This window comes from Mesocricetus auratus, unplaced genomic scaffold (assembly GCF_017639785.1).
Source record: "Mesocricetus auratus isolate SY011 unplaced genomic scaffold, BCM_Maur_2.0 Super-Scaffold_100023, whole genome shotgun sequence".
Taxonomy (NCBI): domain Eukaryota; kingdom Metazoa; phylum Chordata; class Mammalia; order Rodentia; family Cricetidae; genus Mesocricetus; species Mesocricetus auratus.
Window position 1 is genome coordinate 14906095 of NW_024429204.1, and position 72089 is coordinate 14978183.

General features: G+C 40.6%; 1 protein-coding gene across 2 annotated transcripts; it reads left to right on the forward strand.

The window, feature by feature from the left end:
• The first annotated feature begins 12779 nt into the window (after positions 1–12779).
• Positions 12780–44261, forward strand: Slc30a8 (solute carrier family 30 member 8). Of its 2 annotated transcripts, none has more exons than XM_005072612.4 (7): positions 12780–12850; positions 18272–18468; positions 27325–27471; positions 32014–32167; positions 35864–36014; positions 38896–39001; positions 40779–40921. In XM_005072612.4, the coding sequence occupies exons 1-7, from the start codon at positions 12780–12782 to the stop codon at positions 40919–40921; spliced, it is 969 nt and encodes a 322-aa protein (XP_005072669.2). The 2 variants fall into 2 exon arrangements, with proteins under 2 accessions (XP_005072669.2, XP_040586539.1); XM_040730605.1 differs by lacking the exon at positions 12780–12850 and adding an exon at positions 42304–44261 and having other exon boundaries at positions 18435–18468; positions 40779–40913.
• Positions 44262–72089: the final 27828 nt, after the last annotated feature.

Below are 72089 nucleotides of genomic sequence, written 5' to 3' on the forward strand. Positions count from 1 at the left end.
TGTGCTACTATAGTGGCGGGCTTTGAGGTCTCATTTGCTCAAGCTGTGCTCAGTGTGGTTCACAGTTCACTTCCTGTCACCTGTCAATCAAGATGTGGCACTCTCAGCTCCTACTCCAGCACCATTTCTGGCTGTGCAATGCCATGTCCTGGAAACGATAATGGACTAAACCTCTGAAATTGTAAGCTACTCCCAGCTAAGTGTTTTCCTGTGTAACAGTTGCCGTGGTCATTGCATCTCTTCACCGCAATAGAAACCCCAACTAAGATAGTAAAGCCTGGTCTTGAACTTGTGATCTACTTGCTTTACTAGAGTGCAGGTGTTACTGTTGTGTGCTATCATACTCCGTTTCTGATAAATGCTTCCTCCCCTCCCCCTCTCCTCCCCTCCCTTCCCCTCCCTTTTCTCTCCTTCCCCCTCTCTCCTTCACACTGCCTGTATGTTTGCAGTATTAAAAGTTAAACCTAGTGCCTCTTACATGTAACTCCTTTTAATTAAAAAAAGTTTCTTTTAAGACAGGCTCTCACTAAGTTAACCAGGTTGTCCTTGAGGGTATGTTATACTCCAGGAGGGCATTGGACTTGTAATCCTCTTATCTCATTCTCCCCAGTATCTGGGATTATGGGCCTACATCACTTGTCCCAGATTTTTGTGGTAGATAATTGATAGAAGATATCCAAGGCAGATGCAAGGCTGTGGAGGGATGCAGATGTTTATGAAGACTGACAGAGTCACACGAGTAATACCCTTCAAGTAATACCTTTCCAGACATAGAGACTCAAAGAGAATATTTGAAAGGATACCAGGAATTCTTTTGAGTGCTAGTTATTGTAACAGTAAGATCTGTATAAGAGGGTGGGTTATTTGGCCAGAGGGTAACCAAGGCAAAGCTCTGTGCCAAACTTTTATACTACTAATGTAATTCATGCTGCAGAATGATAAAGAAAACAAATTTGGGTACATAAATTCTAGCATCGGAATTCTTTGTAATAAGAGCAGATTTTTTATTTGAAAACCTGCCTTGACGGATGACTTCGTCGTGGCATTAACTACTAACAAACAGACAGGAAAGGAGCTTACCAGTAAATCCCTGAAAGTGTAAGTTCAATCTTTGCTCTCATTCTAGGAGAAGAGGAATATTTTATGAAAGGAATCACACAGAAGAGGGTAAACCAGAAACAAAAATAGTAAACATCTCAAATACTAGTAAAACAATGCAAGTTGCTTTGCTTCAATCTCAGGTAATGAAAACAGTTCACATGACTGCAAGTGAGATCCTCTTACATTATCCTCTCTCACTCTAAGTCTTCTGTAAATTAGCCATAGTCAACAATTTTCCCTGTACAGAGATTGTTCTGTGAAGGAATTGAGGGCAGTTTCTTTCCTGGCTTATGGCAATAGCTTGCATGAGTGTTTGGGCAGAGACACCATCTTACCCTCTTTGTTTTTTTCTGCTTCCTAAGAAAGTTGTTAAAACACACACAGAGAGAAGGCTTTGGATTTTCATAGTCTATGAAATTCAGGGTTAAAGCCAAAGAAAAGACGGTCAGAAACTTTATGAGTTCTGATACCTTTTAAAAATTTCTACTGTTTTATAGTTTTGGGTTTCACACGAAGGCGTAGGCAGCCTGCCTTTCCAAGACGTGTACGTGGGTCAGTGGAGGCACCGGGAGTCTGCGCCATCAATTTCATTGCTATGTCTGGACTGTCAGATACAAGCACTTTAAGACTGTTTTCAACACAAGTAGAAGAGTCACTGGATGTTGTTTTGAATGGACATGTTCTTGGGGGAATTTGAGACAGCATAGAGGGGAAGACAGACTCTCTATGAACAGTAATTCTCATGGCTTTGGAAACTAGCGGGACTCGGGTACTTGGAAACCAAAAGCTTCCCGCACCGGCGTTTGCCAGGTGATTGTGCCCATTGCTAATTTCAGCTGCAGTTCTAAGAAGGATAAAATGGAAAAATAAATATTTGTGCAATGACTACAAAGGCCAATTAGTTCTGCACCAGTGAGAAATAAGGCAGAACTCACGTCTAATAATAAATTGGTTCTTCCATATATGTTTTAAAATGTATGTTTGCTGCACAATTTAACTAGCACAGGAATAAGCATATTATGTAAGCTTTTAAAGATACAAGGTTAGGGAATACCTGATTTTGAAGAATAAAAGTAATGAAAACAGGAGCTAAGTAAGCATTAATTTATCTAGTCAATGACAGAGTTATTTTGTTGTTGTTTCTAAAACACATGAGCATCAGTTATACTTTCCTTTTCCTAGTTGTCTTCCCTTCTCAGGGAAGCATGCCAGCAAGAGCTGCCAGTTGGCAATACCATTTCATTCTTCATATCCCTGACAACTCCACATACATATCATTGAGTTTTAAAAGTCAGAAAAGTCTAACTTAATGGAGGTTTTCCTCCACACTGCTTGATTTCAAAGACAGAGCTGAAAGTATCTGGTGACTTGTTCCACATTTAATGACACAATATTGCCTGTACAATAACAGACCAGTTATGTGTTTGAGATGCTCATTGCAATATCCTTTGTATATTGAACAATTAATTAGAATGGTATTTGTAAAATGATTCTTCTGTAAATTGATATATTTAATTTTTGCAATAAGCCTAGAAAAATTTGTAGTAGAGGAAAGCCAAATGTCCCCAACCCTGCATGTGATGATACAAATTCAGAAAGATTTTGAAAATCCATTTGGTGACACTTAAGCTTTGGAGAATCTCTGTGTCATGGTGTCTTCTAGTATTTCATTTGTTCTTCATCTGCCCATCCATTTATTTATAAAGTAATATTCTGCCCCCATGATACATCAGACACTATTTACTAAAAGTTGGGGGTGTAACAGGTGGGAAATAGCCCAGTCCCCGCCTAGCAAGAGCTCACATTTCCTTGGGTAGGTGAGTGGGGAGGCAAAGAATTAACTAGCAGTCCATTACGTTAAGTACTCAGCTACCTCATCAGAACATGCAAAGAAGTAATTAAGCAAAATAAAAAACAACAAAAAGTGTAGTGGAGACAGGCATGGAGGCATTGCAAGGAGTGACAGTATTTTTCTGAAAAGTTGTAGAGGCCTCTTGACAGAAGTTTCTGTCCCTCCTAGTCCTGCAGCCGTTCAGTCCCAAATAAACACACAGAGTCTTATATTAATTATAAGCTGTTTGTCCTATTTCTCAGGCTTCTTATTGGCTAGCTCTCTCTTGATTATTAGTCCATTTCTGTTAATCTGTGTACCTCCACATGGTCTTGGCTTAGTGGTGATGTCCGGGTCTCTTGCTTCCTCCTCAGCTACATGGCTTCTCCCTGAGTCTGCCTACTGCCTTTCTCTATCCCTGTCCTAATTTCCCACCTAGATGAATCCTGCCTGTCCATTGGCTGAAATGCTTTACTCATCAACCAATAAGAGAAACATATATTCACAGTATACAGAAGGACATCCTGCATCAGAGGCCACCAGTCATGTTCCTGGGGTTTTTATTTATTGCAATTGCACTACTCTGATCCACCATCTTAGGTAAGTGCTGTGAAGAAGAAATTGGAAATGGCTGACTTCACGGTTTCCTTCTCACAGACAGAGGTAGGGATGGACCTGGCAGGAGGTAAAGGCAGCATCCCCCTGCATTGTTAGAAAGAGAGTGTTCTAGAAGAAGACATGCTATGAAGGGTTGTCTAACAGTGTAATGTCAAGCTAACAGAACCTTACTCTCTTGAACACCTGTTTTGAAAAGAAGGTATTCAGTATCACAGGGATCATCTACAAACAATGATATGGAGAGTGCTTGCCCAGTATGGGTGAGTTCTGGGTTCTGTCCTCAGTACTTTAAAAAAAAAGGAGCAGCAGACACAGTCCTTGGGTTCTTATTGATCACACTGAAGTCACCACTGCACTCATCTTCATTGCCTCAGCATCTCCAAAGTCTAATTATCACGTGTGCTGCATTTATTTCTGGAACTTGGTAGGGTGGAATCTCTTGTGGATGCTCTTAAGGGAGAGTGATGGCCAACTCACGCTTCTAATTAGTCTTTTCACATTACTTAATGTCTTAGCTAAATTGCTTTCTGTTTGGTAGCCTTCCCATTTCCTCTCCTTGGCTGAATAATAAGTTGCTGAGTGTTTGTAAACACCATGCTGAGGGAGAATGACTGAAACTCCCAAATAAATGAGATCCTCAACACAGAGATGCAGGCTAATTTTGCCCTAAGGGTGTTAGGAGAGAAATTATGTCTTGGGAACTGTCATCACTCCTACAATTAGACTAAGCCAGAAAAGAGTCACCTTCCTGTGACATTTTCTAAAAGATAGGGAAAATATTTGCATGCATGTGACAGTGAGAATGTTTCATTTTAAGTCAAGTCACTCTGAAGGATAGTGTTGTTTTAAGTTTCAATGTCTGTCATCTCAGGCGGTAAGATTTCCCCTAAGCCATGCAGAACTGCAACTGTAAGACAATGTATGATGTCTGACACCCTTTTTGATTGATAGAGTTGGGTTTAATAGCCTGAGGGGTTAAAATAGGAGTGCATAATATCTAACATTGACATTGGAGGTGCCTAGATGGATGATATTTATTTGTTGGGGCCTTAACTCTTTGCTCTGATTTTGTGAATGAATATTATAGACTTTATGGATAAAATTTTGGCATTAGAGTGACAGGTTTGTGATTGCTATGTGATATTACTGCTGGACACATTGCTTTTCAAGGGCAATTCTCTCTTAAAAATTCTCAGGATAACGTATATGTGTCTACACTGCTCTATCTTTGTGTGTGCTTACAGCTTAATCGTTAGCTGTATGAATTTCCTTAGGAGTTGGGAGGGCAGGAAGGGTGAAGAAGAAATGGCTGTTTTGGGCTTGAACAGTGAGTTGAGTTTTTTCCCTAAGGCTCTTCATTGATTTTTCTTCTTACCTTTTCCCCAGCAACAAACAACTTTTGTGGAATTGACTTGTGCAGTTTGCTAGTCAAGAAGACACAAAGTGGAAATGAGTGAGCTCTTGCTCACTCACAGGGCAGAATGGAACAGTGGGAAGATCTCAGCTTGCTTGTCCAGGAGAGGACAGGTCTGGGAGCATCCAAGGTAATTGGAAAAACAAATCCCATGCTTAGTTATTATTGGAGCAGTCAGCTGATAGCAGCTTCAAAATCTGCCAAACCTGCTTTGGAAAGGTGTGTGTGTGTGTGTGTGTGTGTGTGTGTGTGTGTGTGCATGTGCCCACCCACAGATGTACTGATAATGCTTCGAATACTTTCAGAGTGTTCTCGAAGAAGGTGACTTGTCACCTCAACCTTTGATTTCAAGGAGATGCCTTTTCATATTTTGAACATGCTTTGCTGTATCTACATGCTACTTTTTATAAAGTTAAATTTATTTGACAATAAATGACTTACTAATATATACTGTGAATATTTAACACAACAGATAACCAGATCATCTTTTGTTCAGCATGAGGGAGGAAGGGTCCTGTTCTTACTAGGGAAAGTCTTTTTAGGGGGCTATTGTCACTGCCTTCTCTTTGGTAGGAAATTGAAGCAAATTTGCATTGATTACCACACTTAAAAAGAATTACAACCCCCCCATATTTACCAACGGAATGAGTTCATCATGAAATCATGTTCATTGCTTTGGAAATATGAATTAAGATAGGTGGATGGACTAGACTTGCATATCAGATATTATAGTCCTAAAAATAACTGTTCTCAGTAGTTTAATACACCACTGGTTTGAAACTAGAGCAGTGTATCTGCTTAGCAAAGAGTTTGAACCAGATGGCTTATAGGAACCTCCTAAAACTTTTAATCTGGACACTTAGCCATTTGAAGGGGGTATTTGTGTGCCAGTGGGCCCATTGTGTCCACACTGGGACTGGTTAGTATATCCACTTTAGGTGTAAGCCTATTCCTTATTAAAATTATGAAGAAAGGATTATATGTTATAAAGTGGATAAAAAAGAACTTTCCACATTTTCACAATAATATCCCTAATTATGATGCCTCAAAGAAGTAATGCAAGATTAGTGCTCATTGGAACATTTTATTAACTGTAGGATTTATTTCTACTCCTTGTCTCTTCAATGAGCATTCAAGGTACCTCCGAAAACACATCTTAGACATTATCTTCTATCCATGAAATGAATTTTAGGTCAAATCCCATTCTAATAAACAACTGTTACATTTTTCCTTGATTCATGTTTCTTAAGTAGTATTTTAAATAAAGAGCACTGTCACTGTACCTTAGATGTTATTTTTATCGAGATTTAGTACAAACTTTTGTCCATTATCCAATCAATAAATATTTATTAAAAATTTGCCATATGCTAATCACAAAGAACACAACACTAAGGTTTCAGGAAAAAATATCAGTGATAAAAATATTTGGGCTAAAGAGATGCAGTTCAGTGGTAGAATGTTTGTGTGTAAGCCCCCGGTTGGGTCCCAACACCACAAAAGCAAAGTGAAAAAAGAAACCCAATAAACCTTGATCTGATATTCTTCTGAAGCTCAGCATACTGGCGTATTTGCAATCTTAGTGTCTAGGAAGTTGAGGCAGAAGATTACCAACGGAAGTCCAGTCTAGGCTACATGACAAGGAAACGAAACAGAAACTAAAACGTTAAGACTTGAAACTTCTGGCCAACGTGTAGTGTAAACTTTTTTGATGCTTCAGTGTAATTCTCATCTTGGGACTGACCAGTGTCACATGTTTTGTGACAAATCAGAAGATATACTCTTTGCTGTAGACTCTAGGTGCCTGAGGGGAATCTAATCCCAGCTACATATGCCTTTGTAAAATCTGCTGCTTAAACTTTGTTTCCAATAAAGCTTTGTGTCTTCTTGTAATTAAATTAATGGTTTTGTTTTCGAGGATTAGCTGACTTCAGAGAAATGGAATCTTCTGTCGCTTGGTCGTTGATGAGTGTAGAAGTGATTGGATAGAGCTTAATGTTGGAGAAGCTAATATGCCGCCTCACTTCTCTTCCTCGGACGCAAATTCAAAGAACGCATCCTCTGACAATAGTGGTGAGATTTGCCACAATTGGATTAGCAGCATCTGAGACTGTAAACTCCCTGGAAGCAAAGTCACTAATACCAGAAGACAGGGATTAGTTGTAAAACCTTGTGGTTGTGCTGCTGAGCAGAGGAGACAGTGCTCTCGCTCCGTGCATTCAGGAGCTCACGTGAAAACAGTGGTTCTTCTGGGGACCTCGGAGGCAGCCTTCGCCTGTCTCCCGAGAGGTGCTCCTGGCAGCCAGAAGCCACACAAATCCAGGCTTTGCAATCCACAGGAGAAGATGAGCTCTGCTCTCTTGCGGCTCATCTTGGGGCTCTGGGAAAATTCTCCTTAAGACAAGTTATAGACCTCTCAAGCCACCCAAGACCAGGAAACACTCAGTACTCACGACACATGCAATTCGAATACTGCGTTCCAGGTATGGGCCAGAGAGTTATAATGCTGCAATTTTTAATGTAACACGTTTAGGGCTTTAGCGTTGGGTGGCTGTTTTGTGCTCATTTAATCAAGGAAGAGGAATACCAAAGAACATATATGATTGTCTTCAGTATCGTAATGCCCCCAAATCACAGTTTTGGTTTTTGCAATACCGTTTTGCTTGCATATATAAAGTAAAGGGAAAAGATGGAAGTACTTGTGGGATTAGGAAGCCACAAAGCAATTGCTTTGAAATTTGTAAGATAAAACCAGTCTGACTAAAAGGTGATTTTAAGGGTTAATTACTTCAAATTTGCAGTGTCTGGCACAGCAACTGTCCCATCCAGAATAATTGATACAATATACTCGACATAAATGTTTCAACCATCCAGACCCAATATTTCCCAACACGTTTTAGTTTACTTTTCCATTATTTATTTGGATCTATGAGACTTAATAAAGTGTTTCTTTTGTTGTTTTAGTATCAATATTTTATCATGTCTTTTCTCAATAAATACAAATTGGGTCTTTTGCTGACATGCTTCTAATGTGTAACATCTTTAAAAATGCAAATGGCTAAAGGAAAAATTATATGGCCCCAATTTATCAAGGAAAAAAATAAAATTGGATGGTTTTCAGGACATTTGTCAGGAATATATGAAAAATTGAACATGACTGATGCTTCGTACATGTTTACTTTAGGTAAAAATGAAACTTTAATGGTGCCGTTTATAATACAACCCAATCAAAATTTCAGTGTTTTTGTTTTAATGTTTTTAGTTAGAACTTCTGAAAAACTGACATGGTGGGTAGTAACTATAAAGTCATCTTGCTGTGGAAACGCTATTCAATTTGGGAATAAGACAGTTACTGTCTGTGTTAGACACAGAAGGCTGGCTGGTCTGCAGTAGAGACTGTGGACTTCCTGTCCCGTTGTTGAAGAGAGCATGGTAATGGAGGACCTACATGGAATGGCGTTTCACTGGGAAAGGGGCAGTATGAGACAGACATGGAGGTCTCAATTGAGACAGTTGAGTTCAGAGTCTTTGAAAAAAATCTAAACTAATGTTGACTTCAAGGCTCCAGGCTCTTAGCAGTGGCCATTAGCTTCCTCATGGCTATTTCCATTCGTTGGTAGTGCTCAGCCTTTTACTAAGACTGGGACATTGTGCTCGAATGTGACAGAGTACGTAGCAGTATATGTTAGAGATTCTTGTCCTGTATTAGAGATTCAACTAAGAATATATATATATATATACATACATATATATGTGTGTGTGTATACTATATGTGTATATGTATTATATAAATGATATGAGATACTTTTCTGTCTTTTGCTTCAGAAAAACTCTATATGGTGAACTTTGTCAATCTTCCCATTTTATAAACAAAATCCTAAAAAAATTGTGGAGGCTACATATTTTGTTCAAGGCCACACATTTTTTTTAGTTTTTTTTATTTAAATTAGAAACAAGCTTGCTTTACATGTCAATCCCAGTTCCCTCTCCCTCCCTTCCTTCCCTGCCTCCCACCAAGGCCCTATCCCATCCCCTTTCTGTTCCCCAGGGAGGGTGAGATCTTCAAGGACACACATTTAAGGAAGTCCAGAAACTAGAAATCAAAACGGAACATCTCTAATTTATAAGGCTATATATTAAACTAACACCCTTCTTCTTGTCCACAAAATGTGAAAGAGACAAGTATGAGGAAAACCCAAATATACGCTTGAAAACAAGATTGTTTTGGGGCCCCTTTTAGATGACAGTTACATGCAAGCAATAGCATCAGCAAATATTTTTGAAATATAAATTTATTTGTCAGAACTTGGTAAGGCTGTGTCTGGGGTGATCTTGGCAGCATTTCATAGAAACATATATTTTCTGTAAATGAAATATAAAACAATGTTTAAGTATGATGCTGAATTGGGCTAGTGCTAGATGCCTTAGCAGGTAAAGGAGCGTGTCCCCAAGACTACAATCTGAATTTGATCCCTGGGACCCAGATGACAGAGGGTAAAGGCTAACTTCCACGGTTGTTTTTTGACCTCTATAGGTGTATTATAGCTTATATGCTGCCCTACTCCAGCAAATAAAATGTTATAAAACCTTGTATGAATGACTTAGCACAAGGATTAGCTATTGTTTGTAAAATCCTAATAAGAAATTGGAACTGAAAACAGCCAGCACCAAGAAGCCAAAGCTGTTATGTCCGTGATGTTTTGTGGCTGACAGAGTGTTTATTCTCAGAGGTAACTGTTGTAAATTGCATCTTGCCCCTTCAGTTGCAGTGAGCTTATGATGGAGAGTGGGTGGAGAGGACAACCTGTAATTCAGGATGGTTGGGAAGCTGGTTGCCTAGGAAACTGAGATGAACAGCAGAATGCCCACCAAAACTAACTGTCAACAAGAGAGGATTTTCTGTTCTGAGTTACTTTTCTTATTTATTCCCTGGGCCTCTTGTGGTATCCAATTAGGACCCACATTAGCTAGGAGAGAGCACTTTTCATAAGTTATTGTGCTAACTAAATATTTGGAAGGAAGATAATGGTGCAATTAAATGGGTTTATTAAGTTGTGATAAATATTAGAATATTTTAAATATTTAACATAAGGCATATAAAATTTTAGTACTATTTCTGTGTGTACACAGTGTATATACATGGGTACATGTGCAGACTTGTACACCCATATTCGTACATACAGTGTATATGCATGGGCACATGTGCAGACTTGTACACCTAAACTCACACACACAAAGGCTCGGGGAAGATGTAAGGCGCTTCTTCTGCCCTTATACTCACCATCGAAGGTGGGCTGGCTGAACTTAGCGCTCCCAAGATCCACCCATCTCTGCCCAACCGTACTTAGATTACAGGGGTCCAATCACATTGGCTTTGAATCAAGTCCTCTGGCTTGCACAGCAAGCACTCCTGACCACTGAGCTGTCTCTTCAGAAGCACATAAAGGCAACTGGTGACCATAACTTAGCTGAGCCAAAATTGATGCTCACAAAACCTACTTTTGTTTCTAACATGGACATTTTATTTGCCACAATCCACTGTTCTCTGCTCTCATGATATTTACATGAGACACTTCGGTGTACAGTAATTATCTTCAAGAATAACACTTAGAAATCCGTAAATATTTGATGAAAATGGCATCTAATTCCTCAATACTTTAAAATGTAGACATTTAATTTTTAATTTTAAATATATTATCTATGTCCATGCATATTTTATAGCAATGCATATTTAATAGGATCCCAACATATGAAATTCCAATACAGAGTCTATGACCAGGGTAATTTCTTTTAGTGAAATTTATAATTAGATGGAATCAATCCATATTTTCCTGTCGTATTTTGTTTGATCCCCTGTTCCCTCAATTCTCCTTTCTGCTTCACCTTATCCTACACCAACACTACCTACTTCCCCTCTCCTTACCCATAGGCACTCCACATGGCAAGGTATGCGACCTGTGTACTCAGAATCATGAACACTTACAAATATGCCAGTGAATCCATGTCCAAACCAATAACAAAGCTTATGGTACAGTCTCAGACTCATGGGCTGCTCTTCTCTGTTGATTTCTACAAGCCAACATTGCCCTGTCTCTATTCTGGAGTTGTCTGTCCTTTACTCTCATCCTTAGTGAGTTCCAGCCTGATTTGTACTTGTTTCTCTATTGTTTCAACCTTCATCCTTCTAGATTCAATTTCTCTCCTCTGTGCCAGAAACTGTTCACAAATGATCCATGCAACAGAGTACAGTCCTGTGTCACCCAGATGGATTAGTCGTTGTTTTCTGGTTTTGTCTAATTTGTCTCTACAGAATAACTTTATATTTTTCTCAGGTAACATAGGATACGTGAGAAAGAAATACTTTAGTTTTTATTCTGCTGACATTAGCTGCCGAGGTCTATGCCTTCTCCAACAAGGACAAATTGCCTCCCTAGAGCTATTTCTTTGACTCTTCACTGTCAGAGCAAAGTTAATAGTCCCACAATAGTGTTCTATGCAGAGCCCTTAGAATTTATAATACAGATGAGAATATTTGAAGTCTTGTGGTTTGCTGGATGTACGGCTCCCCACTGATGTGATAGACTTCAGACAAGGGTGGCTTCTTTGTCCTGGTTAACTCCCAGTGCCACTGACATCCTATTCTTCCCGTAAATGATAAATTGATCCTATTAGAGCATTGAGAGTTATCTCTGCTTGACAAGATGGCACACTCCCATAACACCAAGCTGAGAGGTTATTCAAGAGCTAAACCTCCCCGAGTTTTCAGCAGACAGAATAAAAAAGGAGATGGCAACAAGAACTCAGTGGTTTGGGGGTTCTTCCTTCTTCCCTGCTCTGCCCCACACTCTCCTCCACTAAGTCTTTAGAGATCTTCGGTCTATATTCGAAGACTGCTGTTTGACCAGGCTCTTGTTCATTCTCTTCTGTGGAAAGGGAGGTAGTTTGGCAATGGGTCAATCATTGGGATTTTATGACTTGAAGTTCTTTTGGGAACAGCTCAGAAGGCTCCATTCTTTATCAGTTGTGACTAACGTGCCTAATGCTGCCTGGGCTGTGTCTCCCACACTCAGCTGAGGACACTCCAGCCAAGGAAGATGTAGTCGACTGTGAGGGGTGTTATTTACCCAGCAGGGGACTTGTCAAGGGCTCTCAAAGACGCCATATCCAGGATCGGTTCAGATTATAGATTTCAGTGACGAATGCCCCTTGCTCCCCACTTCAGGAGTGAAATCTCAAAATGGTCCTAAGGAGATTTAAAATCCCGACAGCTGCTTAGAGGTGGTGCCTGACCTAAATCCCAGGAGAAATGTTTGTGAGAAGAAACCAAACAAAAGGAAGAGAAAAGGGGGTTAGTGTGGAGAAAGACAGAAGGGACCTTGTTTGCAGCTCACTCAGGTGTGTTGTGAAGGTCATTGTTCCACATCAGCATTACCAACCCTGATCAACGACCCCCCTTAGACAGAACAGTGAGATCACACAGTATGCGCCTGTGTACACACACACACACACACACACACACACACACACACACACACACACACACACGCCCCTACCTTACGGTTCCACCTCCAAGTCTCCCAGAACAGCAGTTTCTGTGGGTGGGAGAAAGAGACCAGATGATCTTGCAAGAAGACTCGTTTACACAGGCCTGCTAACAACCCTGATGGAGGAGACCCGTTGACTCAGTACTGGGAGCCATTTTTTATGTTTTCTTAGGAAGTTGTGTGATTATAGGAATTCCGGTGCTTCTTTTCTTCCAAAAACTGGACAGCAGGTCAAACATCGGCAGCAAGAGTAACTACTCCTGTCCTGGCTGCCATGGAGTTTCTTGAGAGAACTTACCTTGTGAATGACCAAGCCACCAAGATGTACACCTTCACTCTAGACAGGTAATAAGATGCTTATGTCTGTATTGCCATTTTTTTTTTTGCGGCTCCAGTACACAGTAAGATAACATATATTCTTGGTAAACTTCTGCTTCCCAAACTGGGATCATTTTGAAGCACCTCAGAAGAGGCTGACTGATTTGTGTGATTCAGATCCTGAAACATACTGTAGTCTGTGTAGCTGATTTGACTCCTTGAACATGATAAGTTCACAAAAGAAACATCTGTCAAGGCATTTTTCTTTTGTGGTTTTTATTAAAGAAAGCTTGCAAGGACAATCTAACTCTTGACTGGTGCTTTCTTCAAATTCTCCTACTTTTAAGTTAGAGAATAAACTGTTAAAGTTATATTTAGGAAAAAGGCAGTACTTTTCAATGATGGCTCAAAACCAGGATTATATTAATCTCAAGACTAACTAATGAATGGATTATTTTATGTCAGTAGATGTACCTGTAATAAATGTAGCTGAATTTAATGTTTTCTATAGTTCCAATTTCTTTCAATGTCTTTTATGGTGTCACGTGTAATATCTTCTTTGATTTTCATTTTAAACAACTATTGATTGAACACATCTATCGTATGTGTGGTATATATAATTGAAAAAATATTTCTAGTCCTAGGTGTGTGCTTATTTGGAACTAAGAGGCTAATAAGAATCATGTAAAAGAATGATTACAGAATACAGAATAATGTTGGAGACATTTAAAGAGACTTTTAAGAGGAAACATCGAGAAGCTGTGGTTTACCAGGGTTTGGGAATGAGAGCAAATAATTCCAGAAATGACAGAATTGGGACTCAACAAAACAAAATAGAATCACAATTGATTTAAGGGAAATATATGTAGAAAGAAAGGAAATGTGAGGTTTGGGTGTAGCTCAGCGATAGAGTGTGTGTTTAGCAAAAGACGCTGGGTTCAATTCAAGCCCCGCAAAAACAAAAAACGAGTGAGGGGAATTTTGATCATAATCAGATAATTTCAAACTAAAGAAACATGTATGCAGGAAAGAGAGGTTGGTATATATGGAGAGATCACACCAATGAGGAGTTAAGTGGATAAGTGAAAACTTGTAATAGACTCAGCTAGAGCAGACTTTAAGAGAAAATGTACTTATTAATAATGTATGCATTATTTTCATTTATTTTGTAGGACCAAATTAATAACCTAAAAACAATGTTATGTTTGATCACATCAAATATATTAAAACTGCAAAGAGGACTTTCCCTAAAGAGTATTTATAACTTGGCTTTACAAATGAATAGCATACAACATGGACATTTTCTTAGAAAATTTGAGGTGTCAGTTATTGATATCATAACTATTAAAAACAAAGCCTCATATGAAGTCAGGCAAAAATGTTGGACAGTATGTTGTTAGTACTAGGAATACTTCCACATTTTTGAAATAGCAAAAATTCCTATTTTATAACTATTAGAATTCTGTAATATAAATAGCCAACAGTTTATACTAAAAATTTTATTTTACCTTTGTGTGTGCATGTACACTTGAGCACACATGCCTAGAGAGGCCAGAAGAGGGGGCTGGGTTCTCCGGAGCTGAAGTTACAGGTAGTTTGTATTCCCCGTGTCCCAAATTCAGGTGTTGACACTTGAAGGCCCAGTTCAGGTTTATTAAAAACATATGGCCTCTAAGAATGGAATCAAGTTTAAATGTCGTTGCAGTAATGGTGTTACGCGTGATAAGCCACTGAGTACCTTTTCTCCTTCTTTGTGTATACAAGGAGGAAAAGCCATGAGAGGATATACAAGGGAAACCATAATTAAGCCAGAAAGAATGTGTCTGATGTAGAAATTTACTAGCAAACTGACCATGAAGTTCTAAACCCCAGATCCATGAGAAGATACATTTCTGTTATGTTAAGTTGCCCATGCTGTGATGCTTTCTTGAAGCTCAAGCAGACTAACGCAAGCCCCAAAATTAGTTAAACCACCTACATTGTGGAGTAGTTTGTATCTTCAAGCATTTTTGAAAATGGCAGAGCAATTGGGAGGCAATTAAAGAGCCCAAACTTTATGGAAATGAGGGTTTTATGCCCAGGCTCTCCAATGCTATATATTTCCCCTACTCTGGAATAAAGTTGAGCTGATTCACAGACATCGTATTGACAGCCATCTGAACACTTTTCTGCTTCTTCTCCCTCCTCCTTCATGGGCCAGTGGCCAATGACCCCAAGGGAAGAAGGAGAACCACACTCAGTGAAGTGTAAGGAGAAGCCAGCATCAGGGTGGGGTAGCGCATGCCTTTAATGCCAGCCAGCACTTTGGAGACAGAGGGAGGTGAATCCCTATGAGTTTGAATAGTGAGTTCTGGGATATATAGGGCTACAGAGAGAGACCCTGTCTCCAAAAAAAAACCCCAACAAATTAGTTGATTAACCAATTAATTAATGAATGAAAAAAAGAAGAAACCTATTCACACCTTGACATTTCATACTAAAAAATTTATTTTACTTTTGTGTGTGCATGTACACTTGAGCACACATGCCTAGAGAGGCCAGAATAGGGTGCAGGGTTTTCTGGAGCTGAAGTTACAGGTGGTTGTAAGCTGTCTGACTTGGTAGGTGGTTGTGAGTCCTCGTGTACATACTCAGAGCTGAAACCCAGTTCTTCTGAAAAAGCCCTAAGCACTCACTCCCTAAGCCATCTCTTGAGCCCCCAAAGAATCTCCTGACAAGAATCTCCTGACACTTCCAAAAATGGAATGTTGTAATTATGACAGAAGTCAACATTGCCCTGTGCATTCCAGCCAGAACATTTTATGCAAGAAAGCGAGTGATAACAGATTAGAAAGGAAAAAATGAAACTCTATTTGCAAATGATAACATATTTTAATACATATGTAAAAATGTCAATCAGAAAACACTTGGTTATTCCCATAATAGTTATGCCATTATTACCCTGGAGAGAATATTTGTCTGTTTATCTAGGTAGCTCTCACACACACACAAACATTACATGCAAAAAAGAAGAGCAAAGTAGGAGAAGCAGGAAGGACTTCAGGAGAGAGAGAGGTAAAAGAGCATAATGTAGGGTTAAAAACAACTGAAATTCTTTGTGTGCATGTACGAAAACATCAGAGAATAAAAACACAGAAAAAGGTAAATACACCGCTAGATTCCCAATGTGTGATACCAGTATAAATACACATATAGAGCAACTGGATGGGTCAGTTGTCTTCCAACAATGTTTTTTTCAATAAATGTTTTTGGGACAACTAACTAGTCACATGAAGAAGAATTAATTTGCATATATTTCTGACCATACTGAAAAACTTCACGAAAATGCATCATAAGCATTAAGGTAAGTGCTAAAATTATACAGTTACAAATCTTCTAAAAGAAAACACAGGCATAAACCTATGACTCTTGGATTAGGCATGTTTTCTTGATAAAATACTTAAAATACAAATGTTAAAATTGTGTAAATTTAAAAAAAACAAAAGAAAATATTTTGTTCTTCAAGCAATAGCATAGAAACAATGAACAATGTCCACACTGCACCAAGTTGTTGTGGCTTTGTGTGTGTGTGTGTGTGTGTGTGTGTGTGTGTGTGTGTAGAATTTGCTTTCTTTGCAGCTCTAGGAGGTAGCATGGTTGGGTTTAGACATCTAAATGCAATGAGGTCTAAGAGAATAGTCTTCTAGTTATAGTAGACGGGTCTCATTTGGCAAAATTGGCTTACCTCCAGACTCTTGGGTCAGTTTTGAGAGGGAATATTGTATTAGTTTTCTCATTTCTGTGACAAACACCCAACCAAAGCAACTTCAGGGAGGAAAGATTTACCTGTGGTCATGGTTTCAAGAGATTTCAGTCTGTCATGACAAGGCAGAGTAGCTCCCTTGTGATGGGAGCATGCACCTGGGCAGCTCACATCTTAGCTTTAGCAGGAAGTACAGAGAAAGAAGAAAATCAAGGAGGAGTTTTACAACTCGTAGGCTGGTCCTAGAGACCACTTCTTCAGCCAAATCCCATACTTTAAACTCCCAAGACAGTTACAGAGGCTGGAGATGCGGAGTTGAAACACATGAGCTCATGGGGGCCCTTTCAGACTTAAGCCGTGGCAGATAACTTCTCCACTTACTTATGAAAACCCATGAACATAGCCTGATAACCTCTGACAACCCTTCAGGCCAGGAGGAAACTCAGTCTGAGCATAAGGAATAACTAAGAAGGAGAGAAAAAGCTCTGGAGCCCTGTCCAAATAGGTTCCTCTAGGTGTTTTCAGTAGCAGAACAATTCTCATGTATTACTGTTTCAATACAATTAATGTTTTCTGTACATAGATATCAAAACACTTTAATCAATATTGACTTTCAGTCTATAAAAATGTATATTTATATGTTACAACACTATCCAATAAAATATCAATAACTGTATTTTGGGGATATGTGTACCAGTGATTTTTCTCTACTCGGTGCCTCTTTGTAACTCTAGCTTTTCTATAATGATATGCATGTTTTTTCAGAAAAATTCAAATATGACAATAATTAGAGTGATCCTAATGCTTATTAGCCAAGCCAAAAATCATGAGTTTTAACTCCAGATGGTGATAATCCAAATGAAATAAATCCCCAAATAGAAGCTAGCTTAAACGTTTTAACTTTCAGAGCTGGAAATGAAAAGTTCTTAATTCTGAGAACCTAATTAGTGTTTTTAAATAAGTTTATTGAGTTAAAAAAATCCTATTAGTTCAAGGTCCATGGACAGTGTCATCTGCACCGCCAGATTAGGTGCACCGATATTGAGATCACAACTGGTGGGTGCATGGTGGGGAAACAGTTGGGATTTGCCTCACCTGTTTCTGCACATCTTACCTTAGAAAATCACATTACCTCCCTTCAACTTATTAACCCTAGTCAAAGAAACTACACAGTTGAGTTTACTTTTATCAATAGTTTCTCCATCTATGATCCCATGGGAGTCCCCAAATTAACTTTTGTGTAGCTAATATTTTGGGATGCACAAGTAGGATCTAGGTCCTCGTCATAACAGTGGGTATTTGGTAGAGATAATGGGTGATCAGGTGTCTGAGGGTCCCCGTCGACCCTCAGTACTGAACAAGTGCTGTGACCTACTCTCATACATTTGCTATCTCTTACAATCTTCCCTGATGATGGTGGTGGTGGCTTCTGTCCATATCCAGACTCCTTTTAATAATGGAGCAATTAAGAAAGATATGCCATTATGTTTTTCCGTTTCTTTCCTCCTATTGCCCCCGCTCAACGCAAGTAGCGGTTGGTAGCAGTCGTGAACCGAGAAGAGAATGTAAAGAGATCTCTGAGTTATAACTCCGTTGCTAGTTTGCAGATGTCCTGAGAGCCACATGGAGACTGAGTAGGGCGGCCAGGGAGCTGTTTGCTTGCAAACACGTTCACTTCTTGCTCCTGTCCAAATCATCCTTTGCAGAGAACTTGGACAGAACCCTCTGAATAAAGATCAGCATCCTGGGGACAGGCCAGAGCAGCCAGAGGCAGGAGGCATCCGTCACTGCCACAGCAGCGTCAAGGCCACAGAGGACAGGTCGAGCAAGCAGGTGCGTGCCAAGCAGAGACTCTGTGCGGCTTCAGCAATATGCTTCGTGTTTATGGTTGCAGAGGTGGTCGGTAAGTACTGTCCAGGAAAACGTGGGCAAAGCTCTGTATCACACTGGGAGGGACAACTCAGTTGTTCTTTAACAGAAATGTTTTCGGCATGTATAGAATGTCAGTAGGCATAGAGTAGTCAAGTTGGAAAATCAAAGAAAAATAAAACCCATTATTATGTCACACGCAGATGGTTACCTCTAATACCACCATGGTATTTCCTACAGTTCTTCTTCTGTGCAAAGTTTATGGGGTTTTTCTTTTCTTTTACATAATTGGGACCATGCTGAATGCTCTCGTCAGTCCTATCAAATGCTATTTAAAAATATGCTTATGCCAAAACAATACATTCCACTGTAAATCACTAAGGGTTTCTCTACTGTTCGACACTTGGGGAGATTTTCCCCCCTACTTTTGGTCTATACAATAAAGGAAATCTTAGTAAAATTCTGCCCACCCTTCTAGTCAACTGCGTGAAATGAATTCTAAAGATGGAAACAATGGAAATAACTGGTTGAAAGACATGAATATTTTCTTCCTGTACCATTCTGCCAAAACCATATCCAGACACTTGAAATGTCTCCTTATGAAAATGATTTTCTGTCCAACGCTTTAAAACTCTACTGGGACTAGAGAGAGAGTTCGGTGGTTAATAGAACCTCACATGTACACGGGCGTGTACACACACACACACACAAAGACGCACATACATGCGCACGCGCACATGTACATGCACACTGCCATACACGGAAACACGCACATGCACGCCCATGTACACACACATGCACACGTTCATGAAACACACATGCATGTATACATGCACACATGCACACATTCATGCAGACACACACATGCATGTATACACACACACAAACGCACACATGCACTCACATACATTCACGCATGCACAGACACATGCAAACACACACATGCATGTACACACACACACACCCACACACGCACATGCACTCACATATGCGCATGCATGCACAGACAAGCAAACACACACGCATGTCTTTGTTAGTGTAAGTACAAGTGCTTTAGTACTCATTGCTTTCATTATTAGATAGACTATTTCACACATTTTTTAGGGGATTGTGTTTCCTCTTCCATCCCCCCTATTGTCTTCTTAGTTGAGAATCTGGCAAATTATTTTATTGATCTCTGAGAGTTCCTTATGCATTGCGATGTTAAGTCTGGACTGCATTGTTTATAACTAGGATTTTAGTTCATTGTTTGCCTTTTAATTTGTGTTTTCACCCAAGAAGCTTTAAATTTTCTGCAGGCAATGTAGGTCTTAAATAGAGGTGACTATGAAATGTTCTGTCTGAGCTCATTGGTGTTTCTTTTCTTTTTAACTTGGTAATCTCCACCCATGAGAGAACAAATGCTTTGTCATGCTTCTTTCTTTTCAATTTTTTTATGTAACTTTTACATCAATTTAAAATTAGGTCTTTTGCATTGTACATGGACTAAAACCCCCTTCCTAAACAGCTAAAAAGTTTCCAATATAATGGCATAAGTATTTTTCCATTGATATTCAATATATTCTTGTCAGGAATTAACTTTTTAAAAGTAGAAAAGTGTGTTTCCAAGATTTTTCATTGATCTGAGTTCTTATTCTCTGGCAGTAACTTAATTAATTGTAGATTTAAATATTATAGTATCTCTTTTCTCCTATTTAGCAGAAATGTATAAAGATTATTCATTTCCATTTTTTAAATTAAATACAATATTAATTCTTTTCTCACCCAATCTAATTATGATTTTATTGCCATGTGAGTTAATAGAAAAATAAAAACATTTATTAATAATTGAAATTGAGCTGGCTGTAGTTTTGTGTTTTGATGTTTTCCTAAGTTTTTTTTTCAGTCATAATTGAGCATGCTCATATGGAAAGCTGAGTTTTAATAATTTCATTTTAATAAATAAACCTATGGCTTGTGATTGTCTCTTCCTTTTCAGAGAGCATTCTGGGTATATGGCTCTAGAGAACTTTTTATATACTCTTTTGATATGTATTTTAGTTTTTTTTCTCATTTGTTGGTAAGATCAAAATTTCCACTTAAGTACTTTTTTCTCTTCTCTCTATTTTTTTCCTAAGACCAATCATCTGATGGAAAATTTCAAAATTTTTGCAATACAATGAGATATGATGGCCTTTTATTTGAGTTACTCAGCTTGAAGGTTTGAAATGCAGGGTAATCTTATTTTCCTCCAAATATGTAAAAGAATACTGTAGGTTGCCTGTACATGACATCACTCTTGCCTTTGCAATCTGGTTACCTCTGCTACGTGTCTCACTGTTACCAATTTCTTACCCAGGGGTTTTCTGTTCATCCCATTACCCACAGGGAAGGCTAAAGGAGTTAGAAACAGGAGACTAGAGGAAAATGGGCTCTACCTAGCTCCTTTCTGAATTGTATTTTCTAAACTTCTGGAATAAGCTGTGTTTCTGCTAGCTGTGGAGTCTCCTTGTATTTAGACTTGTACAGTTTTTGAAAAATCAGATAAAGCCTTAGACCTATTAAATCCAAAACAACTACAGATTTGATACACAGCATTTTAGTCAAAATTTATAAAGAGAATCATTATCACACAATTTCTATTCCAAATGCTATGTCTGTTTAGGAAAGACATTGAAGGTTTGATGGAGTTGCAAAATAACTTGCTGTAAGCAACAGGCAGTTCTGATCTAGAGCATTGTCTTGAAACCCAGCAGCATCTCACAAAAATGCATGCATGCACACACACACAGATAACATACACACACGTAGTCACATACATGTGTCTGCACATATATTCCTAAAGTTTATTTAAATACATGAACAGATGAAGTATTCTACAAATAGGAAATTTCACTCCCTCCTTTCCTATTGGGATGCTTTCTATTCCTTTGTCTTATTGATTTGCTCTGGTTAATGCCTCCAAAGCTTGCCAAATAGAAGTAGCTAAGATGAGTTCCTTGGTTTGTTCCTGATCTCCCAGCGTGAAGCTGTGTCACTTGGAGTCTATATCTTGTTCAGTTGCACGAGTACTAGTCCTAATTTGCTATTTGCCATTTTGTTTCAAAATGTTTCATGTGAGGCAGGCATGGGCAGCTATCCTGCTTTTCCCTCTTATTTCTATGTATCCAGCAGTGCCAGTGCTACTCTCAAAAGTGATTTCATCAGTAAAGGAATACAATGGATACTGACTGATAAACTGCCTGAGCTTTGAGCTGTATCAAGCTGTTTGTTCTAAACATGACTCTTATCATGCTACATCTGTCTTCAAAATTCTTCAGCCTGTTTCTTTTGCTTGAAATGCTGTTGAACGTAAGGGTTACGCTGAAGCGAACATGTGCAGCTACCTGGAAGGGACTGGTTTAGAAACAACTTCTACGCTTGACCCCACTCTGCTCTCCCGAACAAACAGCGATCAATATTTTGGAAGTTTCTGATACCCAGGGCAAAAGAAAAGACGATTCTTTCTTTGGATTTTCAGATAGTCTACCATCAGTCTGCCATGTAAATTATTAATACTTGTCCTCTCGCCACATCCTTACAGAGTTATTGAGTTCTAACTCAGAGAGATTATTCATTCTCTGCAAAACAATCCTCTACAAAGCTTTAGGGTCCGGGTAGCTTTGATCCTTTTATTTAAATACAAGAGTCTCGCTCAAGAGTCCAGTACACAGCACATCTAGGCCCTGAAGTCAGATAAAGAAACATTGTTCTCAAGACCTGGTAGGAGAATCTGGGAGGTCCTTCTTCAGGATATGGACCCCAGCAAGGCCTGGAAGGGATCACTGAGAGAGTACTAAATGAAAGGAGAAAGTCTGTTTTTGATAGTGAAAGACCCCCAGAGTGGGGAGACCGTCACTTAAGTCTCGGGACAAGCCGACACCCCAATAATTCAAGAGAGACCATTCTTGCTGCAAGCACACGAGGTTTATTTGGGGAACCAGTGCACTGGGCCGAGCTCATAACCCTCACAGGGACAGAGGAGTTTGACCCCTAGTAGCTGCAGTCGGGGGTTTTTTAAAGGGAAAAACTGAATCGGGGAGTTAGGCAAACATCATAAACATAACGGGTGAGGAAATTAAATGATAGCTTATGTCTTAACAGGAAGGTTATCTCAAGCAAGCATTCTTTAGGCATTGTACAGTTAAACATTGAGCAGGAATGTGGTGAGCTAGTTCCTGGATAAAGGAGGGTTATCTTTTAGGTTTATCTTGAGGTCTCCAGTTTCTCAGGAGAGGGTAGAAGGGCAAGTCACTCGGTGATGGGCTAGTCACTAGGGGTCTAAAAGTGTTGAGTTGGGATCTCTCAATAGAAGGCAGAAAGTGATGCAATTATGTCTTAATTTTAAAATTTATATATCAATAATTAAAAGGAACAAAACACAACCCAACAGCTCATTATTTCTTCCTATGGTCTGAGAGGTGACAACTATCAAGTCCTACCTTCAGACGCCTCTAGGGTACATAGAAATAGGACTGGACAGCAAATGATGCTCTTGGAGATACAGGCACCACACCATAGAGGATACTGACATTTTGGATCAGCTTGCTTTCTTACTGGGCACCATGGCTGCAAGCCTGGTCCTCCTGGCCTGAATACTCACAGTCTCTAGCTTTTATAAAGGCTGCATAAAAATTTACTGCAGAAATATCAATGTGAAATGATGTACTCCCATAGCTCCCAGAGCCCCATCTATATCTTATCTGCCTTCAATAATCTGCCTTCATAATATCTTTTGATCCTTAGATTTAGGACATGCCTGTTCAATTATCCCCATATTTGCTTTAATTTATACAAGCCAATAACTTAACATCTTTCTGTTGTTTCCGCTAATTTAGATTAAGCTTTTATGACTTAGACCTGAAAGAGAATTCCTAAAGCAGATTTTGTTCAGGACGCGGCTAGAATGGTAATTGGGGGTTCAGCTGGGGAACCAGGTCCTTTTGTAGAGCTTGCGTTGTAATTTATATTTAGAACAGGAAAAAACCAGGCCATTGGACTGAGTTTAGGGAGATCACTGCCACAGGGTTTCCAGCAGAGTGGTGGAAAAATTAAGGAATGAAGGAGATAGGCACAGCGTGTCCACTCTTGGACCTTTGGAGCTGTCAAAAGGGGACTTCTTTTGGCAGCTTGTAAAAATTCTTCTTTGTGGATGTCCACAAAGGAGGGGCTATATTGCAGATAGCGACGCATGTCTCTATTTGAAAAGATGGAATGCAGATATGGAGAACTCTGGAAAATAAGCTCAAGTGTGTCATTGCTGGAAGCAACTGATAGTAGGCAGGGGGAGGCATCTGAGATACCATATCCAGGGTTGCGTAGTGATGGGAGAGATGATACTACCTGGCAGTGAGGCAGAGCTGCAGCAGGCTGAAGAGGACACCAGTCTGAGAGTGCGAACCTTCTGTCTCTCTAAGAGAAAGATGCATCTATAATGTGTGGTACCCACACGTTTGATGATTTATTTTTTACTTGCTTTGTCTGTAGTTACTGTAGTGACCCAGGCCACAAATATTTTCGATTTAAGACATTTGCTCTTTGAGAGAACTTTATATGTGAACACTAAATATATTGCACTGCCCCCCCCATTTCCCCATCCAACTCCTCCTGTGCCTGCCACCCCAATTCAGGTCACAGATATTTCCTGCTGTTAGGAAAAATCTTAAAACAGGGCCATGAAAAAACTGTGATACGTTTTAAATACTTGCTAAATAACAACTCAGGGGTTTGACACATCATATTAAATAGTACATTATAATAAAATGCCACCCATATGATAGCTGAGTCATTCTTACATATGAATTAAACGCATACGATGGATGCAAGGCTGTCTTGGCTACTTTTCTGTTGCTATGGTAGAACACCACGGCCAAGACAACTTGTAGAAGAATGAGTTTACTTGGAGCTGACGCTCTCAGAGTGTTTTAATCCATGATCATCATAGAAAAAGGCATGGCAGCAGGCAATCAGGTGGTGCTGGAGCCATAGCTGAGAGCTCACATCTTGAGATACAAGTATGAGGGTAGAGAGAGTTGACCAGGAATGGTGTGGGCTTTTGAAACCTCAAAGCCATCTCCAATGACACACCTCCTCCAACAAGGCCACACCTCCTAATCCTTCCCTAACAGTTCCACCAACTGGGAACCAAACATTTAAATATATGAACCTATGAGGGCCATTCTCATTCCTACCCCACACAAGCTAATGTCACCAGGCGAATGGCTGTTTTCCCAGCACTGCCAATGGATCTCTTCTTCCATGGGAAATGGCGCAGGAATTTAAGCTGTTTAAATCAGGGGGGGGGGTCTGTGCCCAGGAGACACAGGTCCAGCGTTCAACCATTGTCTTCACTGCACGGGGCTCAGGTGGTCAGTTTTCAGGGCTGAGATCTCTCTGTGCCTACGTTGTCCCGATCTAAGCTCATTCTGCATGCATCTTGCCAGAAATAGAACTGACAACACATTCGCCATGGTTCACTTCAGTGATTACTGTTGTCGGGTTTTAAACGTTGGCATACGAAGTATTGAGTCTCATTACGGCGTCCCGAAACATTTCTGTTGTTGCCTCTTCTGTCTCCCTTTCACCTTCCTGCTCCCCACTTAGACCTTTCTAACCCCATGTCATGCTTTCGTCTTTCTTGTCTTACGCTGTGCTGTCCTCTTCTCCTTCCTCGATAATTCTTTTTACTCATCTCATGGTCTTCTCTCTAGTTGCATGGCTAGTGCACATTGATACCCATCTTTATAGGCACACACACACACACGCTAAAGCTAGGATCCACATATGAGAAAGATCACCTGACATTTGTCTTTCTGAGTTTACATCATATAATGGTTCCAGAGCCATGGGTATTAACCACCAGCTTCGTCTCCCTCCAAATCAGCTTCTATACTGTTGTGAAAGATCTCTCTCAAACCCAAATCTAAGCACGCCTCACCCTTGCCTGAAAATCCTAAGTAGATTTCCTCAGCCTGTGGGCCAACTTCCAACTTCCCTTGTTCGTCGTGGAATACGTCTTCAGTTGTCTCTACTCCATCATTACGGTCTCATTTCCCAATTGTCTCCAGTCCCCCATTGCAGTCTCATTTCCCATAGTCCCCTGATACACAACACCTATCTTTACAGAAAAGTGGCACATTATTTTATTTCTTTTTCTGTGTTCCTGTTTAATTCACGAAAAGCCAGCATTTTCTTGTTAATTCCCAGCACTTCTTTGAAGAGTTCCTGAATACCCAAGGCTCTCTGTCTCCATCCCAGCAGCAAGTCTTCAGTGCTGTGTTAGGCGAAGACCGAGGAAAAAGATAGTAATTTGTTTATCTTTGTGTACTTTGCCCAAGCTACCACGCACAGCAAGGGCTCAATAGATGCTGGCTGGGTAGTTGAATTAATGGTCAATAATGCCCCACGCTTTCAGAAGCAAATGTACATGCTTCCTTTTGCAAACAGTTTTCTCTGTAGCATTCAGCAGTGCCCACGGTTTTCTGGATAGTTCTTATTGCCGGCTGTGATGGCTGGAAAATGATTTTGGGAGTCCCAGGTCTCCACATGAACATGCTTCTTCTAAACCCAGCCCGTTTCCTTCTCAGTTGCCTCCTGACCAGCCGAACCTGCTAAGGAATTCCTCCAAGACTTTCTTCCTTTGACTTAGTGGGCAATTTCAGCATGGCGAGTAGAATCCTCATCATTCATGGCTGAATTGCCCCATGCTGCTTATCTGCATGTAGTCATTCTTCAGGCAAGAAATAATGCATTATTAACACGGCTTTATTATCGCCACCGAGTACGGCAGATAGAGGAACATTAGAGGATAATTGGAAGGACAGCTGATTTGTTAGCAAAATGTTGCCTTTTGGCTAATGAATCATCCCCCGATTTTTGCACCGACAGCTCGGTAACAAGCTCGAAGACTACTTTGCTTCAGACCATTAAACTTTGACAAACCAGTTATTAAGTACAGCTCGAGCCACCCGTCTGTGGGGATCACTGCAATTACGAGCCATCCGTGTAATTTTTATTAATCATTAGGCGAGACAAGGTGAGTCCGATGATGGAGGGGCTGATGATTGACAGCCTCTGCCGCTTTGTAGTGCACGAGGCAATAAACAACTGCAGGAACGACTCATCAGTCAGCGCACGCTCTTTGCGGGGAAGAGGTGGTCAGAGCAATAAAGGTTATTGCTCTCAAACAACAAGGCCTGCTGGGGAAGTAGAGGACACAAATTTCCTTTCCTTTCTACTCTGAAGGCTGGAGGTCTTTTCAAAGGAGAAACCGAGGGAAGAAACAGGGGTGTCACAAATGCCCAGAACAGCAAGGTGGACTCGCATGCCTGCGGGTTTCTAGCCTATGTTTTGACGCAATGTTTTTGCACTTGGCGTGTCCATGGCACCATGCCCCCATTTATCCTTTCTGCTCTGCTCTCCCGATGTTTCTGGCAAGAATTCCCAGTGCAGTTAGGTATAGCGTGATTCAGCAGAACAAAGGGAAGCGACAAAGACTATGGTAAAATTGCAAATAGATAACGTCTGTGGGCTGACATAAGGCTGTTTTCCAGAAAGAAGCTCAAACCTACATCCTGGATTATGAGACCCTGTGAATGTAGCCCAACACCTCCACAGCCGTATGTACCAGTAGGCTTATTCCCGAGGCTTCCTGCCTAACCTAGTTGAAATGCTGTCTCTACTTGCCTCATAATTCCCGTCTCTGTGTTTCCACAGCCTCGGCAATGGCTCCCTTAACATTCAGTTTTATTTGCTTCTAGGGTCTCAGTTATTTTTCAAGTTGGGAGAAAGAGGTGGATTGATTTGACGTGGAGAACTTTTGTTTTATTGCATTCTGGACCTTCAACCCTGTATGATATTGTATACCTCACAGGTGGATACCTTGCTGGGAGTCTTGCTATCCTCACCGATGCTGCTCACCTTTTAATTGACCTGACCAGTTTCCTGCTCAGTCTCTTTTCTTTATGGTTGTCATCACGGCCTCCCTCCAAGCGGCTGACCTTTGGGTGGTACCGAGCAGGTAACGGGGGGGGGGGGGGGGAAGGGGCGGGGGCGCCGCTACGACTGCGCAGTAACGAATGCATAGTGATGCGGAGTCCAACCCAGGTTTTAAAAAAGGCGCAGCGTAGAGAGCAAAGCCTTATTCAGAAATTCCCTCTGGGCCACAGGTTTGGTGCCTCAGGATAAAATAACCCCGCGGGAATGTGTGCTCTCCACGTGAATTCAACTGACAGCGGGATTAATGGAAGTACCTCCTCTCCCGCGGGACGAGAGTATGAGCATCCTGTTAGCAGCTGCGCCATCCCCAGGGTCTCTGTGTAGCAACACCTAGGAAGTGTTCTTTCATTCACTCTGCATCCTTGAGAGAGATGATGAAGGCAAAGCTTCTGCCACATTAAAAACTAAAGCCCCAGAGTCCAAGACAGCGGTAGCAGTGAAGGATTTCTCCTCAGGGAGTTAGGCATGAGAGACTGGCTGTCCCACTCACACACAGCATTTTGTCATTGCTATGGCTGGAATGCTGCTTCTGGATCTCCTGTTGGAATCTAATGATTATTGGTATGGTGTTGAGATGGGACTCCATTAAGTCATAAGGACAGTGCTCTCATTAGTGGGTCAAGGTTGTTACCGTGGAATCCTGATAAGAAAGACGAAGTCAGAATAATTTCTTCCCCTTGTCTCGTACATGCTTACTTTTCCATCATGCTACGATGTGGCGTAGAAATATTTGCCAGCTACACGAACCTTGGTCCAGTGCTTCCCAGCATCCATAACTGAGGCAAAAAATAAAAAATAAAAAAAGCCAAAACAAAGCAACATAAAACAAAACAAAAACCTTTCATTATAAATTACATAGTCTGTAGTATTTTGTTACAGCAGCAGAAAATGCACCAAGACAGCCATTCATCGAATGCCTGGCTCAGCTGAATACCTGCTCACTTAATCACCAGCAAGAACAAAGTAGAAGAAAATGCTGACAGTGAGAAAGAAGAGGGGGAATAAAATCCACTCCTCCCCCCTTTCTCAGAGCTGCTGCTTGCACTGAGTGACTGCTTGCGCTTGCCCAGGAAGAGGCCGGCCTCTGCAAACTATTTATCATGGGTTCCCTTCACAGCATCCTCTCACCCATCCACACATACTGCACCTCTATGTGCCCTGTCTGCTGGAGGACTTTATATATTAGCTGCAGGAGTTTCTGTTGGAGTGTTTTGTGCCAGTCTCAGAAATACATAGCTGCAGCTCCGTGATTTCACACTGGCTGCGAAGTCAAGGCAGATGCATGGGTAGCCCTCACGGTCAACCTTCACAGTGGAAGATGTCAGTGATGGCAAACCGTAGCTTGTTCACTGACAATGTGATCTCTAGGTATTTGAGGTTAGAATGCTAAGGTCTTCATACTAAGCAGTTTGCCAGTGCAGGTGTTCTGGCTTGGCTTCCCTTCAACATTCAGAGAGAAAACAATAGCAACAGAAATTTGGTGAGAAAGAGTTTAGAGAACCCTGGAACCTGGCCCTGTGCACTCAGAAGCCATGTGAGTTTGCTCAAGCTCTCAGCATTTGTCAGCACAAGTTTTTACACGTGCTCAACACGTTCTGGTATTATTGGAGCTGTTTTGTTTCTCGAGAATGTTTTCTTTTTAAGAGAGAGTAGACTCAGAATTTTACATCATTGTTTAGACCAGAGCTTCTCAACCTGTGGTTCTCCATCCTTTGGTGGGATTGAACAACCCTTTCACAGAGATCACGTAACAGATATCCTGCAGAAAAGATATTGACACAGAAAATTTACAGCTATGTAGTACCAATGAAAATAATGTTATGGTTGGGGGTCACCACAAAATGAGGAACTATATCAAAGGGTCACAGCATTATGAAGGTTAAGAACCACTGGCTTAGACTGTGTCCCCTTGGCTATGAAAATTTATGAGCCTTAATATTCTAAAAGACAAAGATTGCTCAATAAAACTCTTTGCTATTAGGTAAAATATTTTGAAATATAGTGTATGATGTAAGTATTGAGAACTTTAAATGTGACTACTATGACATAATAACAATATTTTTAATTTTATCTAATTTCTAGTTAAATAGGGGCACAGGTGGTTTACCATGTAACACACTACCTATACACATAGATGGGCCCTGAGAATCCACAGCCCAGGCTGCCCAATCTGCTGGCCTTGCCTTGCTCAGGCGTTTTCTTGGAAACTGGGGTAGCACTGGTCCATGTTTCCTCATGTGTTTCTTTTCTAACTAGTTGCTTTTGGATCCCTACCAAATGTTTCGATTTGCCTGTTGATCCTTGAGCTTGTCATAAGGGCGTTATTGACCCAGCTGGTCTCTTACTACATATTTCTAAACATGGGCTTTGGGTGGGACACACTCAACTTGAATATCTTGATTTAGATCACCCAGTGGTAGGAACCACACTACTCACCATCTGTGAATTCAGTTTTTTTTTTAAGCCTGATTCTCATTAATTTCAGCAAAGGGAACTTTAAGCAATCTAACCAATTAAACAGTGATTCTTGAGAGTTAGTTTAATGGTGTTTCCCAAGCTGCTTTGGCACCATGGCTCCCACTGGACAGCGCAGAGAGACATTTGCCGTCTTAGAGGTCTAGAGAAACAGAGGTATGAGATCAAGGCACGAGTGAGGTTGGTTTCTCCTGGGGTTTGCCAGTGAAAACCCGTTCCGTAACTCCCTCAGACCTGCTGCTGATGTGCTGCCAACCTTTGTTGTTCTTTGACTTAAATATCTCTGTTTTGCACTCTCTCTGAATACATGACTATTTCCACACTTCCACTAAGAATAAGTAAACCAGCCATATTTGAATGATTGCATCTTAACTAGCCTGGTGCAAAGATCCCATTTCCAAATAAGGTGGCAATCCGAGTTGCCGATGAATAACATTTTTAGATACAAATCCTTGAAGACATAATTCAAGCAACAACAAATGCCAACTGGTACCCGTATGCTATTTTAAAGATCTACCTTCTAGAAAAAGAAACTCTTATCTGTATAAAGCCAGATAGGCAGTCATTGGTATACCATATGGGTCTGACACTTGAAGTCAAGTCCTAAATATCTGCACCAGCACTTCCCACAGTGTGAAAATGTTCCATGGATGGGCCATCAGACAACAGTCACATATGCATTCTATTATGCATGAAACATAAGAGCAGTACATCAAACTTGTGGTTTTATGGATAGCCTATTTAGGAAGAGGCTAAGCATAAAAGCGAGTTAAAGTAAGAAAAACACAAAATGACTAAGTGCCACATGAACGTGGCAAAATAATGAAGGTTGTATGTAAATGACTAAAGTCAGGAGAGCAATAGCCACTTAATGAGTAATAGTACACAGTTCTGCTTCAACAGGAGTTAATATGCAGGAATCATATAAAGGGAGTGTCATAGTTGGTGTAAACTGTCATCTTGACACAGCCTAGAGTGACCTGAGAAGGGACTCCCAACAGAGAGACTGCCCAGACAGATCAGATTGATCTGTTGGTATGTCCCTAGTGGATATTCTAGATAGCTGTAGCAGGGCCCCGCCTAATGTGGGCGGCACCATTCCCTAGGTTGGTGGTCTTGTGCTGTGTAAGAAACCAGCTAAACAGAAGCTATCAAGCAGCATCCCTCCATTTTTTTTTGTTCAAGTTCTTTCTTGAGTTCTGGACCTGACTTCCATCAGTGATAAATTGTAGCCTGGAAGTTATGCCAAATGAACCCATTCCTCCACTCAGTTGGTGTTTGTTAAGCAACAGAATGAAATCAGGGCAGACAGTAGAGAATAGCATAATGGAATTTCCCTGACCAGTGGCTCCTATGGTTTTTAAAAAAATCTATCTACAAAGCTGAGTGAAAGAACAGGGTGAGGTATTAAGAAATGTTCATGTGAGCTAAATTACGTACTTTCTTAAATAAGCACATCGAGATCTCTCTTATCTTCAAATATTAATGCAAATGTTTCCATTTGGATGTTCCTTTTCCTTGCAGTTGCTCTAAAAGAGCAGCTGGAGTGCAGAGAAGCCCTTGAGTTCGCCTCTGTGTTTACAATATGTCCAGTTGGCAAATGAAACCCATTTTCATAAAGTACACTCCAAAGCCTTCCCTTTTTACAAGCTTATTCCTCTAAAGGTGCCAGTGCCGGCAAGTTGTAAATGTTTTATGGAGAAATTAAGAGTTTCTAAACACATTTTACTCGTCATATCTCATTATTTCATCCCCTAATAAGTTTCCATCATTTTAGCACCTGTGTAAATTAAAATCCCCAAGGAGAACAGGGAGGGCAGGCAGCAATTAATTTGTTCTAAAAATTTGCTGAAAATTACTCAGTAATAGGAAGCATAATGAGTTCTGATGCTCGTGTTTTATGAATGCAATGCTGAAGTGCCTGTCTCAGTTCTCAAATCCATTCATACTTCTGCTTCATGAATCACTGGAAAAAAGCATATAAAGCCATTTTCGTAGGCAGGAGGATCAAAGAGTCTATGGCCCTTGCGTGGGGAGTGGGGGATACAAGGGTGATATTCATGTTATTTTCTGTGACTTTGACTCCCAGAGATCCTTGGAGCCCTGATGTCTGTCCTTTGCATCTGGGTGGTGACTGGTGTGCTGGTGTACCTTGCCTGTGAGCGCCTACTCTATCCGGATTACCAGATCCAAGCAGGCATCATGATCACTGTTTCAGGCTGTGCAGTGGCAGCCAACATTGTGTAAGTTATCCATGTTGAGTGTCTACTTGGCTTATCTTCAGCCCTGTCTAGAGAAATATTTTTAAAACAAAGAAAATCACCCGTGTCTGTGAAGACACTAAAGTTCTCATACAGTATCAAGTGTCACTAAAACTGGACATAGTATTGATCACTGTAGATGAAGGAGTTTCAAAACTTTGGCGTCTACTAGCTACCATATTTGAAAGCTTCCTACATGCCGGAAAGTGGGAAAGGATCTTGTGATATACACATCAAAATGAATTTAGCAGTCTTCCAACCCCACAGAGTATGACAGGGAAGCTCAGCTATGTTCAATAGGTAGTGAGAAATTAGGATATGAATCTATATCCATGCATTTGGAATAGAGTTTCTATCCACTCTACTTTCTCATGTATGTTAATGACCCCATGGGTTGTAGCTTCCAAATGGTTCCAATATTTTTAGGTAAGTAGATTATGAGGCTCAGATTGCTGAGCTGACAGAGACCGTAGAAATGTTTTATCGTGGTGTGGATTTGGTGTTTAAGGTCTGTTTGGCTGTCTCTTTGTAAAGAGGTCATCACCTTTGTATATTTCAATCAAAGCAAAAATGGAGGTTTTCTTCCATCAAACTCTATTCCATCATTATACCATGCTGCTACATAAAAAACTCTAAGGGAAAAAGTAACCTATCCCACAAGTGCCTTCTGAAAGAATTCAGTCTTTCAAATCTACTTCATGCTTCTTACCTCAAAAACTGAAAGTTAATAGATTCATGTTGTTTTAAATTCCTAAAACATTGTGGTAGTTTATTAATTCAGTAAAATAAAAATCATATACATATTGAGTATTCCTGATCCAAAATCTAAAATGTCCTGAAACCTGAAACTTTGGAATATGTTTCAGTCTCAAAATTCTGGACCTTGCAGCATTTTGAACATTTTGAATCATCATATCAGCAATATTTAAATAGTAAATTTTATGTCAAAATTCACACACACACATACACAAAAAACAAATTTGAAAACACTTCCAGTATGAAGTGTATCATCTTCTAGTCTTCCAGCACCAAGGTAGGTTTGACATCAAAGACTTGGCAGTGGTTGAAGAAACAAAAAATGGAACAGCATTTTTTAAAGAAAGGCCATGACAGAATCTTTGCAATTGGTAGCTATACTAATGTGTATGGTTTGAAAAGTTCCCTCAGGTTATTGTAAGAGTCTTTGATGCCTCCATTTTTCACCTTATAGTTTATACCCAAAATACCCGAGCTGAAAGTTAAGGATGGTATTTGATGATCTGCTGTCATTGGCTAGATCCTATCTGTTATGAGTTATGTTGAAACTGCTTCATTTTGGAAGAAAGAATGTAGATGGGTGAATATGAATCTATGTTCTCTAGGAGAAAAAGACTCAGAACATGTGTCCTGCTCCCTGGGGGTAAATAATACCCTCTTTGAATAAGGAGAAGAGTATGTCCTGAAGGCAGTAGGAAGAATGAAAATATTAATTATTTCCTAAGAGCCATATGTCATGTAGGTTGTGTCAATCCTATGCAAAGATGGTGGATCAACCTAGCTAACTACTACATTCGTTTTGGAGCTTAAGGGTGGACCTTAATCTTCACAATAGGTACCATCTAGATTTTTTGTTATTGAAGCTACTTTCAAACATTGACTTGACCATTGTAAGCATTTTCTATACTTAGAAAAACAACCTAATTTGTTACTCTGCCTTCCCTGAGCAATCAATCACGTGGTTATAGATAAAGGGCCAGAGTGACTATAACTTTTTCTCTAGGCCCTGAGTATGTAGCTTTCAAGGGATTCTAGATACTGTGTTGTTGGAATATGTAGAGATATCAGAACTGAAATTTGGGGGGTAAATATGCTCTTAAGAACCCCAAACCAGGACAAAAATTCCAATAGCAACCATGTGGAGTCTTTGATAAAAGTTGTTGACAGATCCCTAAAGCAAATGCTTTTCATCATAATTTGTTAATTCAATCCAGTTGTGTGATTCTAAACCAGACCCTCTTCTGGTACCAACTATAGTGGCTATTTTCAGTAGATATGAACATAAATGTGTGTGTTCATGCATGAGAGATAAGGAGAGAGAGAGAGAGAGAGAGAGAGAGAGAGAGAGAGAGAGAGAGAGAGAGAGAGAGCCCTGCTATCTCTGCCACAAATGTATGCTAGGGAGATATCATGCCCAGTTTATGGTACAAATATTTAACAGTGCCTCAATATGTGTTCACAATCATCTTAAAATAGCACAAGTAAAAGACTGAGTGACAATGTGATGAACATAAATAACAGATCTAGAAGATCTATAGACTACCAGCCTCTCAGGCCATCTGGGGCGTGTGGAATGGCAACTCATAGTTGACAGTGAATTTCTGTCCAAATACTGACAATCTGAAAACTGCGTTGTGGAATGATCAAATCTTGGGGGGTATCTGTGATTCTGCTTTTGGTGATGGCCTGAGATTTAACAGATACTTTGCCCATACATGATATTTTCTTCAGTTTGCCTGGAAGAGTCATGCTGAACTCTGCAAGTTCTTTATAATAAATCAGATGATTTAAGTATCTGTATGAATAGGTATATATGCAGACACAGTGTTCTCTTTATTGGCCATTAGAAAATTATTCAGATTTCAAATAATCACTCAAACGAACCAAACTAAGTACAATGAAAAAATTAAAGATTCTAACTTTTGGAGCAAAATAGAGAGCTGAGTCGGTAGTGTGCTTACATCACAAGCATGAAAACCTGAATTTGATGCCCCCTAGAAGCCACAGAAAAATGCTAGGCATAATGATTTTGTAACCTCAATGCTGGGGACACCAAGACAGGGTTCGTCAGTCAGCTTGCCTCACCAAATCAGTAAGTCTCAAACTAATGAGACTGTGTCTCGTAAACAGGGTAGATAGCTCCTGAATCAAGGTGGTTCTCTGGGAACCACATACGCAAGTGCTGGTATACACATGAACACATAAACATATAGACACTTAGATTGATAGATTCCCCCCAAAAGTCATAGACTGTATAACAAAACACCAGCATGCCACAGATGAAACCTTTTGAGTGTTGGTCAAGAGAGACCAAGAAGTTCCTCAAAAACACTATCCTTTCTTGCCTCCCAGAACTTGAAGGTAAGAACTTATTGCTAAAGACACTGTGTACTTTGCATGGAGGAACTGAGCTCATACTGACCCAGAAGTCTCCTCCTTGTAGACTAACTCTCGTAGAATTTGAAGGTTCTATGCAAGCTGCCAAGGGAGATAAAAGCCAATAGTCTGAGCCAGTTACAAAGCCTGGGAACCAAAATGACAAGCTCAGCAAGATATACTTGGGGTGGCAATAGTGGCACTTACATGTTGGGGGCAACCAACACTCATCTAATTGGATCAAGGTTTGGTTTTCATGAAAGCAATAATGCTTTTCAGTTTTACTGTGGAAAAGAATAGCATTGTGTTGGTGAATTCTCCAGAAAATGGAGGTGAATTTTTGAAATATTTCCTTTTGAGGGCTTTTAAAAGTTCTAAGGCATATTTATAATCAAATATGAGTCCAACACGGCACACCTTAAAGCACTGATATGTTAACTACTTGGCAGCTTGGATAATGAGTGCTACTGATGACTTCTTCATTATGCTGTGTAGGTTTTTAAAGGCTTATTGTACGGGTGCCAGAAACATTGTCATCTCTTCTAGACTAACTGCAATTTTGCACCAAAGACACATTGGCGACAACCACAAGGATGAGCAAGCTAATGCCAGTGTCAGAGCAGCCTTTGTGCATGCCCTTGGGGATGTATTTCAGAGCATCAGTGTGCTAATCAGTGCTCTCATCATCTACTTTAAGGTATGTTTAAGTAATCATAGTAATTCTAAGACTCAGATACTACCAGCGTTAGCAGCCTGTGCTTACCTGCACAAACCACCTTACAAAGTTAAAACTAACAAATACTGAAGCCTTAATAATCTCCAGATTCCAAAGAGCAGTCTGTTGGGCTTTGAGTCTTTCAAGAAAGTTCCTTTTGATATGGGGTTAAGATGTAAATCAATGAAAGCACGAACACCTTGGGTTAACTTAGATGTAAGCAATGGATGAGATCTCTGGTTTGTTTAAATTATGCTAATTGGCTGAAATTTATGGAATGAACTCAGAGATAAAAAAACAAGGTAGAAATAAGGGCGCAATTTGGTGTCTGTGGGTATCATGCTGAAATAATTCTGTCTGATCAAGTATTTTTCCTGTTATCATAGCTGAGAGTCATATTTCTTAAAGATTTATTTTTTTTAAATCAGATTCTCTGGAGTCTAATGTGAATGGTGGGAAGCAAACTCAGGTTCTCTGTAAGAGCAACACTCACTCCTAACCATTGAGCCTTCTATCCAGCACTCTAAGAATCACATTTCTTGGGTGCGTTGCCAATTCACTGAGTTTTGTACTTATGCCTACTGCTTGGCTGGGGAAGGTTAGAGGGCTTGATTAGGAACCTACTTACATTGTCCTCAATGTGGGAGGAGCTTCTTTGGCCCCCCCCCCAAAAGCAGAGCTCTGGGGCAAAATGAGAGTGGAGATGGGTCTCCCACCCTAAACATGCAAGTGCTCACCAACAGGAATGAGTGTTGGGACAGAGAGAGTGGAGCTAAAAATAGCACCTGGCTCTACTTTTTTCTATCATGCTGTCATATTTTTTCCAATTCGGAGAGAATAGTTGTTTTTTCTCTCCAAAGTGTGAAAATACATAAGTAAAAGTTAAAATAAACAAATTCCTAACACAGACTGAGAAAATGCACCTTGAAAGCTTCAAGTCAGTTAATAAATAAAAACTTTAAAGGTGAAATGAAAACTTCAAGCCAAAGGCAATGGCAGTTTAAAACCACAAAGATGAACAGTTTGAGTTTTCCAGAGGGGATGGAAAATACTGATGATCCAAGGTCTTCTAAATCCAACAGGACCCACGTACATGTGGACTCACGTAGACTGTGGCAGCATGCGTACGTCCTGTGCTGCCCTAGGCCTGTGGATTCACGTAGACTGTGGCAGCATGCGTACGTCCTGTGCTGCCCTAGGCCTATGTGTGGACGTAGTGCTGAGAGGGGACGTGGACACAAGCCCCCATCCCTAACCCAGAAGCTATCCCCAGTTGATAACCGCTCACAGATGAAAAGTCAGTTTTCTCTAGTGGGGCTGAACCATAGTTAAGGGCAGGCACCATACCCAGCAGTAGATGCCAAGACAAAATAAAATCAATGGCATCTTGGGGGTTCTTTGTCTCATAATGCTTTGTCAGAGCATTTAAAAAATCTTACAGGTCCTTTACATATATATTTTAACTTCTGGTTTTGTGTTTTTAATGGGGTTTGTGTGTGTGCACATGATTATGTCTCCTTTTCCAAGTGTGTTTCTTGCTATTTTTCTTTGGCTTTATCTTCTGATATTTTTGTCCTGTTCTGTTTGTTTCTATTTTGTCTGTTACCATCATCATTATCATCGTCGTTGTCATCATCATCATCATCATCATCATCATCATTATAGATGCCTTCATGTATCGTAATGGAGAGGAAGACAGAAAGAATGTAGATTTGGATGGGTGAGGAAGTGGGAAGGAACTAAGAGGAACTAGGGGAGGGGAAATGATAATCAGAATATATTGCATTGAGCAATCTATTTCAACGTTAAAAAATCTTGCAATGCATTCTTAACAGACCACTAGCTTTCAGCAATCCAAAGCTAAGAATGTCATCAGATACCATCTGAGACTAAAGCAGGATTTGGCCAGGTTTGTTGTAACTGCCTAGCCCCACAATGTAGTTGGTAAATACTTTGATTTATAACTTCTTTGCTGGATACCTAATAAAATCCAGTGTAGCAACTTCACAAAGAAAATAACTCAAGTCCCTGCACAAAGGTCAAGTTGATGCTACATTTCCCAAGAGAAGTGAAGGTTGCACTTTTCTGTGCCAATGGGCTTCACTACCACACTACAATCAGAATAGCATGTGTTTTACTCCAGTATCAAGGGTATGAACCAATGAGGGGAGGGAGAGAGAAAGAGAAAGAGAGAGCTAGGGATATGTGTGTGTGTGTTCTGGGTTCATTTGTATTATAGGGCAAAATTCGAGTGATAAGGATTTTTAGTATTTGATTTTCGCTTATATGGAACAAATAGAACACATGTATATATATATATATATGTATATATAGGCATTTATATAGAGATAGATAGATGGATAGACAGATGATAGATGGATAGATAGAGAAACAAAGAGAAAGAGAAGTGGGCACAAGAATCAAGACTCTTGTCTTAGTTTGGACTTTAAAGACTGAAACGAATGATACTCTCCTTTCCTCCCTCACCATAATTAAGGTTGAAAAGCATTGGCTACTGTGATCATCTTCTCACACATTTCCATGACAACTACAGTGTTCTCATATTAATTTAAGAAATTTTCAATCAGGTATTTTTAGAGAACACTTAAGACTATGTTTCAGTTTAGTTCCTAAGTCATGGGCAGCACATTTCCAGAAGCCTCCATTCCTTAGTCACTGCAAATTCAAAACTTCCATGATCAAGGCCCAGGAAAAGCATTCTGCCTTTGAGTTGAATGCAAAGGGTCAGGAAGGTATATGAGTAGTAGACAAAGAAGTGCATGGAGAGGTTTACTTATTTTATTAATTGGTTTTCTCGATAGAAAGTTCGAACTTGGTTAACCAAAGCTGCCGTGTTTTCCAGCCAGACTACAAAATTGCAGATCCAGTGTGTACATTTATCTTTTCCATCCTGGTTTTGGTCAGTACCATCATGATCTTAAAAGACTTCTCCATCTTACTCATGGAAGGTAGGAGTGCTTTCACGGTTATTCATGGGACTGGGTCTTATTTCCCCTTTGATCATAAAGGGATGACCGCAAGGTGTGTTCTGGGTTTACTTGTATTATGGGACAAAATTCGAGTGATAAGGATTTTTAGTATTTGATTTTCGCTTATATGGAACAAATGGAAATTATGCATATTTCTATCATATATGTATATGTTAAATCATGTCTCACAATGTAAAGATATCAAGCATAAACACTAAATACAACATTAGAGGGAAGTATTGTAAAAATTATAAATAAATGTCCCCATGTATATTGGAAAATGTCTAAGAAATGCAAGAGGAGTCTTCCCCTTAGCCGGAATTATAATTGAGCACTTGGATCTCATGTGTCTCAAGCACAAGGATACTGTTCAGTAAGTGCTTGCTGGAACCTGCTAGATCATGTCCTTAAAATTAGACTTACAAGGATGAGAAAAGCTGTGATTGACACTCTCCTAATGGAGGCAGCCACCCTTGAGTGAAAGGAGAGATTGTCCAAACCATGAGAAAGAATCAAACAGCAAGTCTACAAAACAAGAGGCATGGAATTTTATCATTGTGGAGAAAGAGGTGGGCACCTGGGGAAATAAGGTTTCAAGCTTGTTCTTAGCCCAAAGTAGGGTCTTTTGCTTATTAACCTCATTGCCCGTAGTTAGTGTGACCTTGTAAATTCTGCTTTGCCTGGCTCCATGGCCTTGCAGTCAATCAGAAATAGAAGACTGTAGTTAGTCTCAGTCAAGAAAGTGGGCCATGACTGAAGCCTACTGGGCATGTTTCCTTCCTCTGTTCTTCATTTTGGTGATTTTCTTCTCAACTGTGGTATTGACACAGTTGAAATACTGCAGTTTTCTGAGTTTCCCAGACTGCATCTCTGCAGTTAGGTGTGACATACTAATTCAGTCCCAAAGAAGAGGTAATTAGTCAGGTATAGTGGCAGATGTTTGTAAGCTCAGCAATTGGGAAGTACAGGCCTGGGAACAAGTTCTAGGCTAGCCTGGACTATATAATAAATCCAGGCCATCTAAGGTTTCATAGTGAGAACCTGTCAAAATTAAACAACAAAAAAAATTAAAACCAAGCTGATTGGCTGGTGGTCTTCCCATCTTCCCATGATTCATATAGAAAGAAGAGTGACTGAAATTATGACAGTCTGTGACCCAGATGTTGAATGCTGATTGGAAATTTGCAAACCAAATGGACCAGACACCATTGCAATGCCAGTTAGCACTTCCTCTTAGCACAGTTCCTGGAGTGATTTGCCGGACAACCAACATTGCGTAGCATTATAATTTACAAAGAGCGGGCTTGTTCCACGAGATCCCCACACCATCCATGGTCTGTGCATTGCTCTTGTTGGCCATATTTTATTATTCATCAGAGAAGAATCACAATTTGAGAGAATTCATAGTAATTATAGTCAGAATTCAAACCCAAGGTTTATGATACCAGATCCCATGTTGTCCCATTACACTTTCAGAACATGTACAAAGATATTTGGGAAAAGCACTGTTGGTATAATAATATTTTAAGGATGATTACCATTGCTAGACATTGCCTAGGACATTCTGTTAAGTATTTTGTCATGGACTTGAGATTGGTGACAAACACTCTGACAGATTTTCAAACATTTAAAGTACAGAACCCAAGAGAGAGCTGAATACAGCCTGGTGTTCTGGTGAGGACTGTGTAGCTGACTTAGCCTTTGTAGCGAGTTCATTTAGATAAGTAACAAGAAGGTCATACTTTTCCCATGTCAGGTGTTCCAAAGGGCCTGAGTTACAACAGAGTAAAAGAGTTGATCCTTGCAGTCGATGGTGTGAAGTCTGTGCACAATCTGCACATCTGGTCGCTTACAGTGAACCAAGTGATTCTCTCCGTCCATGTGGCTACAGGTCAGTGAGTTTTGTAAATACCCCAGGCAAGGTTCACTTCATACCCTGAAATCTCAGTCATTTCTCTTCCTTTTAGAGCTGCCCTTACTATCTATTGTCTGTCAAAACAGCTGTAAAATGTGTTGCTCTACCCAGCGCCTCTGAAAACCAACCCACTTATCAATGTTGTCATAGCAACAATGATCCCAGTGGCATCCTCTGGGCTGATTGCTTAGTGTAGAGAGATAGTACAAATGGCTAAAATATCCTCCCAACTTCAAGCCCTTGGCCTCAGGAAAAGACGACTTTACCTGTTTGTTTGGTAACCCCCTGAGTCTAAATGACAGGAAGGAATTAGACAACAAAAAATCTCAATGGAGTATCTCCTGTGTAAAAGATAGTTTTCTGACCCTGAAGAGGAAAGGGAATTGGGAGCTCAGCTTTGAGATTCCAGCAAGCTAACAGATGTATTGAAAGATGCTTAGACATCCTGTGGTCCTTCATAGGATAGGACAGACTGAAGCCTGCCTTTTCCAAGTAGAAGAGGATTGTGCCCCTGATAAGTTATCTGACTGGGGGAAATGGGAGGTAGGAGATTTTTCCTTCCTCCTAAGAGAAAGCTCAGGCCAGGGATAGTATGTCAGGCTGTTAAAAATATGACTAAAGAAGTGACTTAGAGACAAGGGACAGGAACATCAGTGACAGTCATTTGAAGGCTGTATTTTGTCTCCAAGGGGCTCAGATATGACTTCAGGAAATTTATAGCATCTTTTGTGCAAATATTTCAGCCCAAGTGGAAGAATATAGTAAACAATCAGGTTACCATGGAGGGGACTTTGCAGCCTCCCCGTATTATTTGAGACAGGAAAAAGGATGGTGGTGAGGGTGGGTGCTCACAGGAAGGTCTGTGGGGAGCTCTGAATGCTTCCTTGCTCCTGCCACTTGTCTTGATATAAATTCTAATTAAATCCAAGGGCTGCTAATGGGAGATTCCTGAGGGCTGGTGAGTGGGGTCCAGTAAGTCATAATAGCTCAGCCTGGTCCTTGTTTCTTTGCTAGTCTTGTCTCTCCTTCCCTATGTAGCTCCTATGAATGACAGACTACAGAGATAACCGGAGAGGAAAAATATCCATAAAGAGGGCTACTTTACTGTGCTCAGGTTCCCCAGCCTTGTATCTGCGTGGAGAGCTGATGACTCTGCCCTCACTCAACCCTTCAGGCACCAAACACTTGAAGCTGAAAGCAATCAGCTCCTGCTTCTCTGTGTGTGGGATGTGTGTGTATGAGAGAGAGAGAGAGAGAGAGAGAGAGAGAGAGAGAGAGAGAGAGAGAGAGAGAGAGAGAGAGAGAGAGAGAGAGAGAGAGAGAATGCATTATCTGTGCTAATCTTCCCATGGTTCTTTATCCACAGATGCCAGCCAGGACAGCCAGTCTGTGAGGACAAGGATTGCTGATGCCCTCAGCAGGAGCTTTGACCTGCACTCCCTCACCATTCAGATAGAGTCTGAAGCAGACCAGGACCCCAGCTGCCTTTTGTGTGAAGACCCACAGGACTAGCTCGCTCACACTGCCGGCTTCCTGTGTTTCAGAGGCCATGACAGGCTGCTGCAAAGTTTCTGTAACACACGATTAAGCAACCCTCGGATAGATAGGAGCAAGTCATGGCGATGTAAAGTGTGTGCTTTTCCTTCTTATTATCTCCATCCGCCAGAATGGAGATGCACGAGACTCACCAGTTTTTTGGATTATATCATAATTAGCAGTTGTGTCCAATTATAGGAATGCACATATACATTACTCCTAACTGGGGGGATGAAATAGCAGATGTATGCAACCACAGGTAATAAATGGTTCACTTCCCTACAGTAACGGGAATAGTTGAATTTAGGAATGCCTCAACATGAGCAACAAATATTTGAAGAGAATCTTGAGGCATTAGAACTCGACTCTTCCACCACCCTCAATGAGACATTTTAATCCTGCTTGTAACTTACGGTGCTGTGTGTGCAAGTTATTGAATCACATTTTACACTATTACAGTTCTCTCTGTGTAAGCTACTAGGTTATATTTTAATTCCCTGTGCAAAGGGTATGGAAAGGGAAAACTTCCGAAATTGCTAACTTTTGAGGTTTTCACAAAGTGTAACTTAATAACTCAAGAAAATGAGGAGTCATGGAACAGGATGTTTCTTATCCAGGCCACATGGAAGGGAATTGAAAGAATTAAGGTAAAGGTCAAATTTTACACAATTTTTATGGATCAATGTTGTTCAGTCGCTGTACTGAATTTTCTAACGGCATAACTTTCAGAATTTCAACTTAATACTATTATATATAGATAGAACATTAAAAAAGAGTATAAGCAATTTAAAAATGCTATTTATTCTCTCATTCAAGAGATATTTTTTGATGCTAGGCCTGGGATGGGGACTGGGGAATAGCTTTGTTTTGCATTTCTGTAACTGAATTATTGTAGGTAATTAAAAAGGAAACAAGTTTCTGTGGCTCATGGCTCTGCAGGCTGGGAAGCTATACATGAGTTGTGGCTTCCTGTGGTGGTCATAGATGTTTGGAGAGTGACCAGGCAGAGCAGAGCCTCACATGACCCGACAACCAAGTATCCTGGCTGCCTTCTTTGCCCCCCCAATATAAAGCCTCAGTCCCACTGAATTAGTGCCCTATCTTTGTGTTCTCATTTGACATTACCTCCCAAAGTTTCCACCCCCCAAAACATAACCAGATTAGGATTCTATCCTCTTATAAGTCCACAAGGGGCATTAAGTTTCATTAAATTAGTTTTAGTGGGTTAGCTCAAACTGTTATCAGTGAATGGGGCTGATGCAATGCTTGCCCTCACAGTTATTTATCTTTTCTCTTGTGGCGGGGGCAGACTATATATAGATGAAGACAACTGGGAAATGCCAGAAGAACTAGCCAGTCACGTGAAAACGGCACGTAAGCCGAGAGATGGGAACAAAAGGTGTGTGCTAGCTAGGTGGAACGTAGGAGGAGTCGGGTTCTAGAACACTCAGATCTGTGAGCAAGCCCCTGAAGAATTTGGTACATTTGCAGAATTTGAGGAAGGTGCTTATCGCCAACGGTGCACTGAACAGGTGAATTAAAGACCATGAGAGACGTGAAGCTTCAGAGAGAAGTCAGCCAAGTCATTATGCAAGATCTACCCTATCCTTAAGCTTACCTACGCTTTCTCTTGGAATGCACTTTCCTGTGTCCTCCCCCCGCCCAGCCCTCCTCTCTCTTATTCTGACCAAGCACTCTGTTTCAACAGTTGGTCATTTCTGCAGAAGTGTGTACAGATGATTAGTGTGTATTCATCGTAAGAATAAAGCGTGGAGTTTAAAAAGCAAAGCTCTGACAGTGATTCCTTGGTGTGTCTATCTTAGCCATGACTGAATGTGCCCTGCTAGTCACAGACAACACTGAGCTCGACTCTGAAGAAAAGTCTGGCTAAGGGAGGAGAAATGAGCAAATTGGAAAGGTTGTGGTTTTGATAAACGATGGATCTGGGCTGTGCAGCTAACAACAGAGCTGAGGGGGAGAGGGGCTACAGCGGCGTGTGTGGGAGAGGGGGGTTTCGGCCCGTGTGTGGGAGAGGGGGGCTACAGCGGCGTAGTGGAAGGAGGGATGGCGGTGAGGCCAAGGGCATGAGAAAATTACAAAACACGGCTTCCATCTCTTCTTGCTTTCTTCCACATCTCCAGCCTTGAACTCATCCTCTTCCTCTGAACTTCAGATTCCTCACTGGAAAACGAAGTTTCTATTGCTATGAAGACATTTCATGGACTAATACATGTAAAGAACAGGGTTCTTTCTGGGGTAAGTCTCTGAACCTCAGCGTGGAAATGAATATTAAATATGAGGTTCTTCTATCAGCTACTGGAAAAATGTATTTTTATGAGGAATTAAAATATTTCTAGATCCCTACCTGTTAAACATTTTATGCAAATGTTTTAATCTGCTACCCCCAAATCTGGTAAAATCTTTGAATAGACAAAGGCCCTGCTATGATCTCTGATTAAAATGGCAGATCCCTCCACCCTCCATTTCCTTTGTGCTAAGTTTTTATAGGGAAAGACTGAGATCGGATGCCAGACAATTATGAAAAGACACAGTCACCGCCTGCATTAGAATTAAAAATTAAATTCCCTATGTGCTTTCTCCTCTGATTTAGTGATGTGGGCACTATAGTTTGCCTTCTTGAGAGACTTTGATTGGAATGGTGGTCTCTTTGCAAACTCACACGCATTTCTAACAGCATTATTCTTATTTGGGGCTGAGTCATTCTTTGTTGTGGGTAAGGTTGTCTGTGCTGGACAGTGTATTTAGTAGCATCCCTGGGACCTAGTTGGTGTGTCACACACACACACACACACACACACACGCACGCACGCACGCACAGGACAGTCAGATTTACAGAACATCAGGGCAAAGTGGAGGTTATGGAGATTTAGATCTTGTATGGCTGCCCTTGAACAAGAACCTAGAATTAGAAGGTAACTTGAGGGTGCCTTTCATGTTAGGGTTATTATCTCTGCTGTTTGCTACAGTTACAACGGTGAGTAATGAACCACAGAACTCAACAAAACCTGTGTATGGAAAGGCACTTGCTTAAAAGGGAAAGCTTGCGCATGCATACAGAGTCTTTAAGCAGCTACACAAAGAATGATGCAGCCACATAACACATGGTGTAGCTATTCCACACAGGGCCCTTTGAGCTGTCTAAGAATCTGCCTGAGTGCTAGTGTGCATGCGTACCCTGACAGCTGATAGGGGGCAGGGTCAGCATAATGCCAGGATATCATCAATTTCTGTCTACTGATTTTCCAGATCCTTCATTAAGCAGACAAGACATTTACTACAATTCATCTGAAATTAGAATATACACTGGGCTAACTTTGGATATTTTCCAAAGTTACAGTGTATCAAAGCCAGAGAAACTCAGGCTCATATCAACTCTCTATTCCCCTTGGTCCATAAACTAGGCAGAGTATGTCTCTGTGAGCTGGTCCAGGTGTGGCTCACTCCCTTTCTTTCCAACTCTGGTGAGCACAGGGTTGAGTACACAAGAACTGGTCCTCTGTAGATGTGCCCATCCACCTCTCTCTCATCATTTGCACAGGGAGAGTGAACAAGCTGACCTCAAGACTTAATCAACTTTAAACCACAAAAAAGTGGATGGCTTATTTCATATTCCAGCACCCAAAACATTTCATCAAGTTAGAGGATATTGACTCAAATATTACTCAAGTGCCATTTTGATTTGTATTCTCCCAGTACCTCCTTGAGGGAAGAAAAACTATTGGTAAGACAGGTCTTTATAATTTCAAGTTCTTGACTGTATAATATCATGTAATTCTAAACATTGGAGTTTACCTTTAACAAGGAGAGGAAACATGCTCCATTTGACTTTGTTAATTATGACAGTGTAAATGTGCAGAAGGCTATTAAAAATTGGTCACAGGCCCTAAAATAGAACATTTATTTCTAGTGTGAGTTTGGACATTGTGTAAATATACAAAGTCCTTTTCAAGTTATTATTCCCTTATCATCTTAACAATAAATCCCTTCTAGTTATAAATTTGAATCTGTTTATTAACAGGCCATTAATTCATGAAAATTTCAAAGAGGTGCTATTTAAGAAAAGAGTATTTGGGCCTATTGGAATGGACCCAGAGACCTCCAAGAAAAGCACACAAAAACTTTGAAGTTGAATTCTCCAAGCTGTGGAAACGATAATTAACCTGAAAGGAGAAATCAGGGTGCAATGGCTTCTTTGATTCCACACGTACTCTCCTCGCACTGGCTTTGCAGCAGGCACTGTGCTTGACAATTGGATTATAAAGAAGAATTAGACCTAGTAGTTGCTTCTAACCCACTGTGATAGCTCACCCTTTCTCTGGTAATTCAATTAAAACAAAAGTGTGCAGGCGGATGCCTGGGAAATCACAAGTCAGCAGCCATGGTTTATAACTTCTGCTTCTGCGTGTATGTAAATCACCTAGAGATGCTGTTAGGGTAGAGGCACAGACTGGCAGCCACAGACACAAACTTAGATGACTACAGCAGATTCTCACCTTGTAGGATGGAGTAAGGCATGAAAGGGGATGGTGAAAGTTGCTGAGTAAGCATCGGGATTTATGCCATTGTGCTTACAGCCATGCTGGACTTTGAATTTTATAATGGGGTTCCAAGCAGCTAAGAACAGGCTGTTCTAGACCAAGGCACAAAAGGGACAAAGAAATGTGTTGTGATGTTAGTCTTCTATTTAAAAAGCAGTGAGCATATGGGAAAGGACTTTTTCAACTCTGTGATTCTTAACATCATAAAATTTCACAACTTTATGGCTTTTAGTGCATAGAGAATAGCAGTCCAGTCTTAGATGATCTATAATATATTGTTGCCAGCCTCCAGCAGGAGGCTAGACACTCAGAAGGCATTAATGATTGTTAGGTCAATGCCTCTAAGGCTAGAAGTGGATCTTGCCACTGCTTTTTCATTTATATTTGCAGTTTTTCTGGAATTTTGAAGGCCAAGAACACATTGACTTTGACAGAGGAGGTCACAGCTCCTCAGATCAGTCAGCTCCACTGGAACGCTACTTAGAATTCTGGTGGCATCTGGTCCTGCTCTGTGGAGACAAATCTATGTGTTCCCCTCTTCAATGAGCATATCCAAGAAACTGCTCAAGTTTCTCATGTCTCCGGCCACATCTGGCTTCCCCAATGGCTCAGATCATGCCAATTTGCTTCCTATGTCTCAAGAGCTATAGAATGGTTCTTTATTTTCATATTCTGTACAGGTCAGAGTGCTAATGATGAAATGACCTGGCAATCACTACTGGTTCTAGTACAATTTCAAATCATGGGAAGATTTTATTTTATATAAAAATGCACCCTATGCAAGGCAATCATGGAGATGAGAGGGTGGTATGTTTACCAAAGGAATTGTCTCAGGGCTTCTAGTTAACCCTCTAAAATGCCTACTTGCTAGAAATTGCACATGTTTAAATCAGTTCACCCCAATGATCTAGAGGGTCAATTTCAAGACAACCTAAAATGTCGATTTTTCAAGGTCTTAAGATGAAAGCCCAGATGTCACCAATTGTGTTTCCATGCTGTCTGTCAGTTCTAAAGCTTTGACTCACCCATTGCCCCTTCCTTGGCATAGTCAGAATTCTGAGCCATTGCAGGGCACGGAACAGTATAGGTTTCTTTGCTTCTAGGCATTTTATTCCCTCACCTCAAAGCAACAAGCCTCATTCTTCTGAGAACTGAAATTAGGTTGGCTTCACTGTTGTCTCCATCCTTAATGTGCCTGTCCACCAACCAGCACAGAGCCGACACTCAGCTCAGGCTCTGTGGTGATGCTAAGGCTCATAAAAGAAATTTATGTGTTCCATATGTTTGGTTGCAGATGGAAAATGGGAATTCTGAAGGACATGACCGAGACAAAGTTTCTGCATGGAACGTTGATCTGGAAGCTAGATTACCTAAGTTTGGATCTTAGCTCTTTATCTTATTAACCCTGTAACCTTTCAAGCTGGTTACTTAAGTACTCTGACCCTCCGATTCCTGCATGGCAAAACCTTCAGATCTAGGTGTCTAAGAAGCAAGTAGCTAAAACTTTGGGGCAATTAGCAGAGTGTGAAGTGTTCCGTCATCATTCAGGACTTTTTAGCTATTATCCATTATATATGAAGGTGAGAATTGAGATTGAGAATGGAGAACACACACACACACATACACACACACACACATGTATATATATCACAGTTTTAAATCAGCCAACTCTTTTGAAGCTCTTAAGTCATCACCACATACACCACCATTGACAGGGGAGTGGTTGGTGAAAATTAAACAGCCTTTCCATAAGAAGGAGTAATGGAGACTTGCTGAGATAAAGGCATTTCCTGAGAGGACGCGTCCTGCTGAGGAAGTCACGGACTAATTAAATCAGTCCACTCTCTCCCTGTCTGCCTCTGAAAATTCCTACTCTCACCTTTCAAGTAGAAGCTGAACTCGTCTCTCAGTGAACATTTCTCAGCAAAAGTGCAACTCTCCATTTCCAAGAGGGCAATCATGGCTTTCTTAAGTCTTCCACAATTCCTGGGAAATGTCAAGCTACATCCTCTCTCTTTCCCCTGTTTCTCTGCTCCAACTCTTTCCTTTAAAAAAAAAGCATTTTCTAAGAATGCTTATTTATTTATATTTATAGTGTATTGTTTAAGTGTGTGTGTATTTACTATATGTGCATGTATGCATATCATGATGCTTGCTCTTGCGTGCTCTTTGGAGGCTAAGTGTGGGTATCTGCTGCATCACTCTTCACCTTACTCGTTTGAGACAGGTTCTCTCAGTGAACTTGGCTCTGGACTGGCATTCAGCAAACCCCAGAGATCCTTCTGTCTCTGCCCACTCTGGTGCTGGCTTCTAAGGCCAGGCAGCCACATCTTGCTTTTTTTATATGGGTTTGAAATGAGCCTCTCATGCTTGTACTCTCATCCACTGAGCCATGTCTCTTAACTTCTGTTTCAATTCATTCTCACCAAGTACATTCCCGTCCAGTCTCTAACTAGCCAATTGCAAAATTAGATCCCTTGGTGTCCTCACATCAACAAAAACCTTTATAGCACTCTGGTGTAAAAAAAAGAAAAGGGTCTGTTCTCTGTCACATACATTTTATAGAGTCCTGGTTGCTATCCAGCTCTGTTCACACCCAATGAAACATGATCCAAAGACCCCTCCACGGAGAAAAGCCTTGCTTTCCACATTAAGCTCTAAAAAATGCTCCAGGACATTGTTTTCTTGGTCCATCTCCCTGCTCCCCCAGTTTTGGATGGCAGGGCAGTCTGTTTCAGTGACTAATTACAGACATCATTAAAGGCACCAAGCAAATGTCATCTGTGAATACCCACTTCCCAACTTTTGCAAGTCTTTCTTGGCTTGACAGTGATGAGGCCACTTAACAGGCCACTGCAGGCGGATGTTTTAAAGAAGAAAAAAAATGTTGACCATATGTGGTTTAGTTTCTTAACTTCCAAATTTCACACTTAACACTTGTCACTCTGTTAGTGGGCACCTGTTTAAATTCTATTTTAAAATGTTAATATATGGTGTTTAGAATAAAATCAGGAAGAAGATTGTTCAGGTTAATTTGTCTTTTTATTTCTTTTCTTCAATAACATAATGGTGGAATTGCTTTCCTTTACAGCAAGGAGGACTGCTATGAAAATTTCTTTTCAGCTCTCAATTTCTTATCGGTAGAAAGAACCCTATTTGGTACACAGGTTGGCTTAGGGAAATGGACATTGGTCTAAGAATAGGAGTCATTTCTAAACTCATCCTGGTCAAAGATATCAAAATCCAGTTGGAGAAGAAGATGCACATCAGAGGTACTATGGTAATATTTGACAATTGTTAGAAACAACTTCAACTGTAAAATCTTGGTAGAGACTAGAGATGTCTAAGTATACCTCTGTTAGGAGCATCAGTCAAGCCCTGGAGATGATAAATCCAATACGATTGTCCTATATTTCCTTTCTTCAAAATCATAAATGATTGCTAATGATAAAATTGTCCTATTTACAGCCACCAAAATGATAGGGCTACTGCTCATAGTGCAATTGTACCATCTAACATTATTTTCCTAGATTTGCACTGCTTGGGTATGGTTGAAGATATTGCAGAGAAAGGGGATCAGTTATGCCGAAGACATTAAATCACAGCAAGCTAGCCTGCAAAATGGAATGAGGATGGTGTGTGAATCTGATCCACGTTCAAAGGTTAACCTCATCTTCAAGCAGGGACAATACATTAGTTCCCTGTTTTTATGCACTCTCTGATATTTAAGACACAAAGAGAATATTCCAGAGAACCGGACAACAGCCCCTTGTTGCCCTAATCCCCCTTTAAAATTACCCATGGTGTGGCAAAATTTCACAGTGGGAAACTGAGCACAACATATTGGCATTTTCTTAGAACAACATTTTGACAAAGAGAGACCTTGAAACATAAGGCCTCTTTTGGTGTGGTGGGGTGTCATAGAATGTTGTATCTTGAATCAGTTTGCCTGGGAAAGGATAGTTCATATTTCTAAGCTGTAGTTGCTCATAAACAAGAAGCAGTGCCCCCCCATTGAGCTTCCACTTCTTTCTACACAGGAGGCAACAGAGGGAATTTTCAACATTTCACATTAGATCATCTTTCACAGGGGTTGCAAAGAAAGTTCAGATGGAGACACTGGGTGATAAGGACATGCAATTATTTTTCCTCCTCTCCTTGTTGCTATTATTTTGGTACTTTTTCAAGTGTCCTAGAATTTGCTACTCATCCTTTAACTGTGGTTGTCATTTACCTAAGTAAAAACATTTGTACAACAAAGACACCTTAATAATGAGGTTTGAAAAAGAAAATCTAACCCTGTGCCCTGAACATCTTCATTCACTCAATTCATTTGTTCACCCCCCCATCTTTCTAATACAGATAAACTGCAAGCCAAACACAATGGCAGGGATCACAGGAGTGCTTTTGAATAATTGGTATTCATCCCAAAGATTCATATTTGAAGCCATGATTAGAAGCTACTGAACTCTAGGGGTCCTCAAAAAAAAAGGCCTCCCATTTGTATGCTAAGCATCAGTTCTGAGAAATAAACACACCTCCATTGATCCTCCCCTTTGAAATTTACTCCCCAACAGCATAGCCCAGGTGCAATCAAATCATGGGAGCAACCGCATTTCCTGATGTCTTCTTCCTGTTTGCTCCCAATCACAGACGTGTGTCACTTCATTTTCCTCCGTGAATTACTAAAAGTCGGTGTCTGCATTGTTAGGAGCAAAAAATGGATGATAATATGAGTGTTTATTTTCAAATGTTAGTACTTGGAAACTGCTCAGAAGTGGAGTTGGAAAAGTCAAGAGGTGTGTGTGTGTGTGTGTGTGTGTGTGTGTGTGTGTGTGTGTGTGTTTAGGTGATGACAAGATGAGGAGCTTAGTTGGAGACAACAGGCTTAGTAAACCAACAGTTGAGCAAGTAAAGAGATAACTGTATCTGTGAATCTGAGTTGAGATGAAAGAAATAGAAGTCTCTTTTATTTTTATTTAATTTAGAAACAATCTTATTTTACATATCAATCCCAGTTCCCTCTCCCTCCTACTCTCCCACTGACCCCCCAATCCCATCCCCTATCTAATCCCAAGGGAAGGTGAGGCCTTCCATAGGGGATCCTCAAAGTCTATCACATCAAAGTCTGTGTATCTAGACTGAGAGAGTATCCCTCCATGGGGAATAGGTTCCCAAAGTCCATTTGTGCACTAGGGGTAAACACTGGTTCCACTGTCAGAGGTTCCATAGACTCTTGATGTCCTCACACAATCCGGGATATAATACGGAGGGACTCTGCTCTCTTAGGTGGCAGCATCAGGTCAGAGGGAAGACAAGAAGAGAAATGCTGCATTTAACATCATCTTACACTTTTAAATTATAGTGTCTTCAGACTGGTATTTCACCTGTTTGCAGAGTCCATTGGCTGCACTAGCCACACAGTCCTAACCTAACCGAATGTGAGCTGGCAGATACAAGGAAGCTCATGGTTTGTGAGCTAAGAGAGGAGAGAATCGCTGAAATGGCGTGCATCTCTAAGGAAGGAAAGCTCAGATTTGGTGCAGAATTCTGTTGGCAGACAGGGATTTGGTGGACTCAATCCAACACTATCCAACATTATCTTTGGATAGATTCCTTTTTTTTTCTGTGAAGCAGGAACTAAGTTCATCAATTGCGTATGTCAATGAAGGAGAAGACACTGGGAATTTGAAACAGGAAGAAGAATCAAACAGTCGCCTGAAAAAGTATCTGGTGAAGAGACACTGGTGAAAGAGTGATTGTCTGGGTGTGCCTGTTGCTAAGCCATTGTCTCTCAACTCCTTACTTGCTCATTTATGCTTGGCTTCAAGAGACTGGGGCAGGGCTGTGTTAAGAGTGCATTCCTCCTTAGCTGGCAGGCTCCTTGCTAGCAGGCTCTAGTGGGAGATCATAAACCAGAAGCCTCGACTGAGGAGAAGAGAGCTTCCTTCTGGTTTGGGTTCCTGCTTGGGTCTCTCACAACAGAACCAGCCCAGCAAAGCATTTTTTCCTTGGCAGTCCCTCTCTATTTCCATTCTGAAGTTTGCCCAACATTTGCAGAGGCAGTCTCAATCAGCCTCTCCAGAGGAGAACTCCCGCTTGCTGCTAGCTCTCTGTCTGTCTGTCTCTCTGTGTCTCTGTCTGTCTCTGTGTGTCTCTGTCTCTGTGTATCTCTGTCTCTGTCTCTGTCTCTCTCTCTCTCTCTGGACTGTAGCCCCATGACAGTCCTCTGTAGGCAGAGACACAGCGCCTCTCCTCAGGCAAGACTGTAGCCCCTTGAGGTTTAATCCTTGAAGCTCCTGAGTCCTGTTCATTCTTTAACCATAGTGTGGGGACACTAGACCTTGAGCAGAAACCCACTTCCCCTTCGGCCTGGGAGCAGGCAGCTGTGAGATAATGTTTACTGAAAACAATTCAGTGCTATAAAGCTCTTGATAGGGCTCAGATAAGGGCTCCCTCACAGAAACACCATGACTTTGATCCCCCCTACAGCTAGATGCTTCTTCCTGTTCCCCCTGCTGTTTCTCCCTGATTCTGGGGCCGGAGATTAAACCACCAGCCAGGAGGGTGAGAAGTCTGGGAGAGGTGTGAGAGAGCTCGGTTGGAGAACTGTATGCAGATGGATGGCAGAAGTCCTTAAAAAGGGAAGCGTTTTTTTCTTGGGGAGCTCTCCTCCTAAGCTGACTTGGGAAGCATAAAGTTTTCTAAAAGCAACTGACCAGTCTCTGTGTCTTCTATCCCGACCACCTCGCTACATTCTCAGATGCAGGCTGCACAGCAGGTGTGACACCATAGCAATGTTACCCCCTTTCTTCAGTCCTGCCTATGCTGTTTCCTCACCTTTGCCTTTCAACTTTTTAGCCTACAGGTCACATTTTATATAAAATATAAACTAGTTGGCATGGTCTTATAGGAACCCATGCAATACTGAGGCTTTGTGAAGACCAGCAAACCAATTAATCTGTCCCTCTTTCAATGGTATGCCTGACAAAAGAACTAAAAACAGTCACCTTTTGTGTAGTTGTGACTGTTAAATGAGAGGTTATGTGTAAATCATTCAGCAAGATGTGCCCCTTACAGTGAGTTCTCAATCCTAACCATCTGATTTCAAGTTATTGTATTTTCTTTTCTTTTGTTTGCTTCTGGCCAAATGCTAGTCATTCTAGCATCAGAACAATCCCTTTTAAACCTTTTCCTGATGCTGTGTTTGCTACTTTCTTGAAGGAGGTGTTGTTTTGATTTTTAATCTTTTTTTTCCTTTCTCAAACTATGGATTTCAATTTTGTTTTTCTCTTTAGCACTTAGCACAAGATCTCAGTAGAAAGTAGCATTCAATGAATGGCCCTATTCAAAATGAAATAGTCTTTCCTGGGAGACTATTCAGTTATGAATAAAACAGTGAGTCACTTTAATTCTTTCATGTTTAATTGTAAACATAAATATCTACATTTGGTCACTAGTCTTACATTCGCTGTGCCTTGCATTAGGTGTAATTTTTTTATCTTGAGCTGCAAGATTCTGGACAGATTCAGGAACAGAGTTTAGTTCCTCAGAATTAAATCGGGATAATGGCATCTATGCCACAAGTTTGTTATAATCATTAGGTAACTAATGTGGCTCAAACATAGCATAGCCTAAGGACATGATTGCTTGCTTCTGTTTGAAATACATCCCTGCTTGTGAATGTGAATGTGTGGGGGCTCCTTGGGTAGAATACGCTGAAGTTATATATTATGCAATTAAGAGTCTTATGGTATTATTTTAAGAATTAAATGATCAAAATAATGAAAAAACAAATATCACCCAGATCATAGAACCTTAAAAAGCAGATTGGATGCAAGCAGTACTGTAGCACATTGTTTCCTTCCAGTGAATTCAATGAACTAGTCACAAAAAGCTAAAAAGGGAGATTAGATTGAATGTCGAACCCTCTAGCGCCAAGCCTGCCTGCCTGCAGTCATATTTCTCAACATCATGATAATGGACTAAACCTCTGAAACTGTAAGCTGTCACCAATTAAATGTTTCCCTTTATAAGAGTGTCCATGGTCATGGTGTCTCTTCAGAGCAATAGAAACCTTAGCTAAGACAGGTGGGTATATCAAAGAGGCAGTTTTAGAGAGATGGGGATGCTTTCCTATAGTCCCAAGATGCTATCTGAACTTTCGTGTCAGCTAAGTTAATAAATTCCAAAAGGTTTTTATTCCATTAGCCATGGGGCATTAGTTCTGACACACAGATGAGCAAAGAATGACTGTTCCAGGGCCTAGAACTAGCCTAAAACAAGGCAATTGCTTTCTAGACCAGCAACATTCCAATTTCTCCACAACATTGAAATTCTAATCAGCTATCCAGTCTCTGCAGACACAGATTCTTTTCAGGAGTTTTTGTTCATGGTGCCACCTGTCTGTCATACATCACATTATAAGTGACATGCAGGGGCCACATATTACTCATGTTATTATTATATTATATTAATGCTATAAGGTTCTTCATAGATAAGAAGGCTCATTCATTCCTAGGGTTTGGTGTAGATGAGATTTAGTAGTAAAATCTACACAACAATTTTGATTGAAGCTGGATTTCTCTTTATGGGGTCATTGTCTGTCATTTCACTCTCTTGTCTCATCTGTGTAATTATCCAAGCTGCTTCATTTTCACCAGATGGCAATTTCTATTTACCTTTTAAGGCCCTGCTAAAGACCAACTATTTCTGTATCTTCTAGCATCTTCCTTCCTTAACATTTGTAGGTGCTTTATCAAATTTATTATTTTGATTCCTTCCACTAGATTTTGAGTTCCTTGAAGACATTAGTATCTTTATTTATTTATTTATGTTACTTTGTCAAGTAGATTTTTATTTCTTACAAAGCAGTGGTTTTTCTCTTACCTGATTTCTCCTTCCACAGAACCTGTCATGGCTCCTGGGCTCTCAGCCATCACTGGAGGATTTTATGAATGGAAAACAATACAATATGTCAACTCTTAAAGCATAGACTGGATTTGCCAATCTTTGATTAAACTCTTAGGGGAGTGGTGTATCCAGAGCATGAGGGGACATGTGACAGGAAGTACAACAGGATAGGAGCCATCATAGCCAGTTCTGTCATGACAAATTCTTCCTCTACAAAACTATGTTTGAAATAAGAATCTAGGTCTTTGTTGTTTTCTTTAGCTGCTATGGAGAACAATGAGATTCACATTGGTGAAAGCCCTTTGTGAACTGCCAACCATCATATATGAGCAGGCACTATCCTTATCTTAGCAGTGATGCTGTGCATGGCGATATATTATAGGAACTATACAACCAGTCTACCCCTTTTGGGGGGAATGTGATGCCCCTCCTCTCTGGTAACCACCAACGTATTGAAAACACACATTTGGCTGCTTGCTTGGCTGAAGAATAAGTCTACTCAGACCATTTTCTGTTCATCTACTTGACTTCGAGGAGCTGTTTCCTGAGACCTTTCTGTGACACTGTTTGATTTCAATACTGAGAAGGAGATTTCATGGAGTTAAGGGAGAAAAATACAAATCCATGGCAGAGGAGAAGCAATCATGGCAGTTGTAACCAGAACTGTGTCTGAAAAGTCAAGATAATTCCAGTGTGAAGCATGGGGATGGATCTGAATTTTTACCCTGCATAAAATAGGTCGTTTGTAGCCCAGCATTTTGGTAGGATGATCTTGCTTATCTTACCAGAGAAGCGCAGACACAGACTTCTCCAAAATGCCATTTACCTGGCCTGGGGTCGTTTAATAAAATAAAGAAAGCAATTGCAGAGTGTGTTTCCTGACTTAGAATATAATCCCAATTAACCTGTGGGGGCCATAGCCTCTGCACTAATGTATTTCCATAATTCTACACATCCTTGACCTTTGAACAAATTTTAAGAAGCTAAGAAGCCAAGGACTAAGTGATTTTAGAAGGAGCAGTTGGCTTGAAAAATCCTGCCAACTTTTTTTTATTTGAAAAGAAGGAATCTGGCATGAATTCTAAGAGTAGTATTAGCGGGGTAGCTAAGCCATAAGCTCCAAAGTGTGTTGAAACCTCTAAAAGGAGGAGTTTGGCAGGGGGGGGTGTTTTCAAATTAGGAGCTTCTTTATTTAGAAAGTGCTTCTTAGTTTCTAGTGTATCAATTCAGCTGACATAAGTAAGATGAGATAGAAGAGAGCCACAGCCTGATTGGTGTGGCCTTCTGTACCTCAGACCACTCTTCACGAGAAATGAGCATCTTCGACAGGGGGACTCGGATGTTATTTAATATTAACCTGATTGAAGTCCAGATAACTTGCTGTAGTCACACACATTCCCTCACAGCCAGGTCTGAGAGGGTGCACATGGTCTTTTTGGATGTTCAGCTCCCGTCCTGTCTGACTAGCTCCAGGCTTTCTGCTCCACTGAGGGTAAGAGAGGCTGCCCTGTCTCTTTTTTTTTGTTCCCACAGTGCTGCTCCATCTCAGTATTTGGTAAATACTGAATAATCTGTATGGCAGTAACAGCTTGAGGTTGGCATACCCCTTCAAATGTCTTGGACAAGGGACACGAGATACTGAGCCAGCTGCTGGAGGGAAAGAATGGGGTCCAACCTACCTTTATCATCAATGGCAATCTTAATCACAAAATATTAGTAATACAGAATCAATACTATCAAAATACTCACCAACAAGGTGTCAGGCACTGACTTGACAAATAAATTTCTCATTCAGTTCTCAATAAAAGATGATGTATGTACAATGACTTCCATAGGAAAAGTGGGAAACAGCGGTTATGACTTACCCAAAGCTAATACATATGAAAATTCAAGCCTAGCTGTGTATTATTCTACATCATCGATTCTAAAACTATCCTATATTCCTCCTTAGTCCATATCACCTAGGGCTACACAAAAAACATGGCAGGTGGTGTGGAGAGATTCCAACTCCATTACTTGGTGCCACAGGAGGAAATTTCCTCACTAGTGCTAAGCCACAGGACGATGGCACGGAGGCCAAGGGGAACACATTGAAAATAGAGTAATATCAGGTGATTTCCCCCCACATGTCTCCTAACCTAACTGCCCCCAAGAAATACTGAATTGTGCCTCATCTGAGAAATTCAATTATACTAGTCACATACCATTCACATAATGGTAATGATGATGGCCACATAGCTTTAGAAGAAAACCTCCCAGCTGTTGAATAATGCAATATTATCGAGGTTCATTAGCTACAGTAATGAAAATGCAACCCCTACACACCATCCAACATCCTAAAATGAACTTTCAGTTTTTGAATGTGCCTCACATACTCTACATAAAAAACTAAGAAATTACAAATTTGCACAGCTCATTGTTGAACTAGAAGCTGAAATATCTTTGTATGACAAAGCCAACCTTATATATATTCTGTTTTAAATTATGAAGGAAAACAAATGAAGTGGAGAAGATAAAGCCCTCATATTTCATTTTCAATCACACTGGGAATGAGATATAGTCCATTGAGTCTATTATATACATAAGGCTTTTGACATTAGATAGGAATGGGAAGGATTAAGAATCACACAGAGGGACCCAGGAGAACTAGAATATAGATTCTCCCCCAAAAGAAATTCAAAACTTTTACTTCAGCTAGGTCAGAGATCATTTCAATATCACAGATATGATAAAATTGACACCTTTTTTCCAAATAAGAATATTCAGAAAACTGTAAGTCTAGGTAAATTCCTCAAACTGGTGAATGCCATGTGTGAAAAACTCAAGTTACCATTGAGGCAAAGGAGGAAGACTGAATGATTTCTTGTTAAGACTGGTGATAACACAATATCCAGTTTTGCCATTCATTAAGTATATTGCTGTTTATTGTGGCCCATAGAAGAGAAAAGATTTGTGAGCCACAAATCATATAATTAACATTTATATGGAGTATATAAAGAGTTCTTTAAATTCAATAATAAAAACATAAACGTCCCGGTTTTAGAAAATGGACCAAAGTTTGAATAGTCATCTCTCTAAAGATATACAAATAGTAATAAGTACATGAAAAAAGTTCAACATCACTACTTGTATTAGTTGGGGTTTCTATTGCTGCAATAAAAAAATCATGATCATGAGTAACTTGTTGTTCTACACCACAATACACTATTCAAGGAAACCAGGGCAGAACCTGGATGGAGGAACTTACACAGAGGCCATGGAAGATTCCTAACTCTGGCTTGCACCTCATGGCTTGCTCATCATGCATTCTTATAGCAACCAAGACCACCAGCCCAGGAGTAGCACTGCTCAAGTGAGCTGGAACCTCCCACATAAATCTTCCATCAAGAAAATGTAGCATAGAATTGCATAGGAAAATCTGTTGGGGATGTTTTTTCCTCAGTTGAGGTTTCCTCTTCCAAAATGGGTATAGCTTATGTTTTATGTTATTTTAGCATGAAAACTAGCCAAGAGGCACACTACTCATTGGTGAAATGAAAATCAAAACTATGAGCTACCAACCCAGATATGTTGAGATGGCTATAAGTGAAAAGTCAATGTTAAGAGTTGATGAATATATAAAGACATGTAAACTTTGTTTTGTTGCCTTTGGGGATGCAAGATGATGTGGCCACATTGGAAAACAATTTGGTAATTCCTCAAAATGTTAAAGTTGCTGTACTATGTGACTTAGTTGTTTGACTCCTAGATGTATATTTCCAAAGGGAATGAAACTGCACTCAAACGCAAAATGTAAGCTGTGAGGGTTCATAGAATGTTCATAGAACATGATCAAAAGAGTCCAAACCAGAAATGTACCATCAGACATGTTTTTCATTATTATAATATTCCATTAATTCTTTGAGTATTTTATATATGTATAATATGTATTTTTGTCATCTTCCCATGCCCTCTCTCCACACTCTTTCCCGACTTTCATTCGTTTTTCTTTCTTTCTGTTTTACAAAATAATACACGGGGAACGCTTTGTGCTACCTATATACACACGGGCGTGGAGCCGTCCACTGGAACACGGTCAGCTTACCAGGGTCACACTTCTGTAGAAAGCGTATTCTTTCTACAATAGCAGTCATAAATTTATTATATACACCCTTTGTTTCTGTGATCAGTACCTAAGAGAAATGATTTAAGAGAGTGTGGTGGCTCAAATAGGAATGCCCTCCCCCATAGAGTCATATTTGAATGTTTACGGATTGGCATTAGGAGATGGGGCCTTGTTGGAGGAAGTATGTCACATAGGAGTGGGCTTTGGTATTTCAAATGCTCAAGCCAGGCCCTATGTCACTCTCTCTTCCTGCTGCCTGTGGATCTAGATGTAGAACTCTCCGCTCCTTCTGCAGCACCATTGAGTGCCTGTGTGCTGCCATGCTCCTTATCAAGATGACAACGGACTGGACCTCTGAGACTGAAAGCCAGCTCCAGTTAAGGATTTTCCTTTATAGGATTGTTATGGTCATGGTGTCTGTTTGCAGCAATAGTAACCCTAAGACAGGGAGTAAAGATTAACATTTGATTCATGGTGTCAGACAAAGACAGGCTGGCTTTGTTGCTCTACATCTGTGACAAGATAGGAGGAAGGCATGACAGAACAAAATTGTTCACCCCATGGCCTGGAGAAGTCAGGTACAGCAAAGGCCTAGAGATCAAATATAACCTACAAATATGATATCCCTGTGACTTCCTACCTTCAGCTAGGTCCTACCTCTAAAATGTCCATTGTCTTCCCAAATGCCACCAGATTGAAGCTTTACTGCAGGAACCTATGGGGGACAAGGCACGTTAAAAATCGTAACAATGAATAAACACATCCAACACTGGAATATTATTCCTCAATGAAAAGAATAAAAAGCTGGCACATGCATTGATGAGGCTTGAAAGAAAATAACCTGGAGTGAAATGATCTAGCCTCAAAGAGCCCAGAGCACGATTCCATTTAACCAAAGATCAAGAAAAGGCAACTCTGTGGAAATGGAAACCCACTTAGTATTTTTTACAGCCGTGGATGGAAATTCGTGGGGGAACAAATGGGAAATGAATATTACGGTGTTTTAAGTCTTACTTGAGGTGGTTAAAATTCTATGAAATTAAACAGTGGTAGTAAATTTTAAGGTTAAAACTAGTGCTAGGGTTAAAACTGATAATAGAATTAAACCTTAAAGGATTCAGAACACTGGAGAAGCTTTGTGGACTAGGTATGTGATAGACAAATTGACCAGATCACAAGAAGGGTAGAGTTCTGGCTAAAACGACTAAGCCAGTCCCAGGAGCATTTGAAAGTATTATTGCCCTTTCTTCTAGTAAAAATCTCAACACAACCCCCCTCCTCTCTCTCTCTCTCTCTCTCTCTCTCTCTCTCTCTCTCTCTCTCTCTCTGTGTGTGTGTGTGTGTCTGTCTGTCTCTCTGTCTTTTTCTCTCTGTCTCTGTCTCTCTGTCTCTGTCTCTGTCTCTCTTTCTCTCTCTCTCTCTCTGTCCATGGTTTTTCTTCCATGTACAGGGGTGAATGATTAACACTTGCAAAGCTTTTTCTACTTTCCCCTTGTTTCTGAAACTGGGCACAGCTATGTGTTAGGCTGAATTTCAAGAAAGGCTTCTATGCATGAGGGTGCTTGTCACCATTCTGGGCTAGTGAGGTGTGGGTGGTCCAAGAGAAGAAAATCTCAGGTGCTTCCACTGTCATTAAAGGTTGGCTGCAGTTGCTGAATGATTGAAAACCACCCATGGGGCCAAGATCTGGATTTGACCTTGAGCATCTCATGTTAAAATTATTTGATTGTGAGATCGGGACCAGAATGCAGGATGTCTGGGTCAGTAAAAGGAGAAAACTTTCACTAAGTAAAGGTTTTATTAATCCGAGGCTTGCCATATGGGAGGAAATGTGAGGAAGGCACATGACAGCTTAATGGAATGTGATGAAGTATGGACTGCTTCCCATTTTGGAAGAGCTTCTTAAGTGCAAAACGTCCATAGGTGCTGAAAGTACTTCTGGTGACGGTACTCACATTTGTCAAAAGGCCTCTGCCTGCTGTTATGGACCAACGGCAGATGGATGCCCAGTGATTTCTTGTTTAACTCTTAGTCCACTCTCGCTTGTTGACAGCCAACCGAAGAAATACGAATGGAACATGCTTCCCAGGCCACTCTGTTCTGAAACAGAGGTGCTCACAGGGGCCAGTCCTGGGAAAAGTTCATCTAGGTACAGGTGGGAAGCCAAGATAAATGTTTTCCTGCTTTCTGACATCACCTACTGAGTTTCTAAGGCTCATTGTTTTCCTCAGTAGGACAGGCGATGTGATCACACTGCTCCTAGGGTTGTACCATTGGTGTGTGGACAGGGCTGGTGAAAATCCCCGGCTTTTTATTGGTATATTGCACCCCATATTTAAAACCCTTCCCATAACTTCTCAAGGTCCCAGTACAGTTTTAAATTTGGAGCAGAGCTGACAATGCCCTCCCTTATGATCCGCCTTCCTGCCTCATTCGGGAACTTTCTCCCTTCCTTCTGTGTTCACCGTAATGACCTATTCATTCATCAGAGTAACCATCATGAACTTAGCATATATAATTTTTCCGTCTGTAATTGTTTTACTTTCTTTCTTATTGAACAAGTCCTGAATTCCAGTTTAAGTCTTGGGCTAAATGACATACGGTCAGGGTTGGCTTCAGTCTCCTGTATTGTGTCCTTATAATAGCCTAAACTTCTGTGTAGTGTTAGTTACATAATTAAATACCTATTTACATTTCTTAAAAATGTATGACCTGTGCTGATGATATTGTATAATGCTGTAGAACCATTGGCTGAATAAGTAGATGATTGAATGAATAAATAAGTGAATTAATATAAGCCTATCTTGCTGTTATTAAGAACTTGTGGTACATAATAATAAGTGTGCTTGCCAGTTTATCAATGTGGGACTGACATTACATGTCTTTGGATGCTATCAGAAGGTGTTATTAGCATGTATTATTACAGGTCCCCATATTTTCTTTAAAAATCCATCTAACAAGAGTTCATAGTCCTTCAAGACAGAAGCCAATGTCCTAAATATACCAATTCTAACAAAAAAGTCTATATAAATATGTTTAAAGTAACAAAGGCATGCCTATTCTGCATTCTCTACCTCTCCCTGGCCTGATGTACCACAGATATTGGCTACAGTAAGTGTACACAAAGGACAAACGAACCCACCTAGGAGACGACACATGAGGCCAGCGTAACGGATGATTATCTGAGTGTTGATAATGTCCAGGGTGACGAGTGCAGCACCTGGCCTGTCTGCTACATCACAGACAGGCTGTTTTGTCTTCTCCTGGATGTCATCTGTCATGTTGGTTTGCTCTTTTGCCCTACCACTGTCAAAGTGGTTTCTGCTCAGAATCAGCCTGACTCTAGTTAAGATACGTCAGTGTGTGCCCGTCCCTGTGACAGGGTGCCCCAGTGTCTGTCTGTGTGTCTGTGACAGGGTGTCCCTGTATCAGTGTGCCTTCTTAGATGCCCCATGCAGATTCAGGTTTGGGGTGTGTTCCCCATATATTAGTGTTTTAGCACATGTTACCTGCTGTTGACTTCCTGTAAGGCGTGGCTTAAATGTCTTCATGGAAAGCCACCTATAATCTTGGTCCAGGGGCTTTATTCTGTCTTTTATTCAATACACAACTTAGGATGTATTTAGTTGCTCTAGGAACAACAACACAGAGAGAAATAAGGACATGGTTTTTGGAGTAGAAGAGATCTGGGTTTGATTACACCTTTGCGGGGAAAAAAATCTGTGGTATCAATAACTCTGAACAGTTTCTTCAGCTTTTAGAAGAGTATCTAACAGGCTGTCAAAATTTTAGGGAAGCAATGACTGCATAGTGATTAACATAGTGACTATCCCAGCCATTGTTAATAAATGTTGCATTACTGCTGCTATTAGTGTGGCTATTGCTGGGATTAAGGATGCTGTTATTTTAATATCAGGGTATAAAGAGATGATTGAATGTCGCCAGTCCATGTGACTTATGGTGGGTGTTCAGACACATTGTCTGGCATTCTGCAATTACTGACAATACGTAAGTAGACTGCTCTGTACACAGTTGGGAAGTTTTTGAACAGTTCCCAATCCTCATGCTGATGCTACTGCTGAGATTCAAATGGTGCTCAAATGAAGAAGGGAAGATGAAAAGTAAGGACAGATAAAAGACCTGCAAATTGAAAGTTACACTTGAGGACCACATGAAAGTCCTTGCTGTCTGTTTTGTAAATTAGTTTCCTTTGCAGGTTTCCAAAAGGTTCAGCTTTGCTAACTAGCAAACCAGAAGGAGACAAGAGGTTAGTGAGAGTTTCTAATGTATGCTGCGTGTTCTTAATAACTATTCCATAATGCATACATGTCTCAAGCCATGTGCAATTTATTACATAAAAGGATCTAGCATCATTTAGGGGGATTAATCTTCAAAATTACTCTTAATACCAGACATCTTCACTCCCAAGCTATTTGGGGAGATGAAGAAAAGTAACAGAGACACAGACTTTTCTGTAGGTGGTAGTTTTCCTTGCTGCCATTCTTACCCATAGGATAGAGGGTGTTTTCTACAGAGATGAGGAAGTACACAGAGCTTTTGATTCATTGCCAGATGAGTGACGGTGAAGGTATCTCATGTGGAGTTTCAGAGATGGCTGTCACACGCATGTCTTTCATTTGAGGTGGATCATCTCAAGTTGTAATCCCCTCAATGAGGTGTCATTGTGATGATGAGGTGACAGTCTCAAATCTTCAGTTCCTGATTGTCTCAAGTCTTGAGCTCCAGGAAGGTCGCATGTCCCTATCAACCTATGAGTCATTCTTTCTTGTCATCTTTGGACTTGGAACCCACCACCATAATAATTTTTATCCAGCCTTCAATGTAACTTCTATCTCAGTAGAATTTCGGTTGACCCTCTTATAGTTAACGATACTTGTCATTGTCTCTTACAGTGGTGAATTTACATTATTAGTAAATTGTGTGACAGAAGTGCCTTAAGTACATATGCATATATAAATACACCTATTCAAATTTGTGTGGCACATGCACCCATATATACATACATATCAGTTTGTATATTTATGTTACCCTTCTTTTCTCAAATTTTATATCTTTGAATCATCGGAAGATTTTTTTTGTCCTTTTTAATTAATTTACTTTTTACATTCCAATCCCAGTTCCCCCTCCCTCATCTCCTCCTGCTCTTCCCACTTCCCCTACCTCCCATCTGCTCCTCAGAGAGGGTAAGGCCTCCCCTAAGAAGTCTACTAAGTCTGACCTGACCCATCGTCTCGTTGAGAGAGGAACAAAGCACCTCCCCACTCTCCCCATCCCTGTGTTTGGGCTAGCAAAGTATCTCTCCATATAGAATGGGCTCCACTAAGTCAGTTTGTGCATTAGAGTTAGATCTTGGACCCATTGCCAGTGACCTCATATATGATCCCATTGTCACCTATATTAAGGGAGTCTAGTTCAGTCTTATGCAGATTCCCCATTTGTCAGACCTGAGTCAGTGATCTCTCACTAGCTTGGGTCTGCTGATTCTGTGGGTTTCCCCCATCATGGTCTTGACTCCTTTGTTCATATTATCACTCATCCCCTACTTCAGTTGTACTCCAGGAACTTGTCCCAATGCTTAGTTGTGGATATCTGCTTACATCTGTTTCTTGAAGAGGATTCTAGCCTCTCTGGAGTTGTGGATGGTATGTCTGGTATCCACTTATGTGTGAGTACATACTATATTTGTCGTTCTGGATCTGAGTTACCCCACTTAGGATGTTTTTTTTTCTAGTTCTGTCCATTTGCCTGTAAATTTTAGGATGTCATTGTTTCTTACTGCTGAGTAGTACTCCATTGTGTAAATGTACGTTTCCTTTATCCATTCTTCAGTTGAGGAGCATCTAGGTTGTTTCCAAGATCTGGCTATTACAAATAATGTTGCTATGAACATAGCTGAGCAAATGTTCTTGTAGTGTGAATGTGTTTCCTTTGGGTATATGCCCAAAAGTGGTATTGCAGGGTCTGGAGGTAGGTTGGTCCTTAATTTTCTGAGAAACCACCATACTGTTTTTCACAGCAGCTGTACAAGTTTGCACCCCCACCGGCAATGGAGGAGTGTTTCCCTGTCTCCATATCCTTTCCATCATAAACAGTCATTGGTATTTTTATCTTAGTCATTCTGATTGGTGTAAGATGGAATCTCAGAGTTGCTTTGATTTGCATTTCCCTGATGACTAAGGAGCATTTCTTTAAGTGTTCTTTTGCCATTTGAGATTGTTCTGTTAAGAATTCTCTACTTAGACTGTACCCCATTTTTAATTGGATTATTTAGTAGTTTGCTGTCTAGTTTCTTGAGTTCTTTGTAAATTTTGGAGATCAGCTGTCTGATATTTATGCTATCCTACATACTTAATTCATAGTCTATAAAGTTATTTATAAATATTTTAATTGAAAATTCCTTCTATCACTGATCTGGCAATATCCTATGCCACAGAATCTAAAGATTAGATATATATCTCACCTGTCTGTCTATCTGTCCTTTAGCCTTATTATAGTCCTGATACTTCTCATCATAGGTAAGGAGATGCAGGTTTACACTTAATTCTTCAGGTATTCTGTCTAGGATCTGACAGTGCTGCAGGCTAAGGAAAAACACAGCTTTTCCAGTGTTTCTGCATGGGGATGAAGTGCCCTAGAGAACGCTGAGTTCTCTGTTTCTGTCTTCTTTCAGGCTTCTCAGCCCTTTCCAGGTCCCTAAACTATTTATGACTATTGCAATTAAGCCTTCTCAACCTCAACACCCTTCTGTGGTGGGAAGTGTTGAAGTTTCTGTCACACTGCATATGGCTTCTGCTGCCTTTGCTCTTTTGACATCAGGCAAAGTCAACAGTTTCTGTCCAGATGGTGGCAGTTTAATCACTGGCACCTAATGTAGCATGATACACCAGTGTTGACCCAATATGCATTATGGGCGATTTTCTGAGATTTTCCTTTTGACAAGAGAGTGAAGCATTTGGGGAAAAAACAAATTTGCAGTGTTATGAATAATCTCAACATAAGAAAGAATTACCTCCTAGCCTGTGTAAAAATACATGAACATTATCATTTTGATCATATCGCTAGACCCTTATTAGAAGCCAGAAGTGTGCCATTGAGTGTATGAGTCTTCTTTTGTGTGCTGACAATGGTTAAAACTCTGAGTCTTTTCCATGTTCTGTGAAGCCCCAAGTGGTCAGGCTTCTGTGGGTCCCTGTAGCAGCATAAGTTAGAAGCTGTACTCAGGGCATCAAAGAGAAAATTCAGCAGGGGTTCAGGAAAGGATGGATGAACACTTTCTATATGACAATTTCCCAGATGCAAGAAGTCCTGTCAGATGGTGAAGAATATCTAGGCTCATCCTAGGCTTCATCCATGCCCTCCCTTGGTCTCTCCTATGCTGTCTTCACCAGAGAGTCCTTGCCCTAACGGCTGCAAGGTGACTACTGTGGTTCTGGAAAGGGATAGGCTTACTGTCTGAAAATGAGGTACTCTTTTCTGGATAAATTCTTTCCATGGAGAATCTTAGCTGATCTCATTGGATGTCCTTGTCCAAAAGTATTAGCAACCATTTCAAAGCAAATCAAAACACTCAATCAGGATTAAACGAGGGCAGAATGGGCAGTAATCATTGTCTTTCGAAGTGACTGCATCTTGTTTTTTGTTTTGGTTTTTCAAGAGAGCGTTTCTGTGTGTAACAGCCTTGGCTGTCTTGGAACTCACTCTGTAGACTCGTTTGGCCTCAAACTCACAGAACTCTGCCTGCCTCTGCTCCCTGAGTGCTGGGATTAAAGGCACATCGCCGCCACCGCCACCCTGCACAAAGACTACATCTTTCACCTGTCTTGTTCCTTGTATACCAGTCACACGGGCTTCTTTCAGTGTAGCAAACTCTTCTCTCCCCCTTGGCATCCTCACACACACTACATTTTGGTTCCGGGCTGGAGTTACAACTCAGTGGTCAGTTGCTTTCCTCAGCCCTGGAGACAGTCCCTCCTCCCTTCCCACCTCCAAAAGCTGGCTTTTTCATCGCTAATCATATAGGTGCTCCTTCTACTGCCTCTCAACGCTTCTCACCGGATACTTCTTTGTTCTTTTCTAAATTTTCTGTTGTTCACCAGTGTGTTTCTGGCATCCATCCTGTCACGCCAGACAAATGAAAAGTCAGTGAGTGAATGCTTACCTCTGGTATTTTCAAAGGCTCTCTGGAACACTTGTGTGCTCTCAATGGATGTCTGCTTGGTTCCTTTCAAACACACTGGCTCCTAACAGAAGGCGGTTTGCTGGGCAGTTCACATGATTCTGTCTCTGTTTTAGGGCATGGGAGCCCTAGGCTAATTAATTGGTCTGCCATTTCTACAGTAGTCCAGGTCACTGAAGTTAGTACTACTTCATCCTAAAAAAGTAGTTTTTACATCCGATTCATCCAAGAAGTCTGGGATCTAGAGAGTGTTTATTGTCCCGTTGAGTGGCTCTACCTTTCATGAACAGCACATGTGAATTCTAATCTGTATTGGATTTATTAATAAAGTTTTGTGGCTCAGGGATAAGATGTTTTGTTTTGTTTTGTTTTTCTCTTCAGAAGGGTAGTCCCTTCCCGATTCACATTTGTTATCTCCATGTATTTTCTTAGAATGGAAAAATAAAAAGGTTTTATTTAAATATTGTTTAATAGGATTTGTCAGACTATTGACAATTGAAAACAGCTTGGCCATTATATAGGAATCAGGTAAAAGATCTCACATGAAACATAGAAACTGTATTTGGGGATACTGTGTTATAGACTTGGTCTTAAGTGTTTTTGTCTCCTCTCAATTTTCTGGTTGTGTGAAGTGTCAAATGTGTTTATTGCCTCAGATGTGGCAATCATTTCATGCCCATGCCCATCAAAACATCATATTATGCCATAGGAAGTATATATATTCCTTGCTTGTTAAGTATACCTCAAAAAAAGCTGAGGATAAAAAGAGATGGCTCAAATCTCATTAGCTGACTACCTGTTCCCCTCGGCAATTCAAAAATCTCTCCCTCTTGCATACTTGGTATTTTTTTCTGTCTCATTTTGAGGATTCTGAATGTTATTCTGTTCCCACTCTGGAAATTTCATGGTACCTCTTGTTTACTTTTAATGTTATGATTATTGATGTTTGCTTATTGGTTTGTCTGTCTACCATGCCTTTGGCCTGGATTACCACGAGACTATATATCTTTAAAACTTTTTTCCTACTTGATTCTGTTTTTTATTCTCTTCAGTTACATTGGAAGTGACGTTATCTCCAGTACTAAAAGTTTTATATCCCACAGCTTTGTAAGCCTTTTTATTATCTGAGGCTTATTTCTGTCTTCTAGAATTTCCTCACAAATTTTATGTTCATTCAACAATTGTTTATTGCAAATTTTATCACATGTTCATCGTTCTAAGAACAGAAATAAGGTAAGTAGTAAGAAAAACAGAGAAAGCAAAATGTGATATAACATCTTAGAACTAGCCTAATGACTGGGAGAAAACCAGAGAAAGATGAGGGCGGGCCAAGACTTGAGGCATTCTGGAGGTACGATGTGACTGAGGTGATACCAAGGAGATGACATCACAGTTAAGAATTATCAACAGAAATAATTTTATGGTTGGGGGGTTCACCACAACAAATAAGGAACTGTTTTAGAGTCGCGGCACTGGGAAGGCTGAGAACCACTGGCTTAAGTGAACATTGCATGCGTAACCAACAAGTACAAAGTTATTGATAAGGGCTCGCAGCTTTCTTTTTCCAAAGAAGAAGAAGAAGGAGAAGGAGGAGGAGGAGGAGAGGAAGAGGAAGAGGAAGAGGAGAAGAAGAAGAAGAAGAAGAAGAAGAAGGAGGAGGAGGAGGAGGAGGAGGAGGAGGAGGAGGAGGAGGAGGAGGAGGAGGAGAAGGAGTCCAATGGGACCTGAATGATCAAAGCGAGAGGGGGTTTTATTAGGAGGTGAATTCAGAGAGGTAATGATGCCAGGTGGTGTTTGTCATTTGGTGCTGTGATAATGATGTTGGCTTTTTACCTCGCAGTAGGTGGAAAGCTAGGATAAGGTTTGCTCAACAAAGTGCTATCATCAATTAGGTTTCAACCAGAATGAACTGGCTGACGTTTGAAGAGCAGATTACAAAGTAATCATAGAGAGAAGAGAAGGGGAGGGGGCTCCAATCTCAACTGGGTGGTAACAGAAGCAAAATGGTTGCAGTTCAGGTGATGAGAGGTAGGGAATATAAATGTATTTTGGAGGAAAAAGTAGATTTCCTGACTGGATCTGGGGGTATTGAAAAATGAAACAAATCTTTAGAAACTGCAGGGTTTAAAAGGTCTAAATCCATGGGATGTGGAAGTCGCCTCTGACAGAAGCTGAGAAGACGTCAGGTGAAGTAGAAGGGGGAATCTGGATCCTGCTTGGAGGTGGGATTCTAAGGTGTCATTGGACATTTAAATGAAAATATGAGCTAGGGATGAGCATGTATCTATTGTCTGTATAACCGTAGGGTTTCACCCACATATTAAGGACATACTGATGACACTTTGAGACAGGCTTTCATTACCTTTTGTTCCTAAACCATTTCAATATATTAAAATTGGATAAAATTAAAGTAGATAAAATTGGATGAGAACAGGTGTGATTGGAATACTGAGTTTCCCACTCAAAAGCAACATACATCTCCCATCTAATTCTTTTTAGTGCCTCAATCTAATTTTCATATTTTCTTCACACAGCTTGTATAACACTTTGTCATATGCATTCCTAAACACTTTGTCATTTTTGTCACAGAGTAAGAACACTGTCTGAACCAGTGGTCAGCAAACTGTCTTATAAGGGACCAGATAGCAACTCTCCCTCTCCTTCCCTCCCTGTCCCACCCCATTGTGAGCAAGACCCTACTTGGATATTAAAACCAATTTAATATCTAAGAAGCTTGTTTTTAATGTATATAGATGGTGTGTGTGTGTGTGTGTGTGTGTGCGCGCGCGTGCGCGCACACACACGCACACGTGTGCCTGGTTGCCTAGTACCCACAGATACCAGAAGATATCCGAACCTCTGGAATTGGAGTTACAATTGGTTGTGAGCTGTCACATGGCTGCCAGGCTCCTCTAGAAGAGCAGCCATTACTCTTAACCATTGAGCCATCTCTCCAGCCCCTAAACAATTCCTTAAGATTAGTCTCTTTTTTTAATTAATTTTTTTATGTTTAAATTTAGATTAGAAACATGGTTGGTTCACAAGTCAGTTCCAGGTCCCTCTCCCTTTCCATCCCCTTCCCCCGTGCCCTCCCCCCCAACTCCCCCAATATCCCCTCATTTCCCCAGGGAGGGTGAGGCACTCCATGGGGGTGTCCATAGTCTGTCACTTCATCCAGGGCAGGGTCTAGATCCTTCCCCAAGAGTTCAGGGTGAGAGTGCATCTCACATTGTTGGATGGGAGCCCAAAGTCCATGTGTATACTCGGGATGAGTACTGATCTACTGCCCAAGGCTCAATAGATTACCTAGGGGGTGTCAGTGAAGAGGCCAAGATTAGTCTCGTATATCATTTGTCATTGTTTGTCTACATAAAGAATTCTTTGCCTACCTTTAGTTGCTGATGTGCAGGAAATCTCGCAGCTGATTCTTAATGTCATATTGAACATCACTTAATTTTTAAATTAGTAGATTAAGCTGATTTTAAAAATATGTTTTAGTTGATTTTTTAGGTACAATTAGAGCATCTTAAAGCAATGCCCTTTATTTATAATTCGAATCCATTTCTCTTTCTCCCATAATGAGAATCAGAGTGTTCAAAAGTCAGTGGGAGCTTGTGGGACAGAGGGTGAAAACATTTACTGCTAAGCTGGATGGCTTGAGCTTGACCCCAAGAACCCACAGGGTAGAAAGAGATTCAAGAGCCTGGAACTGTCTTCAGACATCTGCATGTGCCTATGACACGCAAGCTCCTCACACCAAACAAGTAAACAAATGTGATATAAAAGATAAATGCTAACTTAAAATTCCAGTTAAAAGATTGTGTTGTGGTGCACTCTCACCC

Coding starts and splice junctions, on each gene's coding strand:
- Slc30a8 (XM_005072612.4), top strand. CDS start 12,780: ATGGAGTTTCTTGAGAGAACTTACCTTGTGAATGACCAAGCCACCAAG. Junction 18,469..27,324: donor TATGGTTGCAGAGGTGGTCG/GTAAGTACTGTC, acceptor TATACCTCACAG/GTGGATACCTTGCTGGGAGT. Junction 39,002..40,778: donor CTCCATCTTACTCATGGAAG/GTAGGAGTGCTT, acceptor TTCCCATGTCAG/GTGTTCCAAAGGGCCTGAGT.